Source organism: Sphaeramia orbicularis, chromosome 22 (genome assembly GCF_902148855.1).
Source record: "Sphaeramia orbicularis chromosome 22, fSphaOr1.1, whole genome shotgun sequence".
NCBI classification, from domain to species: domain Eukaryota; kingdom Metazoa; phylum Chordata; class Actinopteri; order Kurtiformes; family Apogonidae; genus Sphaeramia; species Sphaeramia orbicularis.
In genome coordinates, this window is record NC_043978.1 from 2,691,676 (window position 1) to 2,763,764 (window position 72,089).

The 72,089-nt window shown below is 41.1% G+C and overlaps 1 protein-coding gene and 2 non-coding genes across 3 annotated transcripts; all 3 read left to right on the top strand.

Annotated features, from left to right (window-relative positions):
• Window positions 1-20,941: 20,941 nt before the first annotated feature.
• Window positions 20,942-43,695, top strand: LOC115413275 (rab GTPase-activating protein 1-like). The gene is made up of 9 exons (XM_030126017.1): window positions 20,942-21,018; window positions 21,239-21,356; window positions 24,799-24,882; window positions 25,013-25,123; window positions 25,843-25,947; window positions 31,698-31,781; window positions 31,904-31,975; window positions 36,518-36,778; window positions 43,281-43,695. Exons 2-9 carry the CDS (start codon window positions 21,249-21,251, stop codon window positions 43,443-43,445), a joined length of 990 nt encoding a protein of 329 aa, XP_029981877.1. The 5' UTR covers window positions 20,942-21,018; window positions 21,239-21,248; the 3' UTR covers window positions 43,446-43,695.
• Window positions 43,696-46,959: 3,264 nt separating this feature from the next.
• LOC115414459 (U2 spliceosomal RNA) lies at window positions 46,960-47,141 on the top strand. Its single transcript, XR_003934658.1, has one exon. It is a non-coding gene; the product is annotated as a U2 spliceosomal RNA (small nuclear RNA).
• Window positions 47,142-47,804: 663 nt separating this feature from the next.
• Window positions 47,805-47,968, top strand: LOC115414429 (U1 spliceosomal RNA). The gene has a single exon (XR_003934637.1). It is a non-coding gene; the product is annotated as a U1 spliceosomal RNA (small nuclear RNA).
• Window positions 47,969-72,089: the final 24,121 nt, after the last annotated feature.

The window sequence follows — 72,089 nt, forward strand, 5'->3', positions numbered from 1 at the left end:
TTTCCAAAGCGACTTACAGGGGAAAACCAATTAAATCACTCAATCAATCAAATTTTATTTATATAGCGCCAGATCACAAAAAAGTTATCTCTTGACATTTTATATATAGAGTTGGTCAAAACCAGACTCTAAGTCAATTTACAGAAACCCAACAGAATCCTCCAGGAGCAAACACTTGTGACTGGTGACTGGTGAGGAAAAACTTCCCTTTAACAGGCAGAAACCTCGAGCAGACCCAGACTCCTGGAGGATGGCCGTCTGCCTGGACCAGTTGGGGTTAAAGAGAGAGAGTAGAGAAGGGGAAAAAGAGAGAGCGATAGAGATAGAGACTGGGGGAGAGGAGGAGAAGGGGGGAGTAGGGGGAGACACATGGAGGCGGTTGAGGATAAGTGAGTGGTGATGATGAGGGCAGGGAAGAGGCCGGACCACCGCAGCAGGTCCAGAGATAATCGTGAAAGAATCTGTGGTTATCCTGGGAAAAACCTTATTAGAATATTTAAAATGGAATGTTTGAAAGTGCTAGGATAGGAGGTGCTCTCGGAAGAGCTGGGTCTTCAGGAGCTTCTTGAAGATAGGCAGGGATGACTCTGTTCTTGTAGCACTTGGTAGAGCGTTCCACCAACGTGGAACAACCCATGAAAAGAGCCTGGATTGTCTTGTACAAGGTCTGGGGACCACCAGACTACGTTCCCCAGACGAGCGGAGTGGTCATGGGGCGACATAAGCATTTATTAGTGCACCTAAGTAGACAGGAGCAGACCCACTGAGAATTTTGTAGGCTAGGATTAAAGATTTGAATTTGATGCGGGCAGCTATGGGTAGCCAGTGTAACTCAATGAGTAAGGGGGTGACATGTGCCCTTTTAGGCTGATTGAAGACCAGACGCGCTGCTGCATTCTGGACCATCTGTAGTGGTTTGACAGCACAAGCTGGGAGGCCCGTTAGAAGAGCATTGCAGTAGTCAAGACGGGAGATAACCATAGGAGCTGGGTGGCCTGTTCGGTTAGGTATGGCCTGATCTTTCTTAGGTTGAACAGAGTGAAACGGCATGATCGGGTGACAGAGGCAACATGATCCGTGAAGGTCAACTGATTATCAATCATGACTCCCAAGTTACGTACTACACTGGTAGGAGCCAGAGGTATGGAGTCAATAGTGATGGAGATGTCCTGCTGTATGGTTGGCTTAGCTGGGAAGACCAGCAGTTCAGTTTTGGACAGGTTCAGCTGAAGGTGATGGGCTTTCATCCATGCAGATATGTCAGAGAGACAATCTGAGATCCGCACTGAGACTGTGGAGTCATCAGGTGGGAATGACAGATAGAGCTGGGTATCATCAGCATAGCAATGATATGAGAAGCCGTGTGAGTGGATGATCTGACCGAGTGAGGTGGTGTATATGGCAAAAAGGAGGGGGCCCAACACAGAGCCTTGGGGGACCCCCGTGGTGAGGCGGTGAACTGCTGATGTGTGCCCTAGCCAGGACACACTGAAGGACCGACCAGTAAGGTAAGATTGAAACCAGGAGTGTGCGTGGCCTGTGATGCCCATGTTCCAGAGTATGGATAACAGGATATCATGATTGACAGTGTCAAATGCTGCTGATAAGTCCAGTAGAATGAGTACTGAAGACTTGGCTGCTGCTCTAGCCTCTTTCAAGGCTTCTGTCACAGACAACAGAGCCGTTTCAGTGGAGTGGCCGATTTTGAAGCCAGATTGGTTGATGTCAAGGAGGTTATTTTGGGAGAGGAATTCTGTGACCTGTTTGAAGACCGCCCTTTCGATGGTCTTAGAAAGGTATGGGAGGAGTGAGACTGGTCGATAATTCTCCACTTGAGTGGGGGTGAGGGAAGGTTTTTTGAGAAGTGGTGTTACCTGCGCTTGTTTAAATACTGTAGGAAATGTTCCTGAAGTCATTGAAGCATTAATCACATGTGTGATTGGTGCTGTGATAGTAGGGGCTACAGACTGTAAGAGGTTGGATGGAATAGGGTCCAACAGGCATGTTGTAGGACGGCTAGAGGAAAGGAGTTTAGACACCTCGTTCTCTGTGAGGGGAGTAAATGAGGGGAATGACGCAGTTGGGCTTTTATCAGTTGAGTTAGTAGTAGCCATAGTCAGGGGAGAAGAAGCAGTGTGTGATGATGATGTTGAAGAAGGAGGCATGCAGTCTATGGGTGGATCAGTGAACTGACTGCTGATAGTAGACACTTTATTTATGAAAAATGAAGCAAAATTGTCTGCTGTCAGATTAGTAGTGGGCGGTGGAGGTGGAGGGTTGAGTAGTGTTTTAAAGGTTGAGAATAGTTTCTTGGTGTCGGTGGCAGAATGAATTTTGTTATTATAGTAAGCCTTCTTCGCAGCAATGACACTGGATGAGAAGGATACCAATAGTGACTGGAATGTGATCAGGTCAGAAGAGCTTTTTGTTTTGTGCCATTTTCTCTCTGCGGCTCTGAGGTTGGTACGCAGCGACCGGAGGTTATCATTGAGCCATGGGTGGGACTGGGAGGATCGAGCGGGTCTAGTAGATAGAGGGCACAGATTATCCAGACAGGAGCTAAGTGTAGAGCACAGAGACTCAGTGGCATCATTAACCTCTAAGGAGGAAAAAGTGCTGGGGGGAGGGAGAGCGGAGGCTACGACAGTGGAGAAGTGGGTGGGGGACAAATTGCGGAGGTTGCGGCGGAAAGAGACCATGGGGGAGGGAGCAGAGTGTTTTTCAGGGAGAGACACACTGAACTGAATGAAATAGTGGTCAGACAGGTGTAAAGGTGTGACTGTGAGAGCATCTGTGATGCAGTTTCGATACATTTTATTCCAATAATGAGTTGAATTTTCTTATACTTTGTACAGGCCTTTTTTGCAGCGTACTTTATTTGTGTAGAAAAACAGAAAATTCCAACAGGCTGATTCCACTGCCCTACAATGTCTTAATAAATATTATTAAATAAATCTGACATACTTTAATACGATGAAACAGAAAACAAATGACCAAAGTGCTGTTTAGCTCATGTTTTTAATAAATATGACTGTGTGTTCTTCCAACTATATGTTGGTTTGTGTCTAAATGTTCCACTGATAGAACCTGTACAGTCCATGTACACTGTAAAAACAAACCTTTAGAATCAGATTTTACCCCATATTTTGAGTAAAATGTGATTAAATTTAACAGCTATAACACACTAAAAGAAATGACGTGAAATCCACCTTTCATACCCCAGTAGATTACACAACAAATTACTCATAAAAAGTGAGTAATATTAACTTTCAGTTGTTAATAGGAATATGTTAATCTGCTTAATTTAGGGCAGGGAGTATCAATCTAAATATTGATAGTATCGATACTAAGGTGTGTGTGTATTGCTCTTCTAACAGGCCTCCCAGCTTGTGTTGTCCAACCACTACAGATGGTCCAGAATGCAGCAGCGCGTCTGGTCTTCAATCAGCCTAAAAGGGCACATGTCACCCCCTTACTCACTGAGTTACACTGGCTACCCATAGCTGCCCGCATCAAATTCAAATCTTTAACCCTAGCCTACAAAATTCTCAGTGGGTCTGCTCCTACCTACTTAGGTGCACTGATAAAAGCAAATGTTGCCCCACGACCACTCCGCTCGTCTGGGGAACGTTGTCTGGTGGTCCCCAGACCTTGTACAAGACAATCCAGGCTCTTTTCATGGGTCGTTCCACGTTGGTGGAACGCTCTACCAAGTGCTACAAGAACAGAGGCATCCCTGCCTATCTTCAAGAAGCTCCTGAAGACCCAGCTCTTCTGAGAGCACCTCCTATTATATAATATATATACATATATATATATATATATATATATATATATATATATATATATATATATATATATATATATATATATATTCTAATAAGGTTTTTCCCAGGATTATCACAGATAACCACAGATTCTTCCAGGATTATCTCTGGACCTGCTGCGGTGGTCCTGCCTCTTCCCTGCCCTCATCATCACCACTCACTTATCCTCAACTGCCTCCATGTGTCTCCCCCTACTCCCCCCTTCTCCCCCTCCCCCCAGTCTCTATCACTCTCTCTTTTTCTCTTTCTTTACCCTCTCTCTTTAACCCCAACTGGTCCTGTCACTGGTCCCTCCTCCTCAGTCTGGGTCTGCTCCAGGTTTCTGCTGTTAAAGGGAAGTTTTTCCTTCCACTGTCACCAGTCACAAGTGTTTGCTCCTGGAGGATTCTGTTGGGTTTCTGTAAATTGGCTTAGAGTCTGGTTTTGACCAACTCTATATATAAAGTGTCATGTGATAACTTTTTTGTGATCTGGCGCTATATAAATAAAATTTGATTGATTGAGTGATTTGATTGGTTTTCCCCTGTAAGTCGCTTTGGAAAAAAGCATCTGCCAAATGCATAAACATAAACATAAACATCAGATCGATACCAAAATTCTCAGTATCGCCCACCGTTAATTTAATTGTTATTATTAACAACTAATCAATATAACTATTTAACCATTACTTATTCAAGGAAGGTTAGTTTTAGTTGAAAAACTGCCAGTCACAGGATGTATTCATCATTCAACCCCAACCCCAAGAAGCATGTGACAAATGATAAATTGAGGACTTCAGTCTGGTATTTTGCTTTGACCCACCACTATATGGAAAACCATTACAGAGAAGAATGAAACAATGGAGCAACTTAACTCATGGTGCAAGAATGTGCAACTCAACAGAAATATTCATTCAACAAAAAAATAAATGATCAAAACAGTCAAACACACCATAACTGCGCTATATATTTAAAAAAAAACAAAAAAAAAAACACTTCTTATCAACTCAGAACACTGTTAAACACATAAAAATTGTCCCAACTAGTTTGTCCCAATGCATGCTGGGAAACTCCCCCCAGCTGCTCCTCCAACACATCACAATGTTATGGGGTAGATTTTTTTACATTATTTTACGTAGCAATTGTTACTGTTGACAAATAGGTAGACTTTAACCAGTCCTAATAGATTTCACTGGCTAAATATTACTGTTGATTCAAATGGAACTGATTTCCATAGTTTGTATTTACCAACCCCCAAAAGCCTTTTTAAAAGTGTACTGTGAAGCCTGTTACCGGACGTTAGTCTGGGGTTGTCTGTCTTTTGTTGTCTGTCACTTCCTGTTTTATTTTGTTAAGTTTTCCTCATGTGTCTTGTCTGTGGTCTTTACTTCCCTTCCTGGTTCGTGTTCACCTTTTCCCTGATTACCTGACTCCGCCCTAATGTGTTCCACCTGTGTCTCGTTGTCTTCCCTCCCTTTTGTGTATTTATACCCTGTCCTTTCCCCTGATCAGACGCCAGTTCGTTTTCTCTTGTAGATTACTTACCAGCGTTTTTGATCCTGTCTGTTCATTTGCCTTACTGTGTTTCGACCTGTTTTTGTCATCCTGTTTTGCCTGTTTTTTGCCTGCTCCCTGTCGGTTTTGTCAGCCTCCATCTGCCTTCCTGGTTTTTTGACGTCTTCGCCTGGTTTTTTCGGTACGTGAGTTTGCCTTTTCCCTATGTCCTGTCGCCTGTCTGATTGCCTCTCCGTGCATGACCTGTTTCCGTCCCTGACCTCCCTCTGCTTTCCCCTAGTCAGCGAGCCGGCACTAAATCCGGAGCCGAACCGTGGGTTCGCGTCCGAAACCCGGAGGACGGTTCAGACGAGGACCTCCTTGGCCGCTGTCCTCAAGATCCTGTTCATTATCATAATCTTCCTAACTTGTATACAATAAACTCTGTAAACTTTTACATCCGCTTCTGTGTTCTGCATTTGGGTTCTGGGTCTGTGCTATCAGCATTACAGTACGAACTGGCCAGAAAATGAACCCAGCAGAACTTAATCAGGTCCGGGAAGCTATTCAGTCCCAGGGACAGAGACTAGGGGGACATGATCAAGCCCTCCATACCCTGCTGGATAAGATGAATCAGCTGACTACTCAGGTCTCGCTGCTCACCAGTACCCAGGCTGCGGCCACGGCCGCCTCAGGCGAATCCAGGGTTACCAATCCTCCGGCGAGAGGTTCAGATGAGTCTAACATCCCTCCTCCCTCAAAGTACGCAGGTAACCCTGATACTTGTCGTAATTTTTTCACTCAGCTTCAACTCATTTTTGACTCTCAACCCACTCGTTTTTCTAAAGACTCTGTCAAGATTGCCTACGTAGCTAGTCTTTTGGAAGGCCCTCCTCTGAGCTACTTTAATGCTCTTTTTGAACAAGGCTCACCAGCTGTTCAGTCTTTTTCCGGTTTGGTGGCTGAGCTAAAAAGGGTTTATGATCACCCTGTTAGAAACCAACTAGCCGGTCACGAGCTAATGAGGCTGAGACAGGGAGATAGGCCTATCAGGCAGTATGTTAGTGATTTTCGGTCCCTAGCGGTAGAATCTGGCTGGAACAATCAGGCCTTGATTACCGCCTTCCTAAGCGGCTTATGCTGCGTAGTGGGCCGAGAGATGGCGCTCCGTCAACAGCTCATTCTCTGGATGACGTCATCGCTGAGGCGATCCGGGTCGCTGATCAGGAGTCAGTTTGGCGGGCAGACGGATCTGAGAATCACCCATCCGCTTCGTCTGGTACTGTGGTCGCTCGAGAGACTTTTCATTCCCGGTAAAAGAGACTGGTAGATCTAAGGAGGAACCCATGCAGCTGGGACGTACCCATTTATCCGCTGAAGAACGACGACGACGCCTGACCGAGGGCCTCTGTTTATACTGTGGACAGGGGGGCCACAGAGTCGCCAATTGTCCTCTGAAGCTTGAGGGCAAGTCAGGTGAGGGGACCCTGTTAAGCAGAACTGTATGTCTATCATCTTCGTCTCGTCAGTTTCCACTGGTTTTCCTCTGTTCTGATTCTGTGTCTCTGCAGCTTCCCGTTCTGATCGATTCCGGGTCAGACGCGAATTTAATGGACATTAGCCTGGCCAAGAGGCTGAACCTGGAACTGGTCCCAGTACAGCGTCCGTTGGAGGCCCGGGCCCTGGATGACCATGTTATCTGTTGTGTGACTCATCGTACCCAACCTGTCAGCATACAGTTTTCTGATGGGCACACAGAGAATCTGAGTTTTCATGTGTACAAGTCTGATTCACAACCCCTTATTTTGGGGTTTCCCTGGCTTCAACTACATGACCCTCATATTGACTGGATCACAGGGGAGGTCCAGTCTTGGGGTAAGGGATGTGAGACCCATTGTGTTAGTATTAACTCTCCTGTGACTTTATCTGAGGCTCCACAGATCTCAGTGGCTCCGGTCTACCTCCCTAAGAATAGTGAAGAGGATTTTCCTGCCTTGGAGAAGGTTCCTCATTGTTACCATGACCTCAAGGAGGTTTTCAGTAAATCTAAGGCTACGTCCCTTCCTCCACATCGGCCATATGACTGTGCGATAGAACTGCGCCCTGGCACTTGCCCCCCTAAGGGGAGATTGTATTCCCTATCGGGACCTGAAACTATGGCCATGAGGAAATATATAGATGAGTCGCTGGCGGCCGGCCTTATTAGACCCTCCTCGTCCCCAGCGGGGGCTGGTTTCTTTTTTGTCGACAAAAAGGATAAGTCACTCAGACCATGTATTGATTACCGGGGATTAAATGACATTACTGTGCGTAACAGGTATCCTTTACCTCTGATGTCTTCTGCTTTTGAACTGCTGCATGGGGCTAAAATTTTCACTAAATTGGATCTCCGTAATGCCTATCATTTGGTGAGGATTAGAGAGGGGGATGAGTGGAAGACGGCTTTTAACACCTCTAGCGGCCACTACGAGTATCTCGTAATGCCTTTTGGCCTAACCAATGCCCCTGCTGTGTTTCAAGCTCTGGTGAATGATGTGCTCAGAGACATGCTGAATGTTTTTGTTTTTGTGTATCTGGACGACATTCTAATTTTTTCTCCAGACGAAGAGTCTCATGTTCAGCACGTTCGTCAGGTCCTCCAGAGGCTCCTCGAGAATCAGCTGTTTGTCAAAGCGGAAAAGTGTGAGTTTCACCGTCCGACCGTCTCGTTCCTGGGTTTCATCGTCTCCGAGGGAAAGGTTCAGATGGACCCAGAGAAGGTTAGTGCTGTCAGAGATTGGCCCACGCCGTCGTCTCGGAAAGACATTCAGCGATTTTTTTAGGGTTTGCTAACTTCTACAGAAAGTTTATCCGGGGGTTCAGCAGAGTGGCTGCCCCCTTGCATAGTCTCACTTCTCCCAAGTCTGTGTTTAGATGGAGCGCGGAGGCGGATAGGGCTTTTAACGCCCTTAAAGGAGCTTTCTCCTCGGCTCCCATCCTGGCGGTGCCGGATCCTTCCCTGCACTTCGTGGTGGAGGTCGATGCGTCTGATCTGGGACTGGGGGCGGTAATCTCCCAGCGTTCTCTGAATGACAGTAAGCTCCACCCGTGCGCCTTTCTGTCCAGGAGACTCTCTCAGGCAGAGAGGAACTATGACATCGGCAATCGGGAACTGTTAGCCATCAAGGTGGCCTTGGAGGAGTGGCGACACTGGTTGGAGGGGACAGAGGTTCCGTTCCTGATTTGGACTGATCACAAGAACCTCGAATACCTAAGGTCAGCTAAACGCCTTAATTCTCGTCAGGCTAGATGGGCTCTATTCTTTACTCGTTTCAACTTCACCCTGTCCTACCGTCCCGGATCTAAGAATGGCAAACCTGATGCTCTGTCTAGGGTGTTTCACCCTGATAACACTGTTGATGTTCCTGAAACCATTTTACCGGGCTCATGTTTTGTGGGGGCTTTTCTGTGGGACATAGAAAGGACTGTTGCTAATGAACTGGTTAATTATGCTGTTCTGGATGGTGTTCCACCAGACCGGCTGTTTGTTCCCCCTAACCTTCGTTCCCAGGTGATAAGTTGGGCCCACACCACCAAGATGGCTTGCCACCCCGGGGTGAAGAGGACCCTGTTCATCATTAAACAGCGGTTTTGGTGGAGGGGAGTGGATAAGGAGGTAACAGAGTATGTGGCTGCCTGTCCTGTTTGCACCTCCTGTAAGTCGTCAAGCAGATCTCCGTCCGGACTGTTGCGCCCGCTTCCGACCCCTAGGAGGCCCTGGTCGGATATCGCTTTGGATTTTGTGACTGGCCTTCCTCCTTCTGACGGTAACACTACTGTATTGACTGTGGTGGATAGGTTTTCTAAGATGGTTCACTTCATTCCTATGCCTAAATTGCCTTCTGCTAAAGAAACAGCGGAGGCGCTGTTGAAGCATGTGTGCCGTTTACATGGTTTTCCTAAAGACATTGTCTCTGACAGAGGTCCGCAGTTTATTGCCAGGTTTTGGCATGCCTTCTGCTCCCTGATTGGTGCCTCTGTCAGTCTCTCCTCTGGTTTCCACCCACAGACTAATGGACAGACGGAGCGTTTAAACCAGGTGTTGGAGGTGGGACTTCGGGTTTTGGCTTCGCAGAACCCCGCCTCTTGGTGTCGTCAACTGTTGTGGGTGGAGTATGCACACAACTCGCTACCCTGTGCTTCGTCTGGGCTGTCCCCGTTTCATGTGGTGTACGGCTATCAACCACCTCTGTTTCCCTCCTTGGAAAAGGAGGTTAGTGTTCCTTCGGTGCTGGCGCTGATCCGGAGATGTAAGAGGACGTGGTTCCGGGCCAGGCAGGCCCTGTTAAAGGCATCTGCACGGTACAAGTCGGCTGCTGATCGTCATAGGACTCCAGCTCCAGTCTACCACCCTGACCAGTGGGTGTGGTTGTCCACGAAGCACCTTCCCCTGAGAGTGGAGAGCCGCAAGCTGGCACCCAGGTTCGTTGGTCCCTTTCCTATCTCTAAAGTGATTAATCCTGTCTCTGTTCGTTTGAAACTACCAAGATCTATGAGAATTCATCCAACCTTTCATGTGAGCCAAGTGAAACCAGCCAAGGAGAGCTGTTTGGTTCCGCCCGCCCAACCACCGCCGCCCCCCCGCCTCATCGATGGAGACCCGGCCTACTCTGTCCGCCGCCTGATGGCAGCTCGTCGCTGTGGGAGGGGTTTTCAATACCTTGTGGACTGGGAGGGGTATGGACCTGAGGAACGATCCTGGGTGCCGGCCTCCTTCGTCTTGGATCCAGACCTGATTCGGGACTTCCATAGACGCCATCCTGATGCCCCTGGTCCGTCTGGTGCCGTCCCTAGGGGGGGGGGTACTGTGAAGCCTGTTACCGGACGTTAGTCTGGGGTTGTCTGTCTTTTATGTTTGTTTGTCACTTCCTGTTTTATTTTGTAAAGTTTTCCTCATGTGTCTTGTCTGTTGTCTTTACTTCCCTTCCTGGTTCGTGTTCACCTTTTCCCTGATTACCTGACTCCGCCCTAATGTGTTCCACCTGTGTCTCGTTGTCTTCCCTCCCTTTTGTGTATTTATACCCTGTCCTTTCCCCTGATCAGACGCCAGTTCGTTTTCTCTTGTAGATTACTTACCAGCATTTTTGATCCTGTCTGTTCGTTTGCCTTACTGTGTTTCGACCTGTTTTTGTCATCCTGTTTTGCCTGTTTTTTGCCTGCTCCCTGTCGGTTTTGTCAGCCTCCATCTGCCTTCCTGGTTTTTGACGTCTTCGCCTGTTTTTTTCGGTACGTGAGTTTGCCTTTTCCCTATGTCCTGTCGCCTGTCTGATAGCCTCTCCGTGCATGACCTGTTTCCGTCCCTGACCTCCCTCTGCTTTCCCCTAGTCGGCGAGCCGGCACTAAATCCGGAGCCGAACCGTGGGTTCGCGTCCGAAACCCGGAGGACGGTTCAGACGAGGACTTCCTTGGCCGCTGTCCTCAAGATCCTGTTCATTATCATAATCATCCTAACTGTATACAATAAACTCTGTAAACTTTTACATCCGCTCCCGTGTTCTGCATTTGGGTTCTGGGTCTGTGCTATCAGCATTACATGTACTGTCACGTGCAGACAGTGTTTGAAGTAGATCTGGTAGATCTGACACTAATATTCATCTGGACTTAAACCCATTCTTTCATTAATTAACACAATTTCTCATTTTTAGCCCAGACTGTATCTGTGAAACGACAACCATCCAGCATTTAGGACTGGATTAGTGACTCAGATTTGGTAAAGTTTCACTACTTTTATTTATTTTATTATACTTTTATTTATTTTATTTTATTTATTTTATTTTTTATTGTGGAACCACTTAACTTGTAGATAGGGCTGTAAGAAAATATTGGTTCTGAAATATATCATGATATTTCATTTCACAATACTGTATCGATATTAAAAAGTACTGTATCGATATTTTTAGGTATTTATTCAAATGCAGATATTGTGGAGGTTCATTTTAGTTTTTTTGTTTGTTTGTTTTTTGTTTATATTTTAGTTATTATTATTTAACACTCTTTTATTAAATAATGTTAGTTCCTTTGTTGGGATTGAACTAAAATAATGTTCTGATGTTAGTTCTGAACTAATAGAATATGAACATTTGAACAGGATCTTCATCTGTAATGTCTGTAAAACAGAATTTCAGTTTGAACACAGGAACATTTTGTGATATAGCATTAGATCCTGTTCTGATCAAATAAAAATATGTTTAGTATTTGTGCAGATTTCTGGTGTAATTCAGTTCTTCCAGGAAAAAATCTTTTAAAAAAGAAACAAAACCAATTTGAAAAATTGCCTTTTTAACAGTATCATGATATATTGTGATATATCGTATTGTGATCCTAGTATTGTGATTTGTATCGTATCGCCAGATTCTTGCCGATACACAGCCCTACTTGTAGACCAGGGTTCTTTACTGCAGTCAAAGTGAAAAAAGTTATTTCTTTTCCCTTCACCGTCTGTTGTGTCACATGATCGTCTTTTGCCCTTTACATTATTTTCATCTTTGTCTTTTACATCTTTTTGTTATAGGTCAGTGGTTCTTAACCTGGGTTCGATCGAACCCTAGGGGTTCGGTGAGTCAGTCTCAGGGGTTCGGCGGAGGTCAAGACACACACTCGACTCATTAGTCGGGTGTGTGTGTCGGGCTAGGTCTGTGTAAACAAACGGCTTCGGAGACTCTTTCTCTGATTGACATCCAATATACGCGGTGTATTGTTGTTGCTTATAGCACTACAACACATCCGGAAGTGTTTCTAATCTCTTCCACTCGTCTGACGATGAATTATTTGAGTATTTTCCACATTGTTGTTATGACTTTTGCTACTTCCTGTTAACCACGAAGGCAGCCATGTGTGGCATTTGTTTACATTTTTCGGTCACCGCACTGGTCAGTTACAATCATGTGACGACCGACGCACCGTGGCGGATGGAGAAATCGTATTACGCTAAAGCCGAGCTGGTGCCATAATAAAACAACGATCACAGAAATACTGAAGGAGTATAACGAGAACTTTTTTTTTTTTTTTTTTATACACTACATGCAATTATCTTTTTTTATGTCAAAATTGCGTGGTTCGGAAAGTTCGGAGCGAGATGAAATGAAAACCAGGTTGACCTGACAGCCTACACATACAGGGGTTGGACAAAATAATGGAAACACCTTAAAAAAATCAACAAAATATAATTTAATATGGTGTAGGTCCGCCTTTTGCGGCAATTACAGCCTCAGTTCTCCGAGGTATTGATTCATACAACTTGTGAATTGTTTCCAAAGGAATTTTAAGCCATTCTTCAGTTAGAATACCCTCCAACTCTTTTAGAGACGATGGCGGTGGAAATCGACGTCTTACTTGAATCTCTAAAACTGACCATAAATGCTCAATAATGTTGAGGTCTGGGGACTGTGCCGGCCATACGAGATGCTCAACTTCATTAGAATGTTCCTCATGCCATTCTTTAACAATTCTAGCTGTATGGATTGGGGCATTATCATCTTGAGGTGAAGGTGTTTCCATTATTTTGTCCAACCCCTGTACATATACACGACAGCAGAAGTCACACTGATTTGCAGTAAATATTCATTATTATTGTAGCCTGATGGAAATTAGGTGATGGATGTGTGTTAAAATGTTAAAAATGATAAATAGCATAAATACAATAAGTTCATTATTAGAACACATAAGGTTACAAATTAAAACCATTTCAGTGTGATTGTATTAAAAAAGGTCATGTCTTTGTGAAAAGGTATGTAATTTGTTGTAAGTTCATGCACTGTATTGGTTTTGTTCTTTGAGCACAGTGATGTTAATGCACGGTTCATTTTGTGCACCAGTAAAACATATGCCGGTGTCTTGAATTTGAAAAAAATCATATTGTATTTTTTAACTCTTTCCCCGCCATTGACGAGATATTCCGTCAATTGCTTCCCAACGCTTCCCCGCCAATGATGAGATTTTCCGTCAATCCGTGTTTTCACTGTTATACTGTAGTTGGAGGTGTTGTGGATCATGTGAATTACTTTCCTTAGTCCAAAAACAAACAATTAAGCAGCTTTTTCGGAAAAATGACGGGCCGGGTTTAACGTTTTTGCACTGGAGTCTCCGTATCCCATGGCAACGCATCCAGCAGCAGTCACTGAATGAGGAAATGAAGACTGCAGGAACCGCGCGCAGTTTCAAAAGCCTTAAAGATGATTATGGAGACAGAGTCTGACAATTCAATATATGATGGAGCTACAGAAGAACCATTTAGAGACAGGAACGGAGAAACAGAAGGTGAGGGAGACGAAGACAGAACACGGGAAACAAGGAGCGGCTCAGGTCCGACACGGAGGTGCGGGTGGGGGGGGGCGGGGGCACAGAGCGACACGGAGAAAATGACAGACAGGAGGAAGAGAAAAGAGACATTTGTAGGGGACATTCAAGGAGAAGACAGACATACAGACATGGGACAAGACAAAAGAAAGCTAGTCTGCATCTGTTAGAGTGAGTTCAGATTCAGACTGAGGACACAGAACATATTCAGCTGTAGAATGTCAGCAGGACACAGGGAAGACACTGTTGGATTTGGCTTTTGTATGAAATAAATAAATACATATATTCATACAGAGATAAATAACTAGATGTCCATATAATTATTTACAGATCAAACACAGCAGCTGGTCCAACAGGAGGACCTGGTGCAGCCAAAGGCCAGAAATCTACAGTATTTAGTGCATTTGTTTCTTTTTTTCTTGAAAATGAGGAATATTGAGGTGTTTATATCCAAAAGCTAAACTACTATGTGTTAGACTTATAACTGATGTATGTAAATGTGCAAAGTTTAGAAGGAACCTGGTGCTTTACAAGATGTTCGGTCTAAAGTTTGGTGTGGATTCCCCTAACATTTTGTGGAATGATGGGATATCTTAGAGCTGTTTGTTACTATTATTGCTGTTATTATTATTTTATTTTGTGATTTTGAAGACAGTGTTACTGTTGGTAAATAAGAAAGAGTCAAAAATGTAAATAGCAAATCAGTTTTCTCTTGAAAATCAATATCTTTGAAAAAAATGCAATTTTCTCAGCTTTTTGCTCTAAATTCAGTTTTTTCCTGAAAATGACCAATATTCAAATGTTTATATCTCACGAACGAATAAAGATAGAATAAAATAGTTTTTTGTGTTTAAAAGTTGAAGTTCTGTTCTTTCTTTTGATGTATTCAGTGTTCACATACTCCTAACACAACATTTTCAGTGAGCCTCCAAAGATTAGTGAAAATGACCAAAACGGCTGGCGCTGGCTACCAACTCACTGGAAAATGCTCTGGCGGGGAAAGAGTTAATAAAGAAGGGTTCGGTGAATGCGCATATGAAACCGGTGGGGTTCAGTACCTCCAACAAGGTTAAGAACCACTGTTATAGGTTTTATTATGTCTTTTCTGCATGTTTCATCTTGTTACATTTGTCATGTGTTCAAGCCCGGATTAACCATATGGGCAACTGGGCAATTGCCCAGGGGCCCGCGATGTCTGAAGGGCCCTGGGTAGCTCGGGCATAACGAAAATATCTGGTTATCTTTTGCTTATAAATGAAACTGTCCGCTGTCCGTGCTATTGCACTGCACAGAAACCCTGCTCCTGCTGTCTGTGACCGTGAGCTGAGACCCTCTCCTCATTGGTCAGTCCAAAAAGCAAATCAGCTGTGACGCAAATCAACGTGCGTGCACTGAGCGGGATGTGAGACGTCAAGAACTATGCGACATACGTACGCGAATCAAAACGATGTTTACATTGCACTTACTTTAACTCTCTTGTTGAATTCTGAGGTGACAAGTGGATTTCTGTTTAACTCTTTCTTCGCCAATGACGAGATTTTCCGTCAATCCGTGTTTTCACTGTTATGCTATAGTTGGAGGTGTTGCGGATCATGTGAAATACTTTCCTTAGTCCAAAAACAAACAGTTAAGCAGTTTTTTCGGAAAAATGAAGGACCGGGTTTTTGCACTGGAGTCTCCGTATCCCATGGCAACGCATCCAGCGGCAGTCACTGAATGAGGAAGTGCAGACTGTGCAGGAACCGCGTGCAGTTTCAAAAGCCTTAAAGATGATTATGGAGACAGAGTCTGACAGTTCAATATGTGATGGAGCTACAGAAGAACCATTTAGAGACAGGAACGGAGAAATAGAAGGTGAGGGAGACGGACACGGAACACGGGAAACACGGAGCGGCTCAGGTCCGACACAGAGATGGGATGGGGGGGCACGGAGCGACACGGAGAAAATGACAGACAGGAGGAAGAGAAAAGAGACATTTCTAGGGGACATTCAAGGAGAAGACAGACAACCAGACGTGGGACAAGATAAAGGACAGCTCGTGTTCATCTGTTAGACAGAGTGAGTTCAGATTCAGACTGAGGACACAGATGTGCTTCAGCTCCGTAATGTCAGCAGGGACAGAGGTAAGACACTGTTGGATTTAGCTTTTGTATGAAATAAATAAATAAATACATATATTCATCCAAAGATAAATAACTACATGTCCATATAATTATTTACAGATCAAACACAGCAGGTGGTCCAACAGGAGGATGTGGTGCAGCCAAGCAAAGGCCAGAAATCTGCAGTATTTAGTGAAGTTGTTTCTTTTTTTCTTGAAAATGAGGAATATTGAAGTGTTTATATCAAAAAGCTAAACTAATATGTTGTTACTTATAACTGATGTATGTCAAAGTGTAAAGTTTAGAAGGAACCTGGTGCTTTAGAAGGTGTTTGGTCTAAAGTTTGGTGTGGATTCCACTAACATTTTGTGGAATGATGGGATATCTTAGAGCTGTTTGTTATTATTATTGTTGTTATAATTATTTTATTTTGTGATTTTGAATACAGTGTTACTGTTGGTAAAGAAGAAAGAGTCAAAAATGTTTTATCTTGAAAATCAATGTCTTTGAAAAAATTCAATTTTCTCAGTTTTTTGCTCTAAATTCATTTTTTTCCTGAAAATGACCAATATTCAAATATTCATATCTCACGAACGAATGAAGATAGAATAAAATCGTTTTTTGTGTTTAAAAGTTGAAGTTCTGTTCTTTCTTTTGATGTATTCAGTGTTCACATACTCCTAACACAACATTTTCAGTGAGCCTCCAAAGATTAGTGAAAATGACCAAAAAGGCTGGCGCTGGCTACCAACTCACTGGAAAATGCTCTGGCAGGGAAAGAGTTAAAATTCATATCTGAGTCTATCAGATTATCTTTGTGTTTTGTCTGTGGGCTTTTTCTGACGATTCAATACATTTGTGTTGGCAAAAAGTGTTCTTAAATATATACTGGATACTTTGGAAATGGTTTCTTATTTATTTTTTGTGAAAATGGAGGACACTTCCCTCTCTTTCTAATGTAGTGGATCAATTTTAGATTATACTGATGCTAATGTGTTTTGTTTTCATATCATCATATGCAAGTGAGTGGCCTTGACAAGAGGCTATAGTGGTGCACTTGTAGTTCTACGAGCATTTACACATTTGTACATCAAAATGCATTTGATGATAGTTAGATATTGAAGTATGGGGTATATTTACATATATTCCTGGAACTTATTCTGTATTTTGCCAGATTATAGGGATCCTGGGGTTGTGATGATGGGGCCCTTGAATATTGTTGCCCAGGGTACAATGAAGTGTTAATCTGGCCCTGCATGTGTTATATTCACAGATGGATTTACTAAGGTACAGGTGTCAAACATATGGCCCACGGGCCAGAATCAGCCCACCAGAGAGTCCAGTCTGGTCCACGGGTCCAAACTACCGGTAGTAAAATACTGTTATAATAACCAATAAATAAGAATAAACCTAAAATGTTCTTTGTTTTAGTGTAAAAAAAGTCAAATTACATACAAATGTTTACATTTATGAACTATCCTTTAACAAAAAAAATTTGAATAACTCGAATAAATACGAACGACCCACAATGTCTTCAGAGAAATAAGTGCAATTGTACCAAAATTCTGCCTGTTTCTAAATGTTTTGTCTATTCGTAAATCCACTATCATCTGTAAATTACAATGTAAATGATCAACTGATGCATAATATTGTTACAGTTACACTGATCTTTCTGAAATCATGTTCATGTTATTCAGATGTTTAAGGGAACTTTGTAGATGTACTGATTTTCATAATGGAATATTGGATTTTTTTCCCTTGTTATTATTAAACTTGTTGGGCTGAATGTGACTCCTGAACTAAAAAGACTTTGATGTCCCTGGACTGAGGGATCTGTGTTCCAGATTTCACCCATTGATGTAGAAATCAGTGTTAATATGTTGAAGGTGGAGACCAGGGCCGGACTGAGACTCATTTTCAGCCCTGGAGTTTCATACCTCAGACCGGCCCACTTTAGATCACGACCGATTATTATTAAAATCATGCAATAATAACCTTACATGTTAGGTCTACACACTGTTCTGCAAAGCCTTCTAATTCAGTGTATTTTCTAAAATATTTCCAATTCAGTGCAAGTAAAGGTTGCTTCACAATGTGGATTTATTTCAAAAGTGAGTGCACATTGACATCTCCAACATTATTATTCCTCACAACACAACAATAACAGAATCTATATTTTTGTTCTTATAAGTGTTAACATTTTTCAAACCTTTAAAATGTTTGAAATGAAATGAAAGTATAAAAATATTAAAAATTTAAAAAAATAAAAATAAAGCTTGCTGCACTTTCTAATAACTATTATTTTTGTATCCTCTGCAACAAAAGATTTCCATCACAACTTACTTGCGGTTTTTTCCATCGATGCTATTGAAAACTTTTGGTATAGTGATATTAGGGGTTTGATGAGGATGATAAGAAAAAAATATGTATATCCTGTGACTGAGGGTGAGCAAAGCAATCAAAGCTAACAACAGACTCCTGTTCATCTGTGTCATTTGTGCCTAGTGGTTCAGGGTTGTGCTGCTGAGCTGCTCCTCTGTCATCAGTAGACTCTGTTCTCCCTTTCACACTTCCTCCAGTTTCTCTAGACTCTCCTGCACCTGTATCACAATAAAAAATAATATCTACAGACATTTTGACTTACTTAACCAATTCAGATCTTTACACTGGCTAAATATGCAGGCTTATTTAATATTGCTTTATGCTATTGCCTTTCAGTTGTGGGCTTTGTGTATTTACGGTCTCACTTTTAATAATAACAAAAAAATAAAATAGGCCAGTATTATCGTTTGGGTATAGAAAGTGGTTTTACTGGAACTAATGCTTGTTCACACAGTCTGTTCCAACAGCTCACCTTTTCCTTCCATCCTGACAGGAACAATCCCCTCATCACTACTGGCTCCTGGCTCTGCTTCTGACACTAAAGCACAGTTTAAAAATGCTCAGAATTCTCAGCACAAATCTTCTATTTTGCAAAGCCTTGGTGTCAGTTTCATTCATGTAGTGCTGAATCATCAAGCATCTCAGAGCCCCTTTCATACTGAACAGGCCTACACCATACTCTTCGTTGTAGCCTATTTATTCATAATCTTCCCTCTCTGAGCAGTCCTACCTGCCCACTCTGGACTTGTGGGCTCATGGCTGGTGTCTGCTGCTGGATCTGCTTTCTGAATCTGAGGAGCTACAAGACAAAGTTTCCCACTTACGTGGCGTCACATCATACTATTATTTAAATTACATAACGTTATGTTACACGTCACAATGCCACATAATTCACTGACTTGATAATTAACTAACTTGAAAGGTGGTTTACCCGGTTCATCGTCCTCATTAGTTGTTTCCAACCGGGAGGTCGTTTTAGTGAAAAAGTTGCAGATTTTGGCACATTTGGCTGCATTTGCTTCCAGAGCTTTCCTCTTAATTCTTGCCTTCTCCACACCACCTTTGCTCTTTCTATTATCCATGTCTCAAACAGCAAACACAGCTGAGCATCGACATAGCCTACAGAGCAGAGATCGTATATGCTCCACAGCTACAGTACAGAGCTACTAACCGTATGCAAGGAGATGTTACACCAGGTCACGGTGTGTCCGCAAAAAAAACAGGAAGAAAACAAACAGTTTACTAGTAGAGGGGGTGGGGCCCAAGAACAGCAGCTGCAGATTACGTGGTCAACTCAGTGCTATGACTGAACACCGCCCCCCCCCAAAAAAAAAAATAAATAAAATATTAAATACATATTTAAAGTGAACTCCGGCCCTCGCGGCCCAAATATTATACCGGCCCACCGGGAATTGTCCCGGTCCTCCCGATTAGCCAGTCCGGGCCTGGTGGAGACACAACAGTAGATCATCCACTAATGTGGATGTACTGTACCTCTGACATGTATTTAGCCCATAAAGACCCAGAGCTAATAGTTCCCAAAGGATCTGTTCTCTGTATTTAATCTTTCTTAAGGGATTTATCATCATTTATTCTAATAATATTATCCTCTGTATTTCGCGTTTTTCAGTGTAAATCATGTGTTTTCCTATTTTTAATTCACTGATCATGTAGCTGTTCATAAATGCTCAGAGTAAATTCAAAGGTTTATTTCAAAACAGAGAAAACTGAAGAAAAAGGGACTTTTAAAGCAAAATAACTGAACATAAACCCAGTGTGTCCATCCACTGTCATTGATCCAACTCCATGGGTTTGACTGGTGAATCAATGTTGGAGAAGATGACGGTGTTTCCACAGTAACTATGGAGCCTCTGAACGTCCAAATATGGTCATGTCTGATGACCATGAAAAGATGAGGAACTGTATTTGACACCAATTATTGACATGGATTGATAGGATTAGTGGATCAACAGGAATTAAACAGTTTAGATCAGTAGATGGTTTAGGTTAAAGGTTTAGGTTAAAGGTAGACGTTTGGGTCTTTAAGGGTTAAAGGTGGACGTTTGGGTCCTTAAGGGTTAAAGGTGGACGTTTGGGTCTTTAAGGGTTAAATGGGTTAAAGGTGGACGTTTGGGTCTTTGAGGGTTAGAGGTGGACGTTTAGGTCTTTAAGGTTTAAAGGTGGACGTCTGGGTCCTTAAGGGTTAAAGGTTGACATTTGGGTCTTTAAGGGTTAAATGGGTTAAAGGTGGACTTTGGGTCTTTATGGGTTAAAGGTGGACTTTGGGTCTTTATGGGTTAAAGGTGGATGTTTGGGTCTTTAAGGGTTAATGGTGGATGTTTGGGTCTTGATGGGTTAAAGGTGGACGTTTAGGTCTTTAAGGGTTAGAGGTGGACGTTTGTGTCTTGAAGGGTTAAAGGTGGACGTTTGGGTCTTTATGTGTTAAACTGAAGTATTGGGCTGGAAGTACAGATATTTGTGTTAACGTATACATGTGAGTGTAAGATAAAAGTGATCAGAGAAGTACAGTAACAAAGTATTAATGATGTATTTGTGATGTATATGTATTAAGTCTTATGAAGAATACTAGAAACACAGGACATCCAAGTACAGGTTTGTAGTTCATGTGTTTGGTTGTAAAGACATGATACCTGTTGTGTGTGTGTGTGTGTGTGTGTGTGTGTGTGTGTGTGTGTGTGTGTGTGTGTGTGTGTGTGTGTGTGTGTGTGCGTGAATATGAAAGGTGAGCCCTGTCGTGGGTGTGTCTTGCGTTCTTTCACACACTGTCTCAGCTCTTATACAAAAACCCTGTTGAACCTGTAACACACACTCTTCAACCTGACGCAGTGTGTGTCTGCGTGTGTTTGTGTGTGTGTTCTGCTCTGACTCCAGTCCAGCAGGTACGAGCCTCATGAGGATTTCTGTTGGTTACCTTTGAACCTGAAGTAGACTTTTTCCTTGCGTCTTGGACTTTATCCTGTTTACTTTCACGTGCTATGGTTTGGAGTTGGCTTTAGAAAATCTGAAGAAACGGAACATCTGCACTGTGTGTGTGTGTGTGTGTGTGTGTGTGTGTGTTTGTGTGTGTGTTTGTGTGTGTGTGTGTGTGTGTGTGTGTAGTCAGAGCACCATGATGGAGGAGGTGTCCGTCATGGCCTGTGATGCCCGGGCTGTGGACCAGATGAGTGAGGAGGAGATCCTGGCCTGTCTGGTGGCTGAAACTGGGCCCAAATTCACGGTAAGAACAAACTATTCACCTTTGGTACGTAATGGGAATCTATGTCTAAAATATCTACATTCAGTCTGAGTTTAACCCAGGGGAGTCAAAGTTCTTTTAGTTCAGGGGCCACATTAAGCCAAATTTAATCAGCAGTTGGCTAGACCAGTGAAATAATAACATAATAATATATAAATAATGTCAACTCCAAACTTTTCTGTATGTTTTAGAGCAAAAAAAAAAAAAAAGCGATAAAAACGTTTATATCTGCACTGTAAAAAAATCTGTAATTTAACAGAATTTTACTGTTTATGTTATAGATTTTTCCTGTATTTTTAAGATACAGGAAAATATCAATGAAATGACAAAAACAGACTGTGATTTTACTTGTCAAATGTAAAATAACACGAAAGAACTGTAACTGCGAATAACCATAAAATTTCCATTTTTTCAAAGAAATTTTTTCTTTTTTCACAGAAAAATACAGTTAAAATACATTTGCAAATGTATCGTAATTTCACAAATATTTCTTTTCTATTTATGAGATTAAACTGTTAATTTAAAGTTCAATACTGTAAAAAATATACATATATAAAAACCAGTTAAAATTACTGACAATTAACCTTAAAAGAAGTATTTGTTCTGTAAGTTTAACAAGACTTGTTTGTTAATTGACAAATATCTTGTGCAGCTACGGGAGGTTTTACAACAAAAATGTTGAATAAATGTGTTTTTGTGAATGTATAACATGTATAATAAACTGATAAACTGTCAAAATACAGTTTTTATCAGTGGATTGTACAACTTAGTCTCATTGAAAATTATTTCTATATATTTATAGGTAATTTGATTGTTTTAATACATGTAAATATTCTTTATTAAACATTAAAAAGTCAAATGTAAAGTTAGTGTCAGGATCTGTGCCTGTGTGACTCTCAGCTCCTCCCTCTTGGTTTTGGATCTGTGACTGTGTGACTCTTTGCTCCTCCCTCTTGGTCATGGTCTGTGCCTGTGTGACCCTCAGTTCCTCCATCTCTTAATAATCGTCATCAGACTCACCTGCTGGCGCTGCGTGGCTGCAGCCAATTACCTTTAGCCTATTTAAGGCTTTGGTTTGCAGCCATGCAGCGCTGGTCCATTTTTCCTCTTCACTCTTTTTCATAACCCGGACATTATCCATTTTCATCTACAGACTCTGACTCAGGTTTTGTGTGTTTTTTTGTCTTCCTTTATGGACTCTGTTCTTGGTTCTGTGCTTTCCGTTGTTTAATTTTTATTTTTGTTTAATAAACTTGTGTTTTTTTTCCCTTCAGTACCGAGCATTTGAGTCCTCTCTTTTCCCCCCATCGTGACAGATAGGGCAAAAAACTGTATTTTGATTATGGAAAATTAGCATATTTTTATGAAATGGTTATTTTTCGCTATTTGACAGTATTGTTTTGGCACCCCAAAACAATGCCGGAATAATACAGTTTTTTTGCGCTTTTGTTTTTTTTTTTTTTAACAGTGTACTAGGGATGTAACGATTACTGGTATAATGCTAAACCGCTGTAAAATTGCAGATGGTTAGTATTACCGTTTAAATTCAAATTATCATGATAACCGTGTTTGATTACCACACTTTTAGGGGAAAAAAAAAACACCTATGTAAAGATCTGGTTTTATGTCAAATATTTGAGTATAGTTTTAATTTATTAAAATTTTGATTTTATATGCCTAATATTTGGAACCAATATTCACTTTTAAAGTCTTTGAAAAGCTTTAAGCATCTGTGTGTTATTCATGCAATAAAGTACATACATTTTTCAAATTGGATTTTTTTTTTTTTTTTTGTGTGTTTTCTGGTCTTTTATGTTTTTATAGTAGGTTAAAGTGAAAAAATAATAGCCAGATGATATAAATAAAGCTGTGCTGAAAAAAGATACCAAACGTGTATAGTGAACATTTGTTTATATAGTATATACAGGCAAAATCAAAAGTACTGAAAAACGGCCAAAATAAGCTCAGACCACTAAGGGTTAATATTTGAATGTTTCTGCCAAGAGAGTACATTGTGCCAATTTTTTTTTTTTTTTTTAAATACAACTTCGTTAAATTATTTCAGTGTGTGTATAAGTACTTTTGAACATTTTGAGCACAATTTCAATAATACCGCGATAATAAAGATAACTGTGATAATTTTGGTCATAATAACCATGATATGAAATTTTCATATTGTTACATTTCCAACATCTACCAGCCATCCTTTAAAACAATGTGAATAACATGAACAAACTGAAATTTGTTAAGAAAACTAAGCGCAATTTTAACAATATTATGCCTCAGTTTATCATTTACACATTAAATTACAACATACAATGGATCAACAAATACACAAAACATTTAATCACAGAAAGAATATTGGTACAAATTAAACTTCAGACATTTCAAAATGTTCATATTTGTTCAGGGTTTTTTTTGCGTTTTTGTGAAATGTTTGTTTTAGTGTAAATACAGTAAAATGACATGAAAATGTTTACATTTACAAAGGAAAAAATTTGCATTTGTGAGTAATTATAGGTTATTATGACAGTATTTGACTGATCCAACCCACTTCAGATTAAATTGGTCTGTTTGTGGCACCTGAACTAAATTGATTCATATCTTTCATTGTAATTTTTGCATTTCACAAATTCATCCCAGGGGCCGGACTGGACCGTTTGGCAGGCCGGATCTGGCCCCCAGGCCGCATGTTTGACACCTGTGGTTTAACCCTTGAACCCTGGTGACATTTTCCATCCACTGTACGATAGCATAAAAAAAGCCTTCTATAGAATCATCATACCTCTTTTTTTTATTCATAAATCTCTTAAACAACTTCAACCCTGCTCAGAACTACCAAACATTCAATTATTGTCAGGATTTTAATTCTTTAAATATGAAGGACTGAACCTGCCATATTAAAAAATATATACAGAAATATAAAAATGGCTTGATAAGTTCATTTCCGTACCATTTATCTATCTATTTTGTCCTTATTTAGATTTTTCCTTATTTAATTTTTATCCCTGTATTTATTTCTGCGTTGCTTTTGGTTTGGATTTTCTTCATGTCTTTTCTTGTTTATTTCTATATTTTATTTTCATCTGACATCTTATTCATTCATTGTCATTTTTTTTTATTCATAGTCATATTTACCTCTTCAGTATTCCCCTTTTGTATTTTCTTCCTCTATTTATTTCTGCGTTGCCTATTTATTTCTGCATGGCTTTTTATTTACATTTTCTTTATCTCTTTTCTTATTTATGACTATGAAGAAAAAAATTACAACAACTTGGACGTTTGTCATCCTATCAGTGTTTCAACATGTTGATAGGTTTAGTGTTTCAGAGGTTATTCAACATTTTAGATCAGTGATGGTTTGGGTTGTCAGTCGCTGTTTGGGTCTTTAAGGGTTAAATCCACCTGGACTCTTTTCCCTCAGGTCCCCACAAAGAAAGCCAAACTGAGGAAGAGCTGCCTCCAGATAATGGACGACGAAGAAGAGGACCAGTTGGACAAATACCTGGTCAGGAATCTCAAACAAACTTCCCCTCCATGCTCATCTGTCTTGTCTGGTGGAAGTTTGACGCACCATCTCATTTGTGAACGTTGGGTTTGTTTTCTGCTCGATCTGAAGGTGGTTGTTTGTCTTACAGAAGGAGAACCGTCGCCTTCAGCAGGTCAGCCTTTGTCTGGAGCAGGAGAACGATAACCTGGCCTACAGACTGATCACCGGCAAGATCGCCCTGAGGAACGCCCTGGACACGGTACAGCCAGCTGATGTCGGGGACACTCTGAAATGTCAAATCCAAAATGGTTTCCCCAAAGTCATTAAAAAGAAGCTTTAAATTCAGGAAATTAAGTCTTACTGCAACTGAGACCAGGTCCCACCAAACCAAATGTGGGAGAAAGAGTATGTTTATGTGGAACTACAGGACATGTCACCAATTAAATAAGAAAAAAGAACGAAAAAAAGACTGAACTTAGGTTAACTCCGATTATATGTTGTGAAAGCTGATCAAAATGAAGAAACTATACAACAAAATGACAAAGAAATTGAATGAAAACTAGCAAAAATATTAAGCAATGCTGCACACATGCTGTACCGCATTTGTCCAGCAGTCACTGCCAAAGCGTTCATGTGATTCTGACCTTAGCAACGTAATTGTAAGACTACTGTATTTCAAAATTACTAATATCTCCCAAAATTTGTCCAATTTGACCAATTGGTCCAATCAACTTACTGTTTAGACCAGTTTCTTCCTTGACCAGAAATACATAAGTATGACAAACTACGGCAGTCAGCTGTGTACGGATTTAGTGTGATACCCAAGACACACACACACACACACACACAGAGTCCACTTCCCTTTTGTAATATAGATTGTTAGCGTTTTAAAATGTGCTGTACATACCCTAATGGTGTTATTCCTTTTAATGTTACTGCACATAAAAAGGGTAGAACAGCTGTTTTTTTTTCTTGCAGGCAGAGGACAGAGCGGATGAACTGAGCAGAGACCTTTTACAAACCAGACGTCGACTCCAGGCCACAGAAGATGAGATGAGAGGGAAGGAGGAGGAAGCTGCCATGGTAAGGAACTTCACACACTGGGGGAAGGATGGAAAAAACAACTAAAGACTGCATCATATTTACCTGTGAAGATATATTACCACAGAACTATTCATATTAGTCATAATTGTGGTCCTTTAGTTTAATCAGTGAATTAGAATCTGCTGAGTTTGGACCGCGTAGAACATAGGCTGTATTAGAGCTGAAACAATTAAAGTGATAACGTATGATGTGGCATTTTTACACTTTTCTTTTGTCATCTTAAAATGCTCCTAATAAGCATGTGTCAAACTAAAATGTAAAAGAAACCCACCAGGTATTGAAACTCAAAAATGTGTAATTGTCATATATTTCTGATAAAAGTCTGACCAATCATTTTATTCGGTCCAAATGAAATAATTGGCCGAACTTGGCTGAGCCTCCTGTCAGTCATCCATTACGGCCATCCAGCATCCGATCCGTTATCGCCGTTTCCGCATCCGATATGTGTCCCTCTAAATCTGACGCTTCACTTGCGCTGCTCCTCCTGTCACTGACCACAGTCTACTGTCTAAGGATGTGAATGGACAGAACTCAAATGCACACGTGGAAGGGAAAAAACGGATTTATTAACATCAACAACAACTAAGGGGAACAAACAGGAGTCCGATGAATGAAGGATGGAGATAAAAGTCTAGAAGTCGGATGTACTGGACTAAACAGGTCTGCACAAAGCTCAGCTTTTATGACTGTGGGACTCATACAGGTACATGTACATGGTGTCACACAGTGTAGGATTATGTAGGATGATAAATGTACGGACTATGAAACCTCAAATGTCCACGGAAAATTCGTGGAGACCACGCGTTCACAGTGCGCACGCCCGTCGCCTGGACATCTCATCTCCGTGGTGCAGTGAAGACATTGACCCAGTACCGCACAGACCACACCCTTAAATACAGGGTTTACTGATGGAACAGGGGCCGCGGACCCGTGGCAGGTGGATGATGTATCTGATTACTGAGGGAGGGGTCCACGGACACACCGAAGCAGACCGGACCTCTGCCTCTGCTTCCTCCGCGCGCATCAGGTGAGAGCAGGAGAGAGGAGGAGGAGCCTCAGAGCTCAGGCAGAGGGAAGGGGGCGGGGCTTTGGAGGGAGGCAGGTTGGTCATATTCAAACTTTTACTAAGTGCTGTGAGAAATGCCACATCAGTAGGTATAGCTTTAATCAATTAATCAACTTGAATTGATTAAAAAAAATATTCAATTACAATTTTCCTGAATCAAAGCTTCATTTCCTTATTTTCGCTGCCATTAAACATTGGTTCCACTGTTGTGTCTATATGTTACACCTTTAAACTTTGACTCTTTAACACAAACATTCTAAATGTTTGTTCCAGTTGTATGTTCGTTCCATGTTCAGTTGGATCCAAATATGTTTCAGACTGAGCTGACAGATTAGAGGTTAGAGATGGAACTGGACTGGACTGGACCAGTATATAGATATTTATATATAGACTTTTATACTGTTGTTATTGCTGTTACTTCTATAGGTATCTTTTTACTTCAGCCAGAAGGTATTGTGATCACTTTGCTTTGTGTGTTTGTTTGTGTGTTTGTTTGTTTGTTGGTTTGTTTGTTTGTTAGCAACCTAACGGGAAAAATATTCCAACCATCTTTACTAAATTTTACCCACAGATAGGCCTAGGCCCCGGGACAAACCTATTAAATTTTGGGCCAAGTAGGCCAAAGTTCAAGGTCACAGCAAGGTCACAAAATCTCAAATTTTCCTATCCCTCATCATTGAGCAATTTTCAAAAATTCATAAAAAATTCAAAATGACTCCGATTAGCCTCCATTTTGATCCACCCGTAGCTTATAACAATATCTTGTATCTGGCACAAAATTGTCCACATCTACAGAGGAATGTGGACTGTGTGGATATTTCAATTTAACATTGAAAATCCCATTTACCACACATTTTTCATTATAACTCAACAAATATTGATTGGAATTTAATATAATTTGACAAACACATGACTGCTACCAAGCTTCAACTTTTTCTGCTATATGGAACAACCTTGAAACTGTTTAATATAAAAAGAAATAGTCAGTCCACACATGCACACTGTTTGGGGTGCTTGGCAGAGGTTTGCGTTCTCTGAACACTTGTTTCTGTATCATTTTACTTTGATATTATTTGTGGTTGTTGTTTCAGTTGGTTCTGGAATAAAAGACAAGTAGTTTGTTATCATTATTATTATTATTTTTTGCCTATTCAAATAATCATTTAATCAAATCAGGAAATAGTCAAAAGATTGATCGATTACAAAAATTATCGATAGCTGCAGCTCTAATAAATACTCATACCCTTCTCGTGCTAATCAACCAATATCTACTGATATATAGATGTGTGTGTGTGTGTGTGTGTGTGTGTGTGTCTGTGTATGTGTTCAGTATACCTGCCCAGTTTCAGACACATTTATGAGTTTATGTGCTCAGGCTCATTTATGTTCCCTTTACGTACATAAATAGGTTCATCCATTTCTAACATTGTCATGCATCAGTGCCTTCATACTTCCATGTCCAGTGCGTTGGAATCAAGGTTATAATAGTTTTGGATTTTTCATTATAGTTTAGTTTTATTTAGTTTTGACTTTTTTTTCTCTAATTCAATTAGTTTTAATTCGTTTTTAGAGCAGGTTTGCTGGTTTTTATTAGTTTTAGTTATTTTCTGCTGAGTTTTAGTTTAGTTTTAGTATTGATTTTAGTTTGGTCTTTTCTCTTCTTCTCCGTCGTACTCAAATAAATCCCAGACAGGACTCTGCTGCTTTCTCCCAATTTTAATCTCCATGTTTCCAGGTAGAGTGGGGACCAGAAGACGACTCTAAACCACAAGTGATGGACCGTGAAGTGCCGTATGGTGCCGCTAGCTACAAATTGCTGGAGCAAAATAAATCGATTTCATATCAATCCAATATTGACAACGAAGAAAACTAAGGGAATTTTATCCATAATTTTTATACATTTTAGTTAGTTTTGTAAGCACACAATACAGATTCAGTTAGTTATCATTTTTTCTTTTTAATTATAGTTTTAATTTATTTCAGTTAATGAAAATGTTCTTTTTTTCAATTCTAGTTTTCGTCATTTTGTTAGTTTTTGTTAACGATAATAACCTCGGTTGGAATGAGCGTTTCTCAATCAATCCACCAGAGGGCGCCGCTTGTAATTACCATACTGGACAAATACCACAAAGAAGAGTAAAAGTTTTTAAGAAGAAGAAGAAATTCAATAAAAACAAACATGGCGATGACAGAGGAGGAGGTTTTACTAATATTCAGAAGGGTAGTTGTCATAAATATGTCGGTAGTTTTTCACTAACTCTTTGAAAAGTTCCACTACCTCGTGAAATTATTCTCTTCAAATCTCAACACTGCCCCCTGTGCTTCCAGGTGGTACTGCTCCCTATTCTCCATCTGGATTCGCATCCGCAAGCTCCTGGAAAATGGACAGAATTACGTACGGAATGTAGGCAGAGGACGGACAGAACGCTCCGTCCATATTCGTCTGCATCTTTAACACAGAGCATAAATGAACCCTTAGTTGAACACACACTCAGACTGAACACTTTCTGATGGGTAGTCACTCCCTGATGTTGCTGTCGCTCTCAGCAGCTCCAGACCTCCACTCCCCAGAACACACATGAGGAAAGTTACGGTGAAAACCCACCGGCAGCCGCAGCACACATCTCTGCTCCAGTTCACAGAAAAAACGGACTCTTCAAATTTAACAAAAACGTTACCTCTGCCTAAAAAAAGACGACTAAAGCTGTTTCTCAATATCCGTTCTTGTCTGTTCTTCTGTTCTCGGAATCTCATGAAACTTTATCAGTTGCGGCCCAAGTTCTGTTCCAGCTGAAAGTTCACACAAACCAAGGACACATGGAATACCTGGATGTTGTTCTGGTCTGCTAGCGTAAACCAAGGATGCACTGGTTGGTGACTCGTGTAGACTTGGCCGGAAATATCCCAAGATGCACTTCATGCTACTCTCGAATGTAACAGCAGCTTCTGCGAAAACTTAAAGGTGCAGTATGTAGGAATTCTGTTCTAAGTAATAATAAAATCATCCTGACTGTCACCAGACATTAAGGAATCCTGTTAATTTCAAATACTGATGTCACTGACAGTAGTAGTCCAGCCAGAACCTTTGCATTTGAAAAGCTCAGTGTCAGCCCCAAAATGATGTTTATGTTGTTATTGTGTGTTTTGGTCTGAGGCTCCGCCCATCACCTGTCTGCCAATCACAGAGTCAGAAGCCTTTCAGCATCCAAGTTGGCAGTTCCACTGAGCTGCAGCTGGAACATTTCTGATCATAAATGTCTGACGTTAATGAACCTTAAAGGCCTCTTATTATTCCCAAATACGTCGTGGCAAAGTGAGAAACAAAACAAGGATATGTATAGGAGATGATTTTGAAACATGGAGATGGATGAAAGCAGAGAAGGATTTGAAGACCGATGCCTTAGTCTGACCACTGAGAGCTGGGGCTGCGGCCTCTGCACCCGGTCCCAGTTCGTCGATGTCTTCACCAGGGGCCTGGCTGCAGTCTCTTCTCCTGGCCCTGATGAAGAGACTGCCGGTCCAGGACTGGTGAAGAGACCGGGTACCGGTGTAGGACTGGTGAAGACACCGGGTACCACTGTAGCTTGCCTCTTGCCATGGTAGCTGCTTGTAGTTCAGTGTTTTCTGTGGAAGTGACCTCTTCATGTAGCGGTGTATAATCTGGAAGGGGGTGGGGGGCACGTCCATGGCTCGTTTGGGGGGGGGGGGGTCATGGGTCGGCCGGTTTCTTATAATACTATGTGCGGGGGGGGTACGGTTAGCGATCTATGCCGCTTGTACTTTGCGGAAGCAAAAGTGAAACTTAAGGCTAATTTCCCTTTCCCCTGTCTCCTGAATCTTCATAAACTTTCATTTGAGCGGCAGGACGTTTGTCCTATTCTATTATATATTATACTTATTGGTGTGGTGATGACTTTTTTCTATGAAATTTATGGCGTGGTGGCAAGGATTAGTGGAAACGCTAGTAGTAGATGCTCATGCTGGATCTGGCAACCCCTAGTCTGGGGGGAGGCGGAGAGGATACCATGCTCTACAGTGTTTGGAATGTGATTGCAGTACCAGTTTTGGCCACAATCCTACATACGGCACCTTTAATTCAGAATTATCTGACTGGGTAGATGACCGTAACGAGATGATGCGATACAATGTTGTAACACACCCCAGAGGCAGAATAACCAGAATTATGTCTTCATTATCATCTGGGATTCAACAAAATTTGTTCCATTTTTGAAAGATATACAAAATGTATAAAAAATATGAATGGCATGTAAATACTACAAATGTATTGAAATCAATTCGAGAACCTGAAGGGGTAGGGGTGTCCTGATACTTGATGAATCAGAGGGGAAGGGCTAAGAGGGGGTGTTAGCTTACTGACTAGGTAAATTGTGAACTTTATGCGTAACAAAGTCATTTTACTGTCTTGTTAGTGGAACCTATTAACCACAACTACAGTTAAGCTGACTGTCAGAAACAAATTAAAGGTGGACCACATTAGTTACAGGAGGCTCAAATAAAACAGATCAGACTGGAAAAAACGGACGGACTGAGAAATTCATTGTAAGTCCTAGTGGCTGTCAGTGGTATTACAAATATAAGACCATTGCACATTGGCCTTTGAATGCAATCACAAATTCACTTGAATCACATTCCTTTCCCGCAGTTAAAAGAAGTATTTCGGAGAGAGATGGACAAAGCTGAACAGGATGTGAAAAGGTCTTCAGGCATCATCACTGAATACAAACAGGTCCAGTGACATGTTCAGATTCACAAAATGAAATAGGACATCATGAAGGAGCATTAAAAAGTACCCTGGTTGTGGGTTAAAGGATGTTTGAACTTGATGGTGTTTGCTCTTCCTTCGCTCAGATCTGTTCTCAGCTGACGAAGCGTCTGGAGGAACAACGGGCTGCTCACAGAGAGGAACTAGATTCACACCAGGTGAGAAGAGTTCTGTTTCTGTGGATCTGATATGGATTTTCAGGCCGCACTTGAAGATCCAGTCTAGGGCCAGTCTAGGGCTGGCTGGAGACTAAAGGCCTGATTTACTAAATGTTTGCACGCGTAACAAACATGCTCAAACTTGACTCCACACGCAAAAACACACTGGAGTTTATCTACAAACAGGACACACCAAGGGTTGTGTCTCTCAAACAGGCAAAATAACTCGTCCAACCCATTTAGCGTGTTTGCCTTGACGAATATGTAATATGGGCGTGTCTGCCAGAACGCACAAAATTATTGGGAGGAGTAGATGCAAATATTTATTTAGTGTTTGGAATGTGATTGACCAAACCTGAAACTGGTTGCGGTGTCTGATTTTGCATCCATATTTAGCACGTCTGAAAGGGAGGTTTGAACTGGCACAGCTTCACATCGACATTTATGGAATGAGGGAAGAAAAAATATTTGAGACGTATGTCCTACCCACAGTGCCATTGGAGAACTTCTAGATGAACTAGGGGCTGATCTGGGTCCAGTCACAGGAGGAGTCATTAATATCTTCTATGACTAAACTCCTCCAACGGTACATTTTTGTGCTTTTGGATCATTCCAGTCACTGTTCCCAATAGTGCTGGCGTATCCCAGGGCAGTTTATACAGCAGACTGTCTCCATGATGACAACCAGTAGCACACAAAACCCCTAATAAATAGGGCGGTCTCCAAGACCCTGCACCTGTTGTCATTTGTACAGACAATCTTACTTGATCACCTGTGACATGCAAATCAATAGCACACATTTTTAATGCGAGCAAGAAAATTTGTGCTGTGTAGGCTGGCCGTTTAGTGGTTGGAGGTCAGTGAAATGAGGAAGGAGATGAGGCAGAGGCAGGAGATGGCGTGGTACACGATTTTTTTAATATTTTCAATAATACCTATTTCACACAAAGTGCAAGTGCTGAAAAGTGCAAAGGCTAAAAAAGTGCAAATGCCAAAAAAAGTGCAAGTGCATATGGAGGTTAGAGGAGCAGTGTCTTCTCCAGCAGCAGAACCACAACTGATGAAAATGGGCGCCTTTTATACTGTTCAACTGACTGGATAAAACCACTACAACTCCACAGGGGACTTACAAATCTACATACATTTCTAAAACTAATCTAAAACCTCCATAACTAAAACCTACAAACATAACCTATCTAAAACCCAAGCTATATATCTAAAAACTCTAAATCTAAATACCAAAGTTAAATAAAACCCATAAACCAATAAAATACATCTCCAGGCTCCCCTACACACTTTGGTCCAGGCCAGAACCTTCTTAACGGCTGCTGTTCATGCAGGGACTCTTTTCCCTGACGGACCTGGATACAAGGACAGGGTAAGTACAAACACACCAAACACCATTCACTAAACACTTCAAAATCCACTCACACAAACACTAAACAAAGCTAAATTTAAATATTGCACATTTACGTTGCACTGCTTCTGTTTGTGACCTAATTTGTGTCTCCCTTTTCTCCAGGGCCAAGCAATCATCAATCAATTAAAATACAAGTACCACTGGATGTAAAAACTGAAAAGGAAAGACAATAAAATCAATAAACTACTTTTTAAACCAATCACGTGCAATTCTGTTTGCGCAAATATGTTTGTTTAAAGTGCTGTGCTGTAAACTACATGTGCAAGTTAAAGTGCTTAAGTAAAAAAAGGTACCTGTATTCATACTTAAGTGACAAACGGCTGTTTGTCACATGCTGTTATTTGCGATCTTAGTAAATCAGACTGTAAGCCTGGTCCCGCCTAAGCCTTAACACCTTACTCTTTATACTCTAAAGGCCGGATCGGCTAAGATTCCAATTTGTGTGTACTAATTTGCTTGTGCAATCCAGAATTTTGCGTGTGGGGTGTAACCGTGGTTTGCAGGTGATCTACAAAGTTTATTGTGCAAATTACAACAGGTGCAAAGTCTTGGAGACCGCCCTATTGAGGGTTTTGTGTGCGCTACATGAGACAATACACTGTAAAAACTGCTCTGGGATATGCCAGCATTAATGGGAACAGTGACTGAATGATCCAGGCACAAGGAAATGTAAAGATGGAGGAGTTTAGTCATAGAAGGTATTACATGTCTCATTCATTCAATTATTTTTTCATTTTAGAGCTGGGGAGGCTGTGAAGGTTGGTGGATTGAATGACTGTAAGGTGCACATAATTTAGTCCCACTGTAGCCGAATGTTGGTGCGTATTTTTAATCACAATCATCAGGAGTGGAAAAAAGTCCCATAAAGTGTGTGTGGGTGGGTGGGTGGGGGTGTGTACGTCTCTATTATTTTTTCTTCCATTATTCCAAAAATGTTCACGAGGGTGAAAAATGCATTCTCTGCATCTCGTTTCATCATTTCTGTGTTTCCTAACCACTTCCATGTGTGCACAATTCCACATCCAAACCATTTTCACCTCCTTCTGAGATGTGTTAAATATGGACACAGTTTCTATCAGTAAAGTTGCTTTGAGGTTTGATAAATCACTTTGTGCATGCTAAATTAATATATTTACATTTTCTCCGCCCCATATTGCATATTCATTGTGCCAAATGTATTAACTGGATCAGACACGCTTTATTGCACCTTTGAAAGACGCAACCCTTAGTGTGCACTGTTAGTAAAATCAGTTTGTACATTTTTTGCATGTGCAATGAGTTTGCACATGTTTTAATACATGCAAACCTTTAGCAGATCTGGCCCCAAGTCTATTTTTCTAAAACTTTGTAAGTATTCAAATCTTCTTCTGAAAAAAATACAGAGTAAAATGAGCCATTGGAGTCCAGCAGAGTTGAGTCCAGAGAGTTTTATTCTTCAGTACAGAGTAAAAAGCCTGACCAGTTCTGCACAACAACTGAGTTTATACCAACACAACATCACCTTTTATTGGTGTGTGTATGGGGCGCATATGGCCTTAGAACATGCCCTTTTCTTTTTTTACCATATTTTAACAGCTATTTTTAATGGTGTCAGAATGACCTTTCCCTGCCTTATGTTTAAATTAGTTTCTAATGGTGTCTGTCCAGATAAAGCAGTTTACAGCGTGAATAAGACTGACTTAAATATTATACTAATTACCCCCTGGGGCGCTTAAAGTCCCCATGAGTTCATATTAGGGATGTAAACAATTAATTGACTAATGATTAATTGTCGATAAGAATTTGCTCGATTAAATTATTAATTGTCGGTTAATTGCTCTTTTCCGCCCATCCACAAATGTCTGAAGGCTGCCGGTTTGTCCGTGCTGCAACGCCGCGGCTGGGATAGCCGGTCATCGAACCGGATCATGGCGTTGATGAGTTAGAATGTCTTTATGAACATAGGGGAGCCAAGCACAGACCAGCCAGTCTGTTTGTTGGAGCGGTGCAGCCCCACCTAAATACGTGCACAAATGTGGGGTCGGTATCGGATCGGAGTGTTTTCTTGGTCTAGTCCACAGGTATGTCGAGTATTTGCGAAGCTTCAGGAGGTCGGGAAAAGATAAATGACCGAAAAGTTTCACTTTCACTTCTGTGGAGGCACCACCTTGTACACCCATAGTATTAGAAGTAGGACGGAAAGTGATGCACGCACCAACCAACATGCACGCATCCCCTGGCCGAACTGTGCGTGTGCGGCCAAGTACCCCCCACCACCACCACCACCACCACCACCACACACACACACACACACACACACCGATGAAACGCATGTGCGAGCACCCACCCCCCCCAACGGCGAAATGCACATGCGTGTACCCCCCCATTACACACCGCCACACCAACAGATGAATTCCACAGGAAACACTGACTGTATCCAATGGCTCAATAAATCAATCGTTAAGGAAAATGACATGTTTTTATCATGAACTACATAAACAATATTTAGCTTTTATTCTTATAGACAGTATTGAGAAAGAAATTCAGGTTCTCAGGAAAATCGTCGCTTATCAATTAATCGTTAATCGATCGATAAGGTCAACCAACTAATGATTAATGGATTAATCAATAATTTGCATCCCGAGTTCATATGTGGTATGTTTCATACATGCTGTATCTAATGGAGTCAAATGTTTCGCTAATTACCTTTTTTAAAAATACCTTCAGCTGCCCCTATTGACATTCCTGTGTAATTGCAGTTCTGTGTAAACATCGGTTGCTAATGCACAATACAGCTGTTCTGGTACTTCCTTTTGAATAGTTATCTTCTATGGTTACACAGATTGATATATAGAAATGTAACATGGCCTGGTATAGCAGCCTTACAAAAAATAGCACTGGCATGCAGTTGAAGAGAATGAGAGAAAATTAAAAAAAAAAAACACCACTCTCTTCTATTTTCATCTCAGTTTTCACATGGTTTGAAACCCAACATCGTAGGTTTTCACATTAGCAGGATCTCTTACCCCTGGTTCATGCTGGACTGACTTGAGTAGTTGATGGTTCACCGCTGACAGCAGCAGGTGTGGGTGCTTTCTGATTGCTGAATGTCTTCCTCCTCACCCTGACTTTCCACCTGCCAGAAATCAGTGAAGGCCTGCAGACGCTGCCGACACGTTATCGAGTCCGTGAGCGCAGCACCATCAGACCAGGACGAGCACGGATCAGCAGAAGGTTTTACTACAGAAGAACAAAACCAGGATAAGGACAACAAAGACCGCAGAAAGGTGACAAAAACCAGAGTGGACCAGGAAAAGGAGTCCCTGAGAGCCCAGATAAGGGATCTAGAACAGGAGCTGGCCCAGACCAAACTCCAGGTGGTGGAGGCCAAGTGTAAGATCCAGGTGAGATCCAATCATCACACACTAGACAGGGGTAGTTTTACCGACGATGCCCTTTTGTGAACCTAATATCCAAGCGAACCCTTTGACATCCACATGATGTCATTTTATTTTAGAGTGGGGCTTTAAATCTTTTGAAAATGTTTCATCTGTCATCCAAGAGACAGAACTGAAGAAGTCTTCTGGATGAGAGATGAAATGTTTTCAAAAGATCTAAACCAGTCCAGCTGAACCCACAAGACCTACAAAGAAGTGTCAGAGTCCATTTTATCTATCTATCTATCTATCTATCTATCTATCTATCTATCTATCTATCTATCTATCTATCTATCTATCTATCTATCTATCTATCTCTATCTATCTATCTATCTCAGTGGTTCTTAACCTGGGTTCGATCGAACCCTAGGGGTTCGGTGAGTCAGTCTCAGGGGTTCGGCGGAGGTCAAGACACACACTCGACTCATTAGTCGGGTGTGTGTGTCGGGCTAGGTCCGTGTATGTAAACAAACGGCTTCGGAGACTCTTTCTTTGATTGACATCCAATATACGTAGTGTATTGTTGTTGCTTATAGCACTACAACACATCTGGAAGTGTTTATAATCTCTTCCACTCGTCTGACGATGAATTATTTGACTATTTTCCACATCGTTGTTATGACTTTTGCTACTTCCTGTTAACCACGGAGGCAGCAATGTATAGCGTTTGTTTACATTTTTTGGTCACCGCACTGGTCAGTTACAATCATGTGATGACCGACACACCGTCGCAGATGGAGAAATCGTATTATGCTAAAGCCAAGCTAGTGCCATAATAAAACAATAATCACAAAAATACTGAAGGAGTATAACGAGAACTTTTTTTGATACACTACATGCAATTATCTTTTTTTTATGTCAAAATTGTGTGGTTCGGAAAGTTCGGAGCGAGATGAAATGAAAACCGGGTTGAAAATGATAAATAGCATAAATACAATAAGTTCATTATTGGAATACATTAGGTTAAAAATTAAAACCATTTCAGTGTGGTAGTATTAAAAAAGGTCATGTCTTTGTGAAAAGGTATGTAATTTGTTGTGAGTTCATGCACTGTATTGGTTTTGTTCTTTGAACACAATGATGTTAATGCACGGTTCATTTTGTGCACCAGTAAAACATATGCCTGTGTCTTGAATTTGAAAAAAAAATCATATTTTATTCTTCAATAAAGAAGGGTTCGGTGAATGCGCATATGAAACTGGTGGGGTTCAGTACCTCCAACAAGGTTAAGAACCACTGATCTATCTATTCATTCATTCTTTGGAAAGGAAAAGAGACTAAATAAAAACACCTAAAATCATCATAAATCATCTAAATAATAAATAAAAATAATATTTTAGATCATTTTAAAGATGCAAACATACACATGAACTCACCATGTTTTCACATATCAACACAAAACTGAATGAAAAAAAAGGATAAATTCGATGTTTAATTAAAGAACAGAACAGAACAACATAACTAGATTCCTTTCTTTTAACATTACAGTTCTGGATTAGACCTGCGTGTAGTTGGCCCCCCACCCAACGAAAATCTCTGGATAAATATTCTCATTCATTTGTGCTTTGTTAGTGCTGGTTTGTGCCGTTAAAATTTTCGTTTGTGCTATTATGGTTTTATGGATATTGCAAGATTTATTTTCAGCCGATGACGTCACACAGCCCCCCACTTCCTCTAAATCGAGCGGAAATGGTTGCGTTTGTTTGTGCGTCATTAGTGCTGGTTCGTGCCGTTAAAATTTTCGTTTGTGCTATTATAGTTATTGAGTCATTAACAATTCTTTTATAGGTCATTCAGAGGTCACCCAGCCCCCACTTACTCCAAATTTAACCGAAATGGTGGCATTTGTTTGTGCTTCGTTAGTGCTGGTTTGTGCAATTAAAATTGTCGTTTGTGCTATTATGGTTTTATAGATATTACAAGATTTATTTTCAGCCGATGATGTCACACAGCCCCCCACTTCCTCTAAATTGAGTGGAAATGGTTGTGTTTGTTTGTGCTTCGTTTGTGCTAGTTAGTGCAGTTAAAATTTTCGTTTGGGCTATTATGGTTTTATACAGATTACAAGATTTATTTTCAGCTGTGATGTTACATAAGCCCCCCACTTCCTCTAAATTGAGTGGAAATGTTTGCGTTTGTTTGTGCTTTGTTTGTGCTAGTTAGTGCTGTTTAAAGTTTCGTTTGTGCTGTTATGGTTTTATAGATATTACATTTATTTTCAGCCGATGACGCTAAGCAACACCACCACCCCCACCCCACCCCCGCTACAAATTCACCCGCAATGGTCTTTAATGTATTTTTACAGGAGCTACATTTGCACTGGATTCCAAATTGTTCTTCCTCTGTTCATCACAGCTGTCACGATGGTCTTACCTGATCATAACCTCTTGATGCCTCTTCCTTGTTTACCTGGTAAAGTTGTCCTGTCAACAATGTTTGAAATTTCAATAAAAAAAGCAATGCAAAGTAAATGTTTTGTTCAGTAGTTTTGTTCCTGATTTATGTAAATAGAGCATCATGAGACTTCACAATTTTACCACTAGTGGGAGGTGGACAGGTTTGAACCTGAAGTACACCTGTGGAAAAAAAGTTTGTGCTGCAGGAAATTCACATCTAATATTGCATGTTTTTACAAGTTTTAGCTTCTCAGCATAGGATTTACAACCCTCTGCAAAATCTGATTTCTGGTCAATGTAAATGAAATGTTTTAAAACTAAGTTAGCAGAATATTGACTCAAAAATTGCTCACAAAATATTGCTCAGTATTAAAGTAACCCTTTTGACAAATGGAGAGAATTTATTCCAGAAAAGGCTGAGTACCACAAATTTTCTAAAACCAAAAAAACAAAAGAATATACCATTTGAAGCCTGGCACCTGGACTCATGTCATAAATGAGCAGATTTGGAAAGCAGTCAAAAGTCATTGCACATTTATTTATAAAAGAGCCAAGGTCTTTCCATCAATTACAATTACACTGAAGTCAGGAGCTACTGTAAAGAGCGCCATGGTCATCTTGACATAACATGTGAGATAGAGCCAGCAATTAACAGCCAAATGGTGTTCAAATGTTGCATCAACAATGCTGGTGACTCCCTGCACACTGGCTGTTCAAAGTGTTTCATGTCTGGAAACATGCTTGTGCAGATCGCCAGAGAAATATGTGAAGGCAGGATGGAACCCCATGTATGGCAGGCATCACAGGCAAAGACGCTGATGGACTTTGGAGATCCGAACCTTATGACAGAAAACTGACTCAACAGTATGTTTTGATGATGATTTAGAGCTGTAGAGAGAATTCCCTTTGAGTGAATTTCCCTCTACTCTGGTGCTCTAAGGAAACACATTTACTTTGAGGGAAGTCGTTGCTTTCCAGGGAGGCTTGACCCAGGATGCTCTTAGACATTATGTATCTGTGAGATGGATGAAGACCTAGGAAGTGGAGTGAAAACAGCATCAGAAAAAAGCATCAAAAAACACCAAAATATGCCCACATGTTGTGCTATACACAAAACAGTGATCACTTCATTGCTTCATTTAATTCATTTGCAGTATTATTTTATCATTTCTTACTTTTTGGTACAATTCATGCTTGTAAATATCCTCACAAAATCCTTACTTCAGTTCATAGTTCACGTTCATAATTTGTGTCCTCCTGTTTAAAACACAGCTATTTTTATGTTTTATTTTGCACATAAAGTCAGTACTACAAACCTTAGTGATTTTTATTCATGCAGTCATCAACTTCAAATGCATATCTGTATCCCTGGTCCTCGAGATCTACTATCCTGCATGTTTGAGATGTATCCCTCTTCCAACACACCTGATTCAAATGATGAGCATATCATCACACACTGCAGAAGCCTAATAATGACTGTCAGGTGTGCTGGAAGACGGTGACATCTAAAACAAGTAGGATAGTGGCTCTCGAGGACCAGGGTTGAGGACCAGCGATCTATAGATATACATACATATATCTATACACATGTAGATTTATTATATCAATCTACAGTTTTGTTGTTTGTAGGCAGTGCTGGGCAGTAGTGCACTGCTAGTAATATTACTGTAATTAAATTACTTTTTTCCAGTACTAAAGGAGGTTTGGTTCTCACTCCTTGAAGAAACATACTTTCTGCTCAGAGGTTTGAGAAGCTTCTGCTAATGAGATACAATCACTATTTCACTTGTAAACATTAAGGCCCTGCTAAATGTTTCACTGCAAAGATGAACAAAATGTTAAACACTCTTCTTATATCACATTCTACATTTTATTCAATGAGCTGATCTTTGCTGTTTTTATGAGGGACAACGCAGAAAGTATTACTTTACAAGTCAGAAGAGAGTTCGTTCATTTGGATTTTTTGTTTCCATGTGTATTATTCACAGTACATTACATACTGTGTCCCATCAGGTGATGAAACACTGCAGTGTTTACAACTCTAGGTTTTCTTCTACTGAGTTAAGGTCATGTAATGTTCAAATAAAATAAAATAAAGCGTGTTTAGTTCCCCAAGGAATAATCTGTTCAAGATCATTTTTTAGGGAAGGAAAATAATTATTAAATTAAAAGTAATGAAATTAATTAATTTAGCTACAAAGTCATAAGTAACATAAATACATTTTAAATGAGTAATAAATGAAACGTAAGTTATTACACTTTGTTGGTAACTTCACTGTTCAAAGGTGCATCCTAAAATACTCATCTTTGGTTTGATATTCTGTCTACTCTAGCTACCTAAAAAAACAATGCCTTATAAACCAATTAATACTAATCACTCAAATAATTACTGTTTAGCACAATAACCTAAAACAGCTGTTACCAAAAATATCGTGTGTAGCCTAGCAGTTTGTCAAAGCACAGCAACACAAATGTATAAGGAAAACTGAACATTAAACAACAATATTGATATCGCTAACTGATCTGATGATGATCATATCCTTGCAGTTGTTTTCTACAGTCATAAAACAAGCAAAACACGTAAAAATATTTACCTGGAGTTCTTGTTCAGGGTGACATCCCAAGAGCTTGACTGGTTGACTGGAGGCTGAGTGAAAAACTCACCCAAACAGACAGAACCAGGAGGACAAAAGACAAGCGTGGACCACAACATAACCTCTAGAATCTGTTTGTGCTTCATGTGTCTTTAATGCATTTTAATGAACGGGAAACACGGACCAAACCATTTTTGTAGTTAACTTGGAGGGGGACGGGGTTAATGCTAACAGCTCAAACAAAACTTTAAAAAGGCACTGACTAGCACTAACGAAGCACAAACAAACGCAACCATCTCCACTCAGTTTAGAGGAAGTGGGGGGCTGTGTGACGTCATCGGCTGAAAATAAATCTTGTAATATCTATAAAACCATAATAGCACAAATGACAACTTTAACGGCACCAACCAGCACTAACAAAGCACAAACAAACGCCACCATTTCGGTTAAATTTTGGAGCAAGTGGGGGGCTGGGTGACCTCTGAATGACCTTTCAAAGAATTGTTAATAACTCAATAACTATAATAGCACAAACGAAAATTTTAACGGCACAAACCAGCACTAACGAAGCACAAACGAATGAGAATATTTATCCAGAGATTTTTGCTGGGTGGGGGGGCCAACTTCACGCAGGTCTGGATTAGACTGTTTTATCCAAAATGTATCTGATATTGTAAAAGGGAAGTGGACTCTGTGTGTGTGTGTTTGTGTGTGTGTGTGTGTGTGTGTGTGTGTGTGTGTGTGTGTGTGTCTCGCAGACATCAAACTAAACCCGTACAGAGCTGACTGCTGCAGTTTGTCATACTTATGTATTTTTGTTCACGGAAGAAACCAGGAAAAACAGCAAGTTGATCAGACCAATTTTTTTGGGAGATATTAGTAAGTTTTAATACAGTAGTCTTAAAATCATGTTGCTATGGCCAGAATCATGTTGCCTACACTTAGAACAATGGGGTAACATTACAGTTTGGCGGTGACTGCTGGACAAATTCTGTACAGCATGCATGAATACACAACAAACCATGCATGAACACACAATCCATATCCCGACCCTGAGGGGTCGGGATATGGATTTTAAACCCCCCCCCCCCCCCCCCCCCCCCCCCTTGCATCCCACCTTCAGTATTGATAATGATGAAGTCCAGGAGGTGGAAGATCTTTTCCCAAAAGTCTGCTCTCCCCAGCATAAAAAACTACCACATCTAGAGCCTGTGGTTCCCCACATGTCAGCGCGCTAGTTTTATATAATTCTTTAAGCTGATTTATGATCTGGGTTTGGTTCAGTTGGTCAAATCCAGGTTCTTCAAAAAAAAAAAAGAGATGGAAATCAATGTTATGACATGATATAAGCTTACTGAACTGACGCCACAAAACATGCGTATCAACATCTAAACTACAGACTAAACAAGACTAGGCTGTGTCAATGAAAATAAAGTAGTCCTTAAGTGACACTCACACCTCTGTGTTCTTCATGAACAGGAGCTGGAACACCAGAAAGGAACCCTGACCAACAATCTGCAGGAATCAAAGAACAGCTGGTTGAGTAAGGCTTTCACCTCTCTGCGCACATCCAGTGGAAGACTGAACAGCATTAGCAATCAGAGGGACGCCACACCCACCAAAGCCTGGAACCTGCCTCGGTAAAGAAACTCTGAAAAACTCATATGGAGTCCAAGAACATCGCATGTGACCACTTTTCAGCCAGTGTCCCTTTTCCCCACTCCCCTCTGGGGGAGGGACTACTGTTTCAGTTGTAGCCACCTGCAGCCCAAGGATGATGAGATCTGAGATGGACCCCCTCATGTGCCTCCACCCTACTGCATGTTTACAGACTGGAACTACATCTGTAAATGGACGTCCATCAGTCCTGGTGCATCTACAGCCTGTCTGTCCATGGGAGTGGATCTGTCCTTCACTGTGGTTCTTCCCTCAGGTTTCTCTTTTCCCACTGGGTTTTGGAGTTTTTCTTTGCTGAGAAGGAGGGTCTAAGGACGGGGGATGACCAGGACATTAATGCATTTCCTTCATCTACTGTTTGTTTCACTGTTGTTTGTTTTCATATCCAACTAATTCTGTAAAGCCCTGTGTGGCAACACTGTTGTGATATAGGGCTGAACAAAGAAAACTGAATTGAATTGAATTGGACTGGAATAAAACTGGACTTGTCAATCATTTGACTGTTAGCAGTGTTTCCAACTCCTCAGTAGTGAAAGTATCTCTTTTCTGTTCTACAGTCACTAGAAGTTCCTAAATGACATCATCACCTAATTTGCATAATAGTAAATGTTCATGTAATTGTACTGATCAATGTAGGACAGAGGAATAACATTGAGTTAGAGACAAAAAGTGAGACTCAAAACATCCTAAATCTGTTCAGAACTCCAGACCTACTCTGACCATTCTAGTTTAGTTTAATGTCCCTGTTCCAACCTTCCTCCTTTATCTGGGCTTGGGGGCCGACTAAAGGGACCAAACAGAGACCCTCTGGACCAGGTACTGAGGTTAGGGATTGATTTACTTTACTTCTTTTTTCTGTATTGTTAAGATGTTCTTGTGTGGAAAATTTGACAGTAAAGTTTTTTTGCATGGACATTATCTGTAGCCTGCGTAGTATTTGTTGTGCCACAAAGTTTTTTAGGTGAGGGAAAATTCAAAATAGTGGCGTGACTGTCAAAGCATGTGGATACAGCACCACCTTATGGAATGTGTACAATGAAAACACAAACCAAATGAAATTAGAACCAATAATTTAAAATAATTCCCACCAATAGAGAATAAATGGGTGGGATGTGTAAGTTTGAATGATTCTGATCCAGATCTGATCTTATAACTACCATCAGTGATTGTAAACCAGTGACCCCTGATTGACTTCTAAAAATTAAATAAAACAATGAGCCAGTCTTTGAACGGCTCCTTCAGATCCAGCTCCCTTCAAAGAAACAATAAATCCCTTCTGTACTATGAATCAACTCCACTATAGTCAATGAAGCTGTGGTGCCCTCTAGTGGAGAACTAAGCTAATTGAAACCAGGGACAATTAACATTACTTTAAGTCTTGTGTATATTATGGTACTACACAACTTTTAGGTTAATGTAATTGTTGAGTACAAGCTTTTATTCTGCAAATAATGAGGGAAGAGCATGAACGCAGTAAAACCATGACCAACCAGCTGGCTACCGCCATGCCTCACATTGTAGGGATAGATCAAACAAGTACAGTGAAAGGAAGGAAAATATCCTGGAATATTCAGTTACACAGGGATGTTCTGGCATATTTAAAAGACAGACATTTATCAGCTATCTGCATCAGCTTAGACCGCGAAAAAGCTTTTGACAGAGTTAACCACTCCTTTCTCATGAGAACTTTACATGCTTTTGGGTTTGGATGACAATTTTTACATTGGATGTTTATTTTGTATAATAATTTAAGATGTCGTGTGAACGTCAATGGAAACCTCAGTCGACCGATTAAACAAACAAGAGGGCTACGTCAGGGATGCCCACTGTCCGCGTTATTGTATGTTCTGTACATAGAACCATTAGCCCGTTCAATTAGAGCTAGCAATAACATACGAGGCTTAAAACTGCCAGGAGGTGAAATTTTAAATATATCACAATATGCAGATGATATAATACTTTACTTAGCAGACGATAATAGTGCACAAGAGGTTCTTAAAACCCTTGAAAATTTTTCCTGTGCTTCAGGTTTAAAAATTAATAAGAATAAAACATACAAATTTCTGGGGGAATGGCATTGGAGAACAGACCCTGTAGGTGAGTATACTTTATGTCAGGGGCACAAGAATGTACTGGGTGTCACTTGTGGTCACCCTGAGGGAGATAGTTTTTGGAATTGGAACAAAATTTAAACTTGGTTGATAAAAAAAACTTGGTCCTTGGAAGAATAGACACCTGTCTTGTGTTGGTAAAGCTTTAGTTGTTGAATCAGACATCTTGCCAACCTTGTTACATTTAGCAAATGTATTTCCGATGCCTTTTTCCATCAGAAAACTGCTCGTGAAACAGATCTTTAATTTCTTTTGGGGAGGTTATGAATACATAAAACGTGACAGAGTGTATCAATGCATAGAAGACGGAGGGAGAGATCTTATTAATATTCCTTAGAAACTGGATGTGTTATTCTTTTCTGAAATCTGTTTGTTGTTGCCCACAACCTATACTCATAAATGTCAAGTCCTTTTGAAATTCTGGCTCACTATCCCTTTCATGTTTTTAACTAAATGGGATAATAGAACTGCAAAGGCAGAAATAATTCCAAAACATTTCCAATATGTTGTGTCTTTGTCCAAAAAATGGCTTGAATGTAAAAAATTTGAAATGGTTATAAAACATCAGTTGCTGTATGAAACCTTGGCGGAACAACTGAGTCCACCAGATTTCAGAATACCTCCTGATAGATGGATAAGAGCTCAGGCCAAAGGACTGGACAACAGGCTGAAAAATCTGAACTGGTTAGTTTTACACAGAAAACTTCTAGTCAGATCTATTCTATATGCACACAATATTAGTTTGAACAAATAATGTCCCAGAGAAAGGTGTTCTATTGAAGAGACCATATGTCATGTTTTATGGGAATAAAACTTGGCATTAAATGTGTGGGCTTTATTGAAACAGCCTTTGGAATGTTTGAAGACTCTGAATTATGACACAGTGGTTTATTTTAATATGAAGACGTTACAGAAGAATCATCTTTTTCCTTTAATAACATTGATCTCCCTCACAAAAGCAAAACTGTGGAACGCCAGACAATCAATCATGAAGGAATCTTACAAATGGACTGAATATGGAATTGTAAAATGGATTGAACTGGACATTAAGATATGTTTAGACAAACATACAAAGGTGGGGATGGGATACAATCAAAGACAGATGGAAAATAATATTCCCAGAGCCTCCGACGATGCCATGAGGTTGAATTTATGTTTCTGAACCAATTCATGTATTGTACTTCATTTATTCATTCTTTGTTCTGTCTTTAAAAATGTAGATATCCACTAAGAAAAGACACAGCATTTTAGTTTTGTTAGAGCACCTGTTTATTTGGATGTGTTTGGTTTAGTTTTGTATCCAACACATGCCCTTATTGGGATGTTTTTCTTTCGTTTTATGTATTATTTCTGTAATACACTTTTATCAAATAAAATTTCTTAAAAAAAAAAAAAAAAATCTGTTCTTAACAGTTTTATCTCTGATACATCCCCTACCCGAGGACCATATATTAAATTGATTTTTGCAACAGGGAGCTGGAATAGGGGCTTCCTCCACCCACTCCATGCATCAACCTGGTTTTGCAGTACTTCCTGGAACCGTGCAACCCTTTCTCTCCGCATGTCAAATGGCAAGAGCCAGCTGTTGCCCTTGTTAGATGTAAGCATGAGTGAAGCATGCGTGTCTCCTTGGAAAGGGCTTTGGTTAGACCACTGCCATTCACCCACAAACAGTGGAAGAGGGTCTCTGACACATTGCGCCCCTCTGTTTCACTTTGCCTGGGCTGAGATTTACCAGTGTGGGTTTTCTCAGCCCCAAATGGCACCCCACAGGGTGGTGGCTCAAACAGGATGATCCCTTTTGATTAGGCTTAAACACCAGTTTCCGCTGGGATATCTAAATGCCCGCCCATGGCTAGGTAAGATTTCACTCGGTAGTTTCAAGACAAGTAAGGGTCTGGAAAACCACACCTCTTTTTATCAGGGCCCTGGACCAATCAGAAGGCACAATTGTCGACAGTCAGTGTGGGAGGAGGAGGAGGAGGAGGAGGAGGAGGAGGAGGAGAAAAGCCTTGTGTGCGAATTCCTTGGTGCATGTTTGTCCCCCAAATGGAAATTGCTCACAGATTTCTCATGTGGCTGGTCACCTGTTGGAGGTAAAAATGTCACTGATGGCGCTTTTAGACTGTGCTTTGGGTGCCGTGTGGATGATGGCCACCATAGGTCAGCTGGGCCTGTCTGTAAAACACTCCCTTTTGTGGCACACTTGTGCATCATACTTACCTGGCAGGGGAAACATCACAGTCAGGAAGGTGGTTTGCCCAGGGCGAGGCTCAACCATTGCATTGGGGTTGTGCTGACCCCTGCGAACTCCCCAAATGTGGGAATCTTGACTGCATAATTTCTGGTAGTGGGGGACTGCGTTTGTGCTCTACCCTGATAATATGTTTAAAGAGGAAAAAAACAGGTACACACTGAGCCTTGACACCAAGGGAAGAAAAGGAGCTGTGGACAAAGTATTGCGGTAATGCTGGTGCTTGACCAAGGTCCTGTGAGAATGAGTAGTCGCTCTGTCCTTGCTACAGAATGGAACAAGTCAACAGTTCTGAAATCGGGCAATTCATGTCATCATTAACATATAATGAAATAGCTTTCATTTCAGTTTTTGTGGAAAACCTTTTGAGTTCTGCCCCGCAGGTTCGCTAGCTGTATGTCTCTTTTTTAAAGCACGTCCTTATCGTCATGCCGAGTTAACCTATAGTGATTATTGTGTTGCTTTGGTCAGTGCCCCTTGAAGGATGAGTTCAGGCTCAGACAGGGGGAGGGCGCGGCAGAGAACAAAGTTTACTTTTTTTTTTATTCAAGAGAGTGGACGGCGCTCTGAGTTCCACCGAGATGCCGCTTGGAACCTGGAGTTGTGCGTCTCCTTAGCCAGTGTATGTTGTTGCTTTTGGAACAAAGTACATGTATGTATACAGGGTGACTGGAAGGAAAAAGCTTTGGCTAGGTTTAAGCTTAAGATGGCAGATGTCGCTGATTTAGACAGTAGCAAGTCACATGACTAGAAATGCCATGAAGTGTCTTTGGTGGTTTTATTAATTATCTATAAGAAATGGACACTTGTAGCGTACCTTTGTTTTCATGTTTGACTGTATTGCGAGTGCTCCATAAGTATGTGTCCGTTGGCTCGGGTTACACTCCATTAACCCGTGATGGAGAATTACAACAGGGAGAATGGGCCGCTCTTGTCGACCTCCTCTCTGCATCGCTTCTCTGCCTTTGGGTTAAGATTAAGTGGGAACAGGATGTTGGCTGTGTCGGTGGGAGATCCAGCTGGTTTAAAAAAAACACGTTGAGATCAAGGACAAAGAAGCAGCTTTTCCAGAGAAGGTTTACTTTGGATGTGTCGTCCTCGAAAGCCTGAAGATCAAACGAGAGGAGATACTTTGCTTGCAGCAAAACTCTGTTACCCGTTACTATGATGTGACTTTTCACAGCAGTGGACAAATGGAGGAGGTATGTGGCCTGGCAGTTCAGTCTGAGGACCCGAGACTGAATGCCTTTAGTGTGATGTCTGTCGAAGACACCCTTGTCTTCCCCCGAGTCCGTTGATGAAATTCAAAGAGATTTAAGAAAAAGCCGTTCTTCTAGTAAACACACTCGTTTATTGAACAAAGATCCTTGGAGACCCAAGCTTAGTGGAACGCACTCCACCTGATAAGCAGCCAAGCGAGGGTCTGAATACATGTGGAAACACAGCAAGTTATATTGTGACACCGTTCCCACCAGTAATTCCTCTTCTCGTGTCTAGGGTTTTTTTCACTTATATCATATCTGATTAAATCCAGTTTTGCTGTCTGGTGACATTTGCTGACACTCTTGTTCTGCTGACCCCTGATAAGTTCACGTTACTAAATTAGGAGTTGTTTGCTCCTTTCTGTACCCAAGTGAAAAAGTACTGACAGGAGGGCGTACCGCAGTCATGTGCATGTGCAGCAGATCAATAATGTAAAAGCATAATATAGAAGCATAGAAATGTAATATGAATCATGTTTTAACTAATACATTTTATCACATGTCTAGATGTAGAAAAAACTTTCGTTATCATAACAATCCACATGTATAACCCTTGGGTTACTGAAGAGACACTGAGATACTTTCTAAACAGATACGTTAAAGTTTTGCCCGGAGAAAGAGACATTAAAGATGCGCTAGGCAACAGGCGACAGGCAAGAAACAATTTCAGGTTTTATTAAATGAAGACCCAAATGGCTACGACGGCTACGTGCACCACCAGTGACGGTTAACATTGGAACGGACCGCGAATATCTATGCCACTCAACCAATGTACTGTCGGAAGTGTAACACTGTTGAACATGTAGCAGATAATTGGAAGGAGATTCACTGCCACAACTGCGGCCGTTGGGACATTCGATGAAAGACTATGTAGAAGTGAAGAAATGTGACCTGTGGTTCAGAGACACACCTGGCAAGAGATTGCCTCAGGCCCAGACCAAATGCTGCAGCTGTGAAGCATGGTGTTGCTTTCCATGAGGACGTCGGCAGGAAGGACCGGAGGAGCACGGAGGGTGAGGCCTCAGCACACAACAGTGATACACACAACGATATTTTTGAACTGAGGGACCTTGAGGAAATCGTGAAAGAAGTGACGCACTATACGGCTAATCAGAAACAAGTGGAGGCAGGTGAGGACAAAATGCCCGACACACACACTGCCACACCCATAGACATTCAAATGGAGGCTGTGACCAACGATGCTGAAGACTCACCGGCAGACGAGGCGCCTTGGACTGTGTCGAGACGAGGAAGACGTCGTTTGAAGAAAAGACGACTCCTCAGCCCGCCTTCACCTCCCCAAGATGGATTCACGGAGCCGGTCCAGACCAGCAGCTACTACGCACCCGATAGAGGAGGCGGAGCATGACACCATTGTTCCACCACCGTCTGGAAGCAGCACCGAGATTCCACCCAGCAGAAATCCTGCTGGAGATGTGTCCAGGGCCCCCCCAGTGACATTATTGTCACCCCGCAACCATCTGAGGTGGAGTCAGTGGTCCCCCCCAGTGCAGACTCCTCTGGAGCAGAGCCAGTGGCTCCACCCAGTGGAGCCTCTTTGGCTTCTGACAGTCAGACTGAGGAGATAGAAATACTTTCTTTCAGTGACCTGTTTTGTCAGACTCCTTTTGATGTCCATGGAGTTCCTGCCCAGGAAGAGGCAGGCAAGAAAAACTCTGGAAATGTACTTTTGCTGTAGAAGTGTAGTGTTTAATTTTGAGCATTATTTTCAGACCATTGATACATTCTGAGTATCCCTCCTTTTTTTAGGATTAATTTCTTTAGTTGGGATTTACTTAAATCAAGTCATATTGACTTTCCTTTTTGTTATTTTTATATCTAAAATTAAGTTACATGGACTTTAAAATTTGTACCCTGAACATCCAGGGTTGACAGAATAGGGATAAGAAGGCTACAGTATTTTCCCATCTGTCCACTTTAAGTTTTCATATTTCTTTATTACAAGAAGTTCATCTGAAGGATGATAAAGACATGTAAGTTTTGTAAGGAATGATTTAAAGGGGACTCTAGATGGAGTGTAGGAGGGGTGCACTCCTCAGGTGTGGGTTTGTTGTGCGGTAATAAAAATACGCACATTGTAGGCAGTTTTTCTACATTTCAAGGTAGAGTATTAGTTGTTGATTTAAACTGGAATGATAACAATTTAAGAATAATAAACATGTATGCTCATACTGAATCTGTATTACACAGAGAACTGTTAGAAAATTTGGATACATGGTTTATGACAAATAGGACTGTTATTATTGCAGGCGACTTTAACTCAGCTCTCAATAAAGGTACCAATGTATTACTTCTGAAATCCTTCATACAAAAAGTTCAGTCTCAAGGATGCATTTAAAGCAGTTCACCAACACGATCTAGGTTTTACTTGGTGTAACAGTAGAGGGATACGCAGCAGAATAGACTACGTCTTTACATCGGTTAGTACAAAAATTATTTCAGATGAGGTTTTCCCAAAATTCTATTCTGACCATAACTTACTTTCAGTAACATTAAAGTTAAATGCTCCAAAATATGAAAAAGGATACTGGAAAATAAACAATGAAATACTTACAGAGAAAGGTTTCAGAGATAACTTCTGGATTTTTTTTTGAGCATTGCATAGAACTAAAATACATGAATGGTACATTGAGGGTTTGATGGGACGATACTAAGATGCGTATGAAAAAAATATGTAATGTATTATTGCAAACAGAGAGCTAAAAGCAAGTAGAAAACTCTCTACAATTTACAACAACAAATTCAGAAAATATATGTTCAATATAATACGACAGGAAGTACTTTTGATAAGGACTGTTTTTCTATTTTGCAGCAGCAGCAGCAGCAGCAAGAGTTACTGGAGCAGAATGCCAGGAGTTTTACTTTTAAACTACTGATGAAAAATAAATCTGGCTGTGAGATGAACTTAGAAGGCAGTAAGATGGCATGTACATGATCCTAGTCCCTTCTGGGTAATGACCTAAGAGTGTCCGGTATGATGGAACTCCCTTAGGGACATAACATAAAGGACCAAAGAGGGATACTCTGTTTAAATAATGTAACTAATGTAGAGGGATACTCTGTTTGGAGAAGGCCCTGCATGTGTTTTTTTCCATGGAGAAGGCCCTGCATGTGTTTTTTTCCATGGAGAAGGCCCTGCATGTGCCGGCTGGTGACCAGCTGGTGACCCTGCAGGTGCAAGCTTATGTAAACGATTTGTGATAGAAGGATTCTCTGCTGTTTGTGATATGAAGTTCCGTGACCGGCTGCTGACCCTGCAGCTGCGAGCTTAGACCATGTAGGTGCTGGCTTGTGCAACTGATCCTAGAAGGTTTGTGACTCCTGGGCAATACGCCCAGACCAGCTAGTGGCTCATCCGGCACGTGTCTGGACATGTGACCGCACAGCTGCACTACCTAATTGAGAAGAAACAAAATAAGTGATAAGAAGACTGAAAATGACCTGGTGTATATATGCAGAAAGTAGGGTAAACGGCACAGATGTGCCAGACCAAAGATGATTTTAATGGGGGGAGCTTCCGGGGATGATGGAAATCGTGATATGGTTTCTGCCAGTGGAAAAACACCCCGAACCTTCTAGAAGGATGGGAAAAAGGGTATAAAAGCTTGTGAGTTTAGAACGACGTCTGCTCTTCTCCGGAGAACCGTCCCGTGTGTTTACTTTGTGTGCTTCATGAATAAACACATGTAAGGCTCTGAGGACTGACTGGCTTGACTCATTTTTGATTCAGAAGTGTCTGCACCAGATAACCACTTAGGTATAGCATATAGTTAAGTTTTTTTTAACTTCTATTAAAGTAGGACTTAGTATTCAGTTACAGTAAATTAGTGTTAGAATATAGTCTTCATGTGATTTTGACGGACGGAAAACTCCCACAACACTACAAAGAGAGTAGTTTGAAAACAATGAGAAATGCTCATCCTTCTGGTTTAAAAAAGCACAAATTCATCGACGAACAAGAACAATTCAGGCCTTTACAAAAGAGGATGGTACAGTAGTTAAAGACCCTGAGGGGTTGCTTGATTTGTCTGTATCACATTCTGCCAAACTCTTTCAAACTGATGAGAACAGATTTTTTTTTTTTTTTTTTTTAGAAATTTTATTAGATAAAAGTATATTACAGAAATAATACATAAAACTAAAGGAAAGCATCCCAATAAGGGCACTTGTTGAATACAAAACTAAACCAAACGCATCCAAATAAACAGGTGCTTTAACAAAATTTAAATACTGTGCCTTTCTTAGTGAGGATCTACATTTTTAAAGACAGAACAAACAATAAATAAATAAAGTATGAAGAATAAATGAATGAAAGTATGAATCTGATCAGAAACATAAATCCAACCTCGTGGTATCTTCGGCTGGCGTTCCACAGTTTTGCTTTTGTGAGGGAGATCAATGTCATTACAGGAAAAAGATGATTCTTCTGTAACATCTTCATATTAAAATAAACCACTGTGTCATAATTCAGAGTCTTCAAACATTCCAAAGGCTGTTTCAATAAAGCCCACACAGATGATGCAAAGTTACATTCCCATAAAACATGACATATGGTCTCTTCCATAGAACACCTTTCTCTGGGACATTATTTGTTCAAACTAATATTGTGTGCATGTAGACTAGATCTGACTGGAAGTTTTCTGTGTAAAACTAACCAGTTCAAATCTTTGAGCCTGTTGTCCAGTCCTTTGGTCTGAGCTCTTATCCATCTATCAGGACGTATTCTGAACTCTGATGGACTCAGTTGTTCTGCCAAGCAACCAATGCTTTTTAACCATTTCAACATCTTGACATTCAGGCCATTTTTTTGGACCAAGACACAACATATTGGAGATGTTTTGGTATTATTTCTGCCTTTGGAGTTCTATTATCCTATTTAGTTAAAAACATGAAAGGGATAGTGAGCCAGAATTTCAAAAGGACTTGACATTTATGAGTATAGGTTGTGGACAACAACAAACAGGTTTCAGAGAAGAATAACACATCCAATTTCAAAGGAATACTAGTAAGATCTCTCCCTCCGTCTTCTATGCACTGATACACTCTGTCACATTTTATGTATTCATAACCTCCCCAAAAGAAATTAAAGATCTGTTTCACAAGCAGTTTTCTGATGGAAACAGGCATCGGAAATACATCCGCTAAATGTAACAAAGTTGGCAAAATTTCTGATTTAACAACTAAAGATTTACCAACAAAAGACAGGTGTCTATTCTTACACAGAGCAAGGTTTTTATCAACCAAGTTTAACTTTTTGTTCCAATTCCAAAAACTATCTCCCTCAGGGTGACCAAAAGTGACATTCCTGTGCCCCTGACATAAAGTATACTCACCTACAGGGTCTGTTCTCCAATGCCATTCCCCCATATATTTGCTAAATGTTTTTTTTTCTTATTTGATTTTTGAACCTGAAGCACAGGACAAATTTTCAAGGGTTTTAAGAACCTCTTGTGTGCTGTTATCGTCAGTTAAGTAAAGTATTATATCATCTGCATATTGTGATATCTTTAAAATTTCACCTCCTGGCAGTTTTAAGTCTTGTATGTTATTGCTAGCTCTAATTGAACAGGCTAATGGTTCTATGTACAGAACATACAATAATGCAGACAGTGGGCATCCCTGACGTAGCCCTCTTGTTTGTTTAATCGGTCGACTGAGGTTTCCATTAACATTCACACGACATCTTAAATTATTATACAAAATAGACATCCAATGTAAAAATTGTGATCCAAACCCAAAAGCATGTAAAGTTCTCATGAGAAAGGAGTGGTTAACTCTGTCAAAAGCTTTTTCTTGGTTTAAGCTGATGTAGATAGCTGATAAATGTCTGTCTTTTAAATATGCCAGAACATCCCTGTGTAACTGAATATTCCAGGATATTTTTCTTCTTTTTACAGTGTTTGTTTGGTCTATCCCTACAATATGAGGCATGGCGGTGGCCAGCCAGTTGGTAATGGCTTTACTCAGGGGGTTTCTGCCTGTTAAAGGGAAGTTTTTCCTTCCACTGTCACCAGTCACAAGTGTTTGCTCCTGGAGGATTCTGTTGGGTTTCTGTAAATTGGCTTAGAGTCTGGTTTTGACCAACTCTATATATAAAGTGTTATGAGATAACTTTTGTTATGATTTGGTGCTATATTAATAAGATTTGATTTGATTATTAAAGTATGTTTTTCACTATTTTAATTCTCTATCTGGTTTTCTTTAACTCTTGTACTAATGTTCAAACCCCAAAAATACGTATCCTTTGTCCCAATCGTTGTGTGGCTGTTAATTGTTTGTATTACAGTTTGTTTGTTATTTACTATGGGACACATCATCAGTAGTGGACCCTAGAGTCATCAGGTGTTTGGGGCATTATCACTACACCCCCTCATCCAAGAAAGGTCCTGCCAGGGATGATCAGACCCAGAGTGGGTCATTTTAATATCACATGTGTTCACTTTTTATTTAGGCTTTGTAGAATTTAATTATAATCCCTGTTTGTTTGTTTGTTTGTTTGTTTGTTTGTTTGTTTGTTTGTTTGTTTGTTTGTTTGCAGAGATTGCGTTAAATTAGTTCATTTATCTATTTAGTTGTTCATATATGTATTAGTTTATACATTTAAATACAGTCATTGTATATTTGTACCCAGAGTGTAGCCTGATCCACAGATACTCCACATATACCCAGAGTGTAGCCTGATCCACAGATACTCCACATATACCCAGAGTGTTGCCTGATCCGCAGATACTCCACATATACCCAGAGTGTAGCCTGATCTGTCCTCCAGGTCATTATGGCCCAATCCCAATTCACCGCTTGGCCCCTCCCCCTTGGCTCCGTCCCCCTTTAACCCCAGTTCTTAGGGGTAGTGTTGCAATCCCTTTCATTCCTTTCTGAAATGGCCAAACCCTTCCAGACCTGTTCCGTCATCATCAGTCATCGATGTCACTATAAACAGATGTTCGAACTTTGTTTGGGACAGAATTCTCCATGTCGTCAGCAGCTGGAACCGGCTCTGTTCCATGGGCTTTGGACATCTGTTTACCACTATCAACCACAAACCACACAAATGACATCTAGAACACATTGAAACAACATTAAACGGACAATCACATGATTCAGTTGTTTCTGCTGTAAATCTGTCCATTTATGTTTCTTTCATCACTGCTGCTCTTTTTTGCTGTGTTTACCTCCATCTGACCAATGATTGGAACTGAATTATGGGAAATTTCTCACAGAATAGAATAGAATAGAATAGAATAGAATAGAATAGAATAGAATAGAATAGAATAGAATGCCTTTATTGTCATTATACAGATGTACAACGAAATTAAAAGAGACAACTCTCTAGTGGTGCATAGTGCAAAACAGTTTAAAAGAAAGAAAAGAAAAGTGTAAATATATATACAGAATAAAAACAAGCATGTCACCAACCAAGGAACAGTAGAGATAAATATGTATTGCACTTTGACCCTGGCTGGACACTAAGGATACATGTTAAATATATATCTTTATTTGAGGTATTGTCATTGCAATGTGTTCAGTACCTGTATTGCACTTGGATAAAATGTGCTGTTAAATCTGTAGGTGTTCTTCTCAGTTGAACCCAGAAGAACAAAGTTGTCCTATCCTTTAACTCCACCTTCATGACCCTTCCAGACTAGGGTGACCAGGTGTCCCGCTTTGTGCGGGACTGCACAGCAATATGACCATTTTTAACACGTCCTGCAAATTGAGATGACGTCCTGCATTTGATTGGCTCTGGCTCTCCAAAGTGCAGGACAGTCGCCCTTCCTACAAACATGACATTCTTTTTATAGCGGACACAGTGCTATCACCAGTGGCTGTGTCCGCTGTCAATCAACCAACATACACATGGGGTCAGGAGTCCATCAACCTGTCACTGGCATCCTCCTGAGCTCCGCCCACTGACACACAAAATTCACAGAGGGTATTCTGCAAACTGTGTCCAACTTATTTCTCCATTGGGCATGGAGGTGAGTATGACCTGAAGCCACACACTGTATGTATGTGATGTTTGGTTAGATTTGATCCATTTGATCTCTTTTTATGTTTGGAGTTTGAACTGAGAGACTTGAGGTGACAAAATATGCTTTTGTTAAGTATGTGGATATTTGTTTTTTGACAAAATTCCACATGATATTTACTTTATGTGGGAGTACCCAGAAAAGGTTACACAGAAAGACATAAGAAATGTTAAAAAGTGGAAAATAGGCCACCCCTACATTTAACTTTACTTATTTCATTATTTGTTATTTCATTTTATGTGTTGTTATTTCATATTTTATTATTTTTATATCATTTTACTCCTAAATTCTGTAAGCTAGACACAGATTTGCAGTGCTAGTGTAGTTCCTAGTTTTCGTCACAAGGGGGAGATACCCAGATGTGAGTACAGCTGTAAAGTGCTTCTCTAGTAAAAGAGAGCGACGCACACGGTAATGGCTGACTCATGTTGACGTACTGCATTTATGTGTACTGTACAGAGACAGCAAATAAATGCAACCAGCCACACGGGAAGCCTGGTCCATTATTAAGTGTGCAATAAAATCTGGTGTCAGAAGTGGGATCAGTGTTGCTGACGTGGACGGTTTGACGGACATCAGCGATGGAATTTGAACAGCTACAAGACCAGCTCACTGAAGTACTGGTGCAATTAAACTGTGAACAACTCGAAGAGGTCTGTAAACAATGTAAAATCCCAACTGAAAACCTCAAAAAGAAGCATACACTGATCAGAATAGTAAGTGAACTAGTAGACAAGACAATAGACGATGAAGAAGAGGAAGTGGCACAAGACTTTCTTACTCGCTTGATAAAATTTGCTCAGGAATTAAAGGTGGGAGCAGCCATAGAGAAAAACAGTGAGGATGCAGCAGCATTGGCCAGTTTAAAAGAACAGTATGCAGCCCTCCAGTTAAACTTCCAAACAGCTACAAATAAATTAGCAGAAGAAATTGCAAAGCTTTCACCCAATGTTTCTAAGCCAGAATCAAGCCCAGTTATTAACCCTAGGTCTGCTACGTCACCGCCAACCCAGCCACCTGAGTTTATCATATGCAGAGAATTCAAAGTTAATGGCCAAATCGGAGAAAGAGGTCAAAAAGACAAACTGTCATATTCCAATCTGATACATCAGATTGAGATGGGACTTAAAAGGGGTCACAATGAGACAGAAATAGTAGAAGATGTCATAAGAGCTGTAAGCCCAGGACTGAGTCTCAGAGACATGTTAGAGATCAAAACAGACCTGACTCTCTCACAACTCCGAACCATCTTAAAGGGACACTACAAAGAAGATAGCTCTACTGACCTGTACCATAGATTGATAAACATTACTCAAGAACACAATGAATCTCCACAGAACTTTTTATTCAGGGCCATAGAGCTGAAGGAGCGACTCCTCGCATCATCAAGAGAACCAGGTGCAGATGAGCAATGCAGCAAAGAACTAATACAAAGAAAGTTCCTAAGAGCTGTTTGTACTGGACTAATAAATGACAATGTAAAGTACCAAATCAAAAGTTACCTAGATGATACCTCAGTTTACTGATGAAGTCCTAATAGCCAAGCTTAATGAAGCTGCAAGCCTAGAGTGGGAGAGGCAGCAAAAGTTCAAGAAACAGAGCAAGGAAACACGAGTCAGAGAAATAAAAGCAGAAGCCCAACTTGTACAGGCAGCAGACAGCGGTGCAGTTGGTGGCCGTGAGTTCTCGTCGGTAATTCCAAAGACTAAAACTCAACCCTCAGTGACTCGTAGAGAATCTGAACTTCTCGACATCGTAAGCCAACTGAAAGAAGAGATTGCTGAAATAAAAACAGCTATCCACGAATCAAAAAGATCTTTCCCTCAGCAACAGCCAAATAAAAAACGTGGCTTCAGTGACTGTCAGGACCACAACCAGGAGGGGCAGTGTGACCATTGCTTTAAGTGTGGACAAAGTGGCCATCTACCAAGAGGGTGTAGGGCCAGAAGAAAGCCCACAGACAGAAATGAGCCAATAGACCTATCAGCCAGTATGGTAACTACCCTTCCATTATCACATGGTCCAGAACTGAAACAAGATGGACAGCAAAAAGACATGCATAAACTCATCACAGACAGCATTCAGTATCTTGAAGCAAAAGTGGCAGATGACATGCTCGAAAAGGAAAGAACAGCTGTTATGATCAACCTCCTCTCACCAGAACGAAGAGCCCAGCTCCTCCACCTGATCGGTAAGAAACACATGATGCAGGTTAGAGGGACATGAAACCAGGGCATTGTGGGACACAGGATCACAAGCCTGCCTCATAAATGAAAAACAGAGACAGCAGAATATCCCACATGCAAAAGTTAGAAATCTGTCTGAAATTCTGGGTCCTGGTGTATTGGATGGGCGGGCTGTAAATCAGACTCCAGTTCCTTTTCATGGGTGGGCTGAAGTCAATTTTGAGTTGCCTGCCTCAGAGGCCACACCGTTAGAGCTTCGGGTTCCAGTGTCGATAACTAACCATGAGGGAATAGCAGAGGAGCCAATCACTGGGTTCAATGTAATCGAGTACCTCCTAGATAGGGGCATATATCCACCACGTGCCATGACAAATGCTGTCAGTACAGCCTTGTCCTTTGACTGCAAGAAGGCTGAAGTGTTTATAAATGTGATGAGGAATAAACTGGAGGGGATAAGTGAAGGCACAGTGAAAACAGGGAAAGAACAGATTACCATTCCTGCCGGTCAAACACAAGCTGTCAAATGTAATGTTAGGACAGGCCCCCTCCCAGAAAATCAAGATGTCTTGTTTGAGCCCAGTTACCAGAAGGCTTAGAGATTCAGGAGGGTGTAGTATATCTCCAGCGAGGAACCCGGTCTAACTTCACCCTGCCTATTACAAACTGCACAGCTCATGAGATTCTCCTGCTTCCATGTACCATCATAGGACAGACACATGCAGTAAAAACAATATATCCTGCAAACACAAGAGCAGTGGAAATGGAACAGACAGAAATAAAGATACAAACTGAACCAGTTGTGCCCTCTGTAACAGAAATACTAACCTCAGAACAAACAAATGAAACACAACAAAGAGACAGATTGTGGGACCCCCCTGTCCCCCTTGGTCCCATCACAACAACTGAAAGTGAGACAGCTGCTGAGAGAGATGAGCAATGTTTTTGCTTGGGATGATCAGGATGTGGGAACAATCCCTTCATTACAGCTTAAGATTCGACTTAGTGACCCCACACCAGTACGTCATACTTACACATCTGTACCAAAACCACTCCACAGAGAAGTGAAGGAGTACCTGGAGGACCTCTTGGATCACAAAATCTAAATCCCCTTATTCCAGTCCCATTGTCTGTGTGAGGAAAAAGGATGGTGGCCTTCGTCTATGCTGTGATTACAGGGAGCTAAATAGAAAATCGATCCCAGATCGCCACCCTATCCCACGCATACAAGACATGCTCAATACTCTGAGAGGAAGTTCTTGGTTTTCAGTGCTGGATCAAGGAAAGGCCTATCACCAGGGCTTCCTGGAGGAGTCAAGTCGTCCGTTCACAGCGTTTATCACCCCATGGGGATTATACGAGTGGGTGACAATCCCTTTTGGATTATCATCGGCCCCTGCAGAATTCCAGAGGTCAATGGAGGAGTGCCTGGTGGGGCGAAGGGATGAAATATGTCTGCCTTACCTGGACGATAACTTAGTCCACTCCAAAACCTTCGAAGATCACCTCAATGATTTGAGGAGTGTCCTACAATGCTATAACATTCATGGAGTAAAGCTTACACCACGAAAATGTGAGCTGTTTAAAAATCAGGTGAGATTTCTGGGGAGGCTAGTCATCAAGGATGGATACACAATGGACCCTGCAGACATTACACCTGTCCAGGCTTTAAACGAGAGGAAGCTCACCACATTTGGTGAAGTAAGAAAACTGCTGGGATTTATTTCCTATTACAGAAACTACATCCCTAACTTTTCACGCAATGCCACACCTCTCTATGATCTTTTAGCTATAGGCAATACATCAAAAGAGAAACAAACACAGGAAAAGAGTGTCAAAAGAAAACAGATGAAAGAAGGACAGCTCCCAACACCCCACCCCATAGTGTGGACACAAGAACATGAACAAGTCCTCGCTCAACTGATTGATTTCCTATCACAGCCACCAATCCTGGGATATCCTGATTTCGAACAGCCATTCCTCTTACATTGTGATGCATCCCAGGAGGGGCTAGATGCAGTCCTTTATCAGCACCAGCAGGGGAAGTTACGTGTGATCGCATATGGGTCCAGAATGCTGACTGCCCCTGAGAAAAACTATCACCTGCACTCGGGAAAGTTAGAGTTTCTGGCCCTCAAGTGGGCCATATGTGAGCATTTCAGGGACTATTTGTACAACTCACCACTAGACGTGTCGCGATAAGTAATAAATCAATAAACCGCGCGATGATTAAAAATGAGTTCAATAACTTTGTTAGCCGCGATAAATCTTCGTTAACCAAATAATATTAATAATGAGTTAACTTTGTTACATTTGTCTTGTCTCCTCTCTACTCTATCCCTTGGTGCTGAGAAGTGAACCCTCGTGTGTCAGTCACTCTGTATGTGTGGGGAGGCGGAGCACCTGGCGCACGAAGCATGACAACAGTGAGGATTAGCCTAGGCCTGTAGTGAGCGATTTGGAGGAATGAAAAATACAATGGAGTTGGTTTCAAAGCCAAATACTACAGCAGACGTGGGAACACTTTGGTTTTAAGCCCAATGACCGCGGTGAACCAGTAAACCTCAACGAGCCGGTATGCCGCATTTATTTTAAAATCGTTCAAGTTAAGTGCAGCAACACGACTAACATGCACCTTCACCTTAAACACAATCACCCATTGGCGTTTTCTCAGCTGGGAAAAAAAACATCTACCAAAGAGGCAGCGGGGCCATCGATGTCTTCCCAACAGTCCACCATCACGGGGGCATTTATGAAACAAAACAAATATAAACAAGACAGCGCTAAATGGTGCACACTCACAGATAGTGTAGTTCGCTACATCGCCAAAGAGATGCAGCCCTTTAACACCGTCGAAAAGCCGGCATTTTGACAAATGCTACAAACATTTGACCGGGAGTACGAGTTGCCAGGGGAAACATTTGTGTCACAAACGGCAATTCCACAACTCTACAATAACACAAAAGACAACATACTTAAGGAGATCAAAAACATCCCGTTTTTCTCTGCCACTATGGACATGTGGTCAAGCTCAAACATGACCCCCTATATGAGCTTGACCATACACTACATTACTTCTGACTGGACCCTGCAATCCAAGTGTTTAGAGACCAGATATGTTCCTGAAAATCATACTGCTGACACCCTTGGTGAGAACTTGAAGTCTGCTTTACCAGACTGGGGACTGGATGAGCACAAGCTAGTGTGCATAACATCTGACAGTGGTGCTAACATTGTTGCTGCAGTAAGGAATCTTGGCTGGCCATGGCTAAATTGCTTTGGCCACAACCTCCATCTAGCTGTTGTCCATGATCTGGACAGTGACAAAGAATGGACAGCACGTGCCATAGGACTCTGTAAAAGTTTGGTCAACACATTCAATCTGAGCTGGATTAAGAGGAGAGATTTGAAGAAGGAGCAGAGTGAGGCTAATCTTCCCCAACCCAGCCTAATACTGGTGAGTAGTTTGTGTTTAATTCATCATTAATAGTTTCATTTGACAAAATCTTACGAGTTGTTATGAGACATTTTTATTTCATAGCAACATGTAGGCTAATGTCTGTAGGCCTACTTGTCATACCTGCAGCCAGATGTTAGTCTGGTTTTGTCTGTCTTTTATGTTTTGTTTGTCACTTCCTGTTTTATTTTGTTAAGTTTACCCTCATGTGTCTTGTCTGTCGTCTTTACTTCCCTTCCTTGATCGTGTCACCTTTCCCCTGATTACCTGTCTCCGCCCTGATTTGTGCCACCTGTGTCTAGTTGTCTTCCCTCCCTTTTGTGTATTTAAACTCGGTCTTTTCCCCTGGTCAGACGCCAGATTGTAACTCTTGCAGTTCTTACCAGTGTTTTGATCTTGTCTGTTCGTTTGACTACCTGTTTGTGACCCGTTTTTGACTTCCCGGTTTTTGCCTACTGCCTACTCCCTGTCGGTTTTGTCTGCCTCTTCTGATACCCTGGTTCTGATCTTCTCGTCCTGACTACTGGTACGTGAGTTTTTGCCTTGTCCTTATGTCCTGTCGCCTGATTGCTAGCCTACCTGTGTATGACCTGTTTCCATCCCTGACCTCCCTTTGCTTTTCCCTAGTCGGGAAAAAGACCCCAAAAGCCGCACGGGGAGACGGATTGTCGTTCTCGGTCCGGAAGACGAATCCGAGGAGGAAGTTTCCAACCATTATCCTCAAGATTCTGTCACTGATATTTTTATTACACCTGTGTGTAACTAATAAACCTTTTGAACTTTATTTTTTGAGTCTGTGTTCTGCATTTGGATTCAGTGCCTGTACTTACGTTATCACACTACTTTCATAAGCATGTTGGTTTTACATATAGTCAGAATCTAATTGAGATTGTAGTGTTTTAGCATGTGTATATATATGCCCTAGCAAATATAAAAATAGCATAAATTTATAAATAAATATAAAAACAACATAAACATTCAAATTAATAATAAACACTCAAATGAATAATAACATTAACATTATTATTCAAATTAATAATGATAAATACTGGAAATGTATAAAGTTGTATTTGAGAAGAATGTTGATATGCCAACTAATGAAAAATAACAATGAAAATTATCTTTCCCACAGGATGTTGCCACACGATGGGGTACTAAGCAAAAGATTATAGAGAGGGTGCTGGAGCAACTCCCAGCCATAAGACATGTCCTGGTTCAAGACAGAAAACATAGCCACCTCAACCCCACATGGCAGGATGTTTCTGTGTTGGAGTCCATCAATGCAGCAATGAAACCACTGGCTGACTTCACAGATGTTCTCTCAGGGGAAAAGTACGTCAAAGTGTCCTCAGTTAAGCCTGTACTGGAACTGATTAAAGATGATCTTCTCTCTCCAAGCCCTGAAGACACTGCACTGACAGCCAGTATTAAACAAAACATTTGCAGGGTACTGACTGAAAAATACAGCTCACCTGCAATCCAAGTCATCCTGAGAAAGGCAACCCTCTTGGATCCAAGGTATTGCGGCAGCATGGAGGAGGCAGATGCATTGGACGATGTCAAACATCAGCTTGTGCAAGAGTTACTGGACTTAAAAGAGCCAGAAGGAAGTGCAGAAGGTGCCAGTGGTGAGAGCCGCAGCACAGCTGCTGGAGGAAGTGAAGATGAACCTCCTGCTGCCCTTCGCCCCAAGAAGAGGTTGAGTGATCTTCAAAACAGAAGAGCTCATCTCACAGGTCAGGCCCAAGCTGCAGTTCCAAAGAGAGTGCAGGCTGATGCAGAGGTGACCCAGTTCCCCCAAGAGGATGCACTTGATGCATCTTGTGATCCCTTGATGTGGTGGCGTGACAATCAAAAAAGATATCCTATGATGGCTTATTTGGCCCAAAAATACATGTGCATTTGTGTAACAAGCACCAGCTCAGAAAGAATGTTCAGCACAGCTGGCAACATTGCTACTCCTGAGAGATCCTGCCTTAAGCCACAGAAGGTCAACATGTTGGTCTTTCTTGCTCGAAATCTGCCAAACTAAGTACCTACTGATTTGCATATGGCCTGTTGAGGCACCTGCTTTTATTCCTATGGAGTGTTTTTGTTGTTAGTTTGCACTTGTTGTTTACAAAGGTCCTCACGGGATTGGAAGTTTTGCTCGTTAAATATCTTAATGTCTGAGCCCAGTATTAAATATATATTGAAGTGAAATTTTGTTTACAGCGACTTTATACTTTTGCACTGTTTTATTTCTGTGTGGTTTTTACTCAAGTGCTATTTTTTGTTAAGAGAGACTGACAGTCCATTTTATTCATTGTTATTAGTTGTTTTTATTATTTATTTTGGATATTTACTATGTTGTTTTTTATAATACAATTGAAATATTATATATTGTTAAGAAATAAAAGTTTATTTATCTTTAAAATGATTTATTAGTATTATTACACCAATATTATTATATTAGTTGAAAATGGTATCAAAACGGCAATATTAAAGTTTATCACAATAATTTTTGGGACAATTTATCGCTCAGCAAAATTTGTTATCGCGACAGGCCTACTCACCACTATTCCTAGTCTACACTGATAACAACCTGCTCACGTATGTGCTTACTACAGCCAAGCTAAATGCCACCACCCACCGCTGGGTTGCTGAACTTGCAGACTTCCAGTTCACGATCAAGTACCGGCCAGGTAGAGCCAATCGTGATGCAGATGGCTTATCACACGTGTCTGGACATGGAACGATACATGGAAACCTGCACAAAGGCAGTGGAACAGGATGTTATCAACAGTGTAACACCAAACGTCAAATCACAATATAGTGACCCCTGGCTGTGTCCCCTCATTATTTCATCAGCAGTTACTGATTAGGAGGATGAAATCATGAAGATGTCAGTACAAAGCATATCGCAAACAGCTCTAAGAGAAGCCCAGTTAGAGGACCCTGTCATAGGCCCAGTTATGAAGTACTTTACCTCAAACAACTGGCCCAAACACAGAAAGATGACTCGTAGCACTGATATAGCTGCTCTAGCCCGAGAATGACACAAACTGCCCATTAATGGAGAGGGTCTACTATACAGACAGACAGCAAACCGATCACAGCTCATTCTGCCCAGGAAATACCACAAACTGGTTTACAAAGAGTTGCACGAGGAAATGGGACATCTAGGAGTGGAGAGTCTTAACCCTCATATGTGACCGTTTCTATTGGCCCCATGTGCAGCATGATGTGGAGCACTACATAACAAAAGTGTGCTGCTGTCTGAAAAATAAGCACCCAAACAAACCGACAAGAGTGTCCCTCACCAACATCACAACCACCTACCCATTCAAGCTCGTGTCAATCGATTTCTTACATCTGGAGAAGTGTAAGGGTGGATGTGAGTATATCCTGGTGGTGATGGACCATTTCACTCAGTTTTCTCAAGCACACGCCTGTAGGGACAAGTCAACAAAGACAGCTGCTGAAAAACTGTATGGAGATTTCATGCTGAAATTTGGCTTTCCCACAAAACTCCATCATGATCAGGGGAGGGAGTTTCAAAACAAACTGTTTGCTAAGCTTGAGGAATACAGTGGAGTGAGAGGGTCCAGAACTACACCATATCACCCTCAGGGCAATGGCCAAGTAGAGAGGTTTAACAGAACCAGGACCACTGGAACTCATTTTCAGCCCTGGAGTTTTATACCTCAGACCGGCCCACTTTAGATCACAGCCAATTATTATTAAAATCATGTCATTCTAACCTTACATGTTCTCTTCATCTGTTTCATTTCTGACTAGTGGTTCAGGGTTGTGCTGCTGAGCTGCTCCTCTGTCATCAGTAGACTCTGCTCTCCCTTTCACACTTCCTCCAGTTTCCCTAGACTCACCTGCACCTGTATCACAATAAAAAAATAATATCTACAGACATTTCGACTTACTTCACCAATTAAGATATTTACATTGGCAAAATATACAGGCTTATTTGATATTACTTTATGCTATTGCCTTTCAATTGTGGGCTTTGTGTATTTACTGTCTCACTTTTAATAATAAAAAATAAAATAGGTCTGGACTATGGTTTGGGTATAGAAAGTGGTTTTACTGGAACTAATGCTTGTTCACACAGTCTGTTCCAACAGCTCACCTTTTCCTTCCATCCTGACAGGAGCAATCTCCTCATCACTACTGGCTCCTGGCTCTGCTTCTGACACTAAATCACATTTTAAGAATGGTCATAATTCTCAGCACAATCTTCTATTTTGCAAAGCCTTGGTGTCAGTTTCATTGATGTAGTGCTTAATCATCTAGTATCTCAGAGCACCTTTCATATTGAACAGGCCTACACCATACTCTTCATTGGAGCCTATTTATTCTAATAATCTTCCCTCTCTGAGCAGTCCTACCTGCCCACTCTGGACTTGTGGGCTCATGGCTGCTGTCTGGTGCTGGATCTGCTTTCTGACTCTGAGGAGCTACAAGACAAAGTTTCCCAGTTATGTGGCATCGCATCATACTATTATTTAAATTACATAACGTTATGTTCCACGCCACACAATTCATTGACTCGATAATTAACTAACTTGAAAGGTGGTTTACATGTTTCATCGTCCTCATTAGTTGTTTCCAACCGGGAGGTCGTTTTTGTGAAAAAGTTGCCAATTTTGGCACATTTGGCTGTGTTTGCTTCCAGAGCTTTCCTCTTTTTAATGCTTGCCTTCTCCACGCCACCCTTGCTCTTTTTATTATCCATGTTTCAAACAGCAAACACAGCTGACCATGGACAGCCTACAGAGCACAGATCGTATATGCTCCACAGCTACAGTATAGAGCTACTAACTGTATGCAAGGACATGTTACGCCAGGTCACGGTGCGTCTGCAAAACAGAGGAAGAAAAAAAACAGCTTGCTACTAGAGGAGGTGGCGGCCCAGGAACAGCGGCTGCAGCTTACGTGATCAACCCAGTGCTATGACTGAACAGTCATAAATAAATATTTAAAGGGAACTCCGGCCCTCACGGCCTAAATATTATACCGGCCCACCTGGAATTGTCCCGGTCCTCCCGATTAGCCAGTCCGGGCCTGAACAGGACCCTCCTGAGCATGCTGAAGTGCCTCCCTGAGAAGGCAAAAGAAGACTGGAAAGCCTCCCTTACAAAGGTGGTGCATGCTTACAACTGCACCCGCAGTGAAGCGACAGGCTATGCACCCTATTTCCTCTTGTTCGGCCGAAATCCCAGACTCCCCATTGATTTGATGTTCGGACTCACAGCAAAAGACCAGAGTGCATCCCACAAAGATTACGCAGAGAAGTGGAAATGCAGGATGAATGATGCTTACAGACTCGCCACTGAACCAGCCAGTAAAGAAAGTAAAAGAGGAAAAGCAGGATATGACTACAAAACATGGAGCAGAGTTGCATCCAGGTTGCAGAGTGTTGGTGCGAAACCTGAATGAAAAAGGTGGTCCAGGGAAACTGAGAGCATTCTGGGAAGATCACGTATATGTGGTGACACAAAGAAAACACAAAGACAGTCCAGTATATGAGATACAACCAGAAAACAGAAAAGGACGGATACGAGTTAGGCACCGAAACCTCCTGCTTCCCTGTGAATTCCTACCTGTGGAAAAATGTGACTTACCTGTACAAAACAAGAAGAAAAAGCGTAACAAACAAGAACACAAACAGCAACCACATGGACACAGCTCAGACGATGAGGATGATTGGAGAGACATAGTTGGATTACAACTGGAGGACAGGAGAACAGATGAATATGACGAGCAGGCAGAGGAAACTCAAATTGGAAATGAAGAAGACGAGATACAAGACTTCAGTGCTGGAGAGGAAGAACCACAGATGGACCAGCCAGTGGAAGACATGGAGGACCAGGACAGAGACAATGACACACGAAGAAATGAGGAAGATCATCAGTCTCAGGAGTCTGCAGACAGTGACCGAGAAGAGGCTGGCTCATCAGTTGTCCAGCAGAAGAAGTATCCTTTCAGGTTAAGAAAACCAAAGTTGATGTTTACTTATCATAGGTTGGGGCAACCCACCACGTTTTATAAGTGATTTAAATGCTCAAATGGTAGAGTAAACATTTAAGTTAATGTTTTTGAAGTTCCAGTTTGTTATACATATATATTAAAGGAAAAAGTTGTGGTTTAACGTTGCAGTTATGCATTAGACTTGTATGTGTAAATACAGATGGAAACTGTTAGTAACTCAAAAGAAATGGAGCCTGACATGTTATTTAAATAGGAAGCTATTGCTATGTTGAGATACCTTACTCAGAGAAGGCCCAGATACCCCTGGCATATGAGGGACGAAGCGGTGGACAGTTATAGTGCACGATAACTGCTGCTGCACACATATGGCATCAAGGGGGGATACATGTCATATGGTTTACTTGGAAAAGTAACGCATCTTTATGGACCTTGTGGACTTCTGACTCCTACCTAGCATTAACTTTTCACTATGTGATGCATCAAGATAACATATGGACTAATGTGGTTAGAATGTCGGGACGCCATTGAATTTTTGAGGGGAGAGTGTGGGAGTACCCAGAAAAGGTTACACAGAAAGACATAAGAAATGTTAAAAAGTGGAAAATAGGCCACCCCTACATTTAACTTTATTTATTTCATTATTTGTTATTTCATTTTATGTGTTGTTATTTCATATTTTATTATTTTTATTTTATTTTACTCCTAAATTCTGTAAGCTAGACACAGATTTGCAGTGTTAGTGTAGTTCCTAGTTTTCGTCACAAGGGGGAGATACCCAGATATGAGTACAACTGTAAGGTGCTTCTCTAGTCAAAGAGAGCGACGTACACAGTAATGGCTGACTCATGTTGACGTACTGCATTTATGTGTACTGTGTAGAGACAGCAAATAAATGCAACCAGCCACACGGGAAGCCTGGTCCATTACTAAGTGTGCAACATTTATCTTATCTTATCTTTATTACTGTGTTAGAATGCTAAATGTTTGACTGTTCTGTGTTTGGATGCACAAAGGGTTTTGGTCCAAGTAATGTTAAGTTGTCTGGAGGAGGAATCAGGTGTTACAATGTTGTCAGTTATGCCTTTTTGTTTTATTGCACATAGATTAGTTTACCTTTGAAGGAGATTTTTAGTTTTGTTTTTACAAGCAAAAAAAATGTGTTGTAACCTGTGCAAAAAAAGCAAAAAATAAATGCCCAGTACAAAAATATGCATACTGTGTGCAACCAAAGCAAATTGTTGTTATTCATATTTATAATCTCGACAATAAAATGCAAATTTTTTAAAAATCTAGATTATGTTCCAGCATTGCGGTTACGTGTCCCACATTGTCCCACACAAACACACTTCTTGTCCCACATGTGGCTCGTAAGCACCTGGTCACCCTAACTGTGATGTCATCAGCCAACACAGGCCTATCACACAGAACAATTTGGACTTTGAACTCACATATCCTGTTTGGTCATTCAACCTCTAATATATTTAGTTTGATTGGTTTGATTGTTTTGGTTTTTCCTTTCTACTTGTTTCTAATAAATGCAGTGAACTCAAACCACTTTGGACAAAACCAAATGAACAGAATGAACGTCTACAATGTGACTCCATGTGTGTTCTGTGATCTAAGGGTTTGGAGTTTGTCCACGGTGGACACTGACACACAGACAGACAGATGGACGGCATCAGACACAGACAGACAGTCACCTGGAGGACAGACACACACACACATACAGAAGCAGTAGAATCCAGGCCACAGGTGCTATATATTTCAATAATATCATTTAGGGGGGTCCAGTCCTGGTCCTCCAAGGCTGGTATCCTGCATGTTTTAGATGTTTCCTCTTCCACCTGACGGTCTTTCTCAGTTCTTCCACAGAGCAGGAGGATAGGCTGATCATGTGAATCAGGTGTGTTGGAAGAGGGAAACATCTCAAACATGCAGGATAGCGGCCCTGGAGGCTCAGGGTTGGACCCCCCTGCAGTATGCTGTTGCTGTCAGCATACCCAGATACCTATGGAATCAGCCTCAGTGGAGGGGATTCAGATCCCTAGTGAACACTAGTTACTAACTCCAAAACTGTACATGAACGCCCCCTCACCTCATGTTTTCCACTGGAGAACTGGGAAAAATACACCCTAACCCTAGACGAGCAGCTGAGATGAAAATGACCTTTGACCGTTTCAACATGGAAAAAAAGGAGCTCGATTTTCTACTCGTTTTTTCAAATTTTCTTACTTCTAATTATATGGTTGATAATTTTGTGGGGGTAAAGCTCATGACATTGTGAATCTTGTTGTCAGTCAAAGTTGATGCCGACTGATTAATTTCTTTATCGTAGGGAATTAATTATTTTGTTGTAGTTACGCAGCGACGTGATGTAAGTTGGGGATGCCCAATGCCTGGTAAAGCACAGTATTTGACAATTTCGTCATTTTAAAGTTTTTGCGGCCCAGATTGTCGTGTCTGGAAGATTAATGTTCCAAGGGGGATATTAATAAGTAGTTTAGGAAATTTGTGTTTTTGTGTTATTTAACATAAATTCAGCTGCAGTAACCCAGACTGAGGTCTGTCCCTGTCAGATGGGAAATGCACATTTTAAGTCCTGCCACCGGATTGTGACGGGCCAAGATTCAAATGCATGAGTAGTAATAAATGTGGACTAGATGTTTTAAAATGGGTCTCTGAATGGGGTGAACATTATAATTTTCCTTCTGAAGGTACCTTGTCTTTACAAAATGTCAGAAAACTAAATTTGAAAACTTTGCCTAACACAGACACAGATTGTTCCTTGTCACACACAGGAAAGTGCATCTAGTGCGTCAACTTTTGCTCCACCCCCGTACTCCTCCTCCTTTCTCTGCTCCTCTCTATACCCCAACCTCACAGCTCGGAAGTTCCTCCCAGAAGATGACGACACCTGCCTGTGTCGACCACAGCCAATGGCACACCCACAGACCACCGGCAGCGGTGGTCTGTGGTGGTGGGGCGGATTTGGCCCCCGGGCCGCATGTTTGACACCTGTGCTCTATATGGACGAGTGGAATAGACTTGATAACGGCGCACTGAAGGGGCTCTCTATGAAGTGAAGGGAAACTGACAGATTTATGATCATATTTAAGTTAATAATGAAAGGTTATATGATTGTTTAAACTCATATTCTGGCCACATTATATTGAATTTGTTGGAACTTTTTTATTAAAAAAAATAATAATAATAATAATAATAATGATAATAAAAAACACCAAATTATTTAGGGGGGCTTGGCAAAATTTTAGGGGGGCTTCAGCCCCCCTAAAATAGGCCTAGTT

Bases quoted from the DNA above. Each gene is read 5' to 3' on its own strand.
- LOC115413275 (XM_030126017.1), top strand. From the start codon at position 21,249: ATGATGGAGGAGGTGTCCGTCATGGCCTGTGATGCCCGGGCTGTGGAC. The intron at 21,357-24,798 runs GTAAGAACAAAC...CTTTTCCCTCAG, and splicing joins AAACTGGGCCCAAATTCACG to GTCCCCACAAAGAAAGCCAA. The intron at 31,782-31,903 runs GTCCAGTGACAT...TCCTTCGCTCAG, and splicing joins TCATCACTGAATACAAACAG to ATCTGTTCTCAGCTGACGAA.